The sequence below is a fragment of the Castor canadensis genome, chromosome 1, assembly GCF_047511655.1.
Source record: "Castor canadensis chromosome 1, mCasCan1.hap1v2, whole genome shotgun sequence".
NCBI classification, from domain to species: Eukaryota; Metazoa; Chordata; class Mammalia; order Rodentia; family Castoridae; genus Castor; species Castor canadensis.
In genome coordinates, this window is record NC_133386.1 from 191,699,995 (window position 1) to 191,772,083 (window position 72,089).

General features: G+C 32.7%; 1 protein-coding gene and 4 pseudogenes across 1 annotated transcript; 4 read left to right on the forward strand and 1 right to left on the reverse strand.

The window, feature by feature from the left end:
- Positions 1-345: 345 nt before the first annotated feature.
- Positions 346-1,173, reverse strand: LOC109680587 (olfactory receptor 10AG1-like). The gene has a single exon (XM_020155377.2). It carries the CDS (start codon positions 1,171-1,173, stop codon positions 346-348), a length of 828 nt encoding a protein of 275 aa, XP_020010966.2.
- Positions 1,174-22,978: 21,805 nt separating this feature from the next.
- On the forward strand, positions 22,979-23,879 carry LOC109680586 (olfactory receptor 5AS1-like; annotated as a pseudogene).
- Positions 23,880-43,161: 19,282 nt separating this feature from the next.
- LOC141417957 (olfactory receptor 5J3-like) lies at positions 43,162-44,114 on the forward strand (annotated as a pseudogene).
- A 17,908-nt stretch (positions 44,115-62,022) lies between these two features.
- On the forward strand, positions 62,023-62,962 carry LOC141421719 (olfactory receptor 5J3-like; annotated as a pseudogene).
- A 4,360-nt stretch (positions 62,963-67,322) lies between these two features.
- On the forward strand, positions 67,323-68,237 carry LOC109674857 (olfactory receptor 5J3-like; annotated as a pseudogene).
- Positions 68,238-72,089: the final 3,852 nt, after the last annotated feature.

The window sequence follows — 72,089 nt, forward strand, 5'->3', positions numbered from 1 at the left end:
TATGATGAACACAGGAAAATCACCCCAGAACACAACACCAACCCCTGGTTATATGATACTCGTTATCTTTCCTTGTGCTGCTGAAGCTATCTTTTAACTCCATTGTTAACAACAAGAGGAAAGGGTGATTTTAGAAAGTAGATCTTTGCAATTGAGTGAATTTGTACTCTGATTATATAGAAGTACTTAAATAAACTATAAAGCAAATGCCCCTTGACTTAATATAGGTAGTTGCAATATTGTTTATTATATTGAAGCACAGAGGAACAAGGTAAACATTCTTTTCTGTTGAAGCAACACAATAAACTTACAACCAAATACTTTTTGTAATTTGATGTGTTTGCCTCATGCTAATAACTTAGCTAGAAGTTTTCTCAGTGCTACAATGATATCCTTGTTCCTCAGAGTGTAGATAATGGGATTCAAAGTTGGGATCAAAATGGTGTAGAAAAGAGACAGCAGCTTTCCCATTCCTTCATATTGATTTGGTTTGGGTTCTAAATAAGTGATACTCGCAGTTCCATAGAAGAGAATGACAACTGTGAGGTGAGATGAGCAAGTGGAAAAAGCTTTAGCCCTTCCTCTGGCTGACGTCAATTTCAGAATGTTGGAGATAATTTTACCATAGGAAACAATGATCAACAGAAAGGGAATTATCACAAAAAACACCACAGCAATATATACTGCTATCTTGTTTACAAATGCCTCACCACAAACAAGCTTGAGGACTGGGGGGATGTCACAGAAGAAGTGATTAATTCTGTTAGACCCACAAAAAGGCAAAGAGAAAATCTGGTATGTTTGACCAATCACAACTGGAATTACACTGATCCAGGAGGCAGCCACCATCTGCACACAGACCTGTTGGTTCATGACTATAGTATAATTCAGAGGGTTACCGATGGCCACATAGCAGTCATAGGCCATCACTGTCAGCAGGAAGAACTCCACACCTCCCAGCATAAGGACAAAACACATTTGTGCAGCACAGGACAAAAAGGAAATATTTCCTTTTTGGGTACAAAGGTCTACAAGCATTCTTGGGATAGTGACTGTTACATAACAGATTTCTAGAAATGAAAAATTTCTAAGGAAAAAATACATAGGTGTCTGAAGAGCAGGGTCAGTTTTTGTTATCAATATTATAATGCTGTTACAAATCAGAATAGTCATGTATATGAGTGAAAATATTCCAAAAAGAATCCACTGGAGCTGGGGAATATCAGAAAACCCCAAGAGAACAAATTCTGTAATCGTAGTGGTGTTTGATTTTTCTGTTTTAGTTTGCTGTCCATCTGCAGATACAATATATCCAATATGGTTAATTCATTCATGTTTTAAAATGAATTCAACTTTCATGCTACCTGCACTAGATTCATGGATCTCTTCATAAGATATCTTAAATTATTTCCACTATTACCATGCTTCATTTTGATAATATGAGATTTGAAACTTCAAAACGAAGTGATATGTTGTTAAAATGAGTTTAAGAAATGAAATCTACTATAAATTATTGAATTAGCTATAACTTTACCAAGAATACTGAAAGATGTACACTATTATTTATTGTGGAAGAATAATATCTTCTTTCGTTACCTTAATGGTGGAATTTTGTTTAAAGGCATTTTCTATGTTTTTTGTGCTCTTATAATTTTTTTCTATATCGGTGGTGATACCTATTTTCTTTCACGCAAAGGTTAACCTTAAAGCTCTTCTTCAATTCTCATTCAAAATGATTTTTAAGTCCCCTTCCCTGTTTTCCAGTGAGAATCAAGTTTTAAATCAATTCATTATAAGTGAGGAAATAATTACATGCATTGAATGGTCTATTTATCTCCATAATTATATATGTTGTATATGAAAAAGATTAATCCTAGAATGCTACTCATTAAGTCTCTCCCTTAACAACTACAATAGAGCATAACAAAATATGAATTAGTATTTAAGTTGATTAAAAAGTATGACCTATTCCTCATATTTTATCTTACATCTCCCTTCGTGTTCATTGAGCTTGTTTATCATATAATTACCAAGCAAGCACAAATACCTTTCTCTGGTTTCCTTTCACAATGATGTATAATAAAAGTGCATCTTTGACTAAATCCAACTGTTTATGAGTTACTCCAGCCATGTAAGTGAACAGAGAACACGACTGTCATTTAAACATAAGACAGACAAAAGAAACCTCTCTTTGATCATTTATTTTAATATCCAATATGAAGACAACTCTGCTTGACAATTCCCATTACACTTTCATAGTGTTTGTTTTCTAAATTCCCAAAAATATTTTGTGCATTTTCCAATCTTCTCAAATCTATTATACCTCAGAGCCCCATCAGGTGATGCTTTTCAAATAAATATTCATACTAAATTGGATCAGAAACATATTCTCTCATACTCCTATGTTTAGGAGTATATGAATATTACCTGAAATAAATAATTTAATTATTGATGTCATTGCTGTCATTTGAAAAGTCTACTTTGATAGTGAGATATACATAAGTTATAGTAAATAGCTATTTTTAGATAATGATCTCTTAATTTCTGTTTTAATTGATGTTGATCCTCAAGTTAGGGCTATCCTTAAATAAAACAGTGCAATGGCATAATTAAAACTTACCTTCATAGACTTGCATGAAATAGTTTCAGTGTGTTTCTTTTAACTTAAAACATTTATCACCTCTGCTTTGTCTTTTATTTAAGAGCAGTTGATATTTGAAGCAAGCAAAAATATTGTAAGACTAGTCATATGCACCTTGGGGAAAATCTTCTCTTGTGCATGAATTTAATTTATAGAAGACTGATTTTGTTCCTAATGAGTTTCTAGAGAGAAATCTGAACTATTCAAATTTGTCTTAATATGTTATTGTCAATTTCTTTGGCTGTTGTTTTTGTTTTCACACTTTCACCATAAGATATGTTTTTGGCACTACTGTGTATGTATTTTGCCATTTTTTTGAGCTTATTTAATTTTGACCTATATGATGCAATGGAATAGATTAATGAATTTTCAAATGTTAAGCTAACCTTGCATAACAGGGATAAATATTACTTGTCATGGTTTAGAATTCTACTTCTACATTATTGGAATCACTTTTAATTTATATCTATGTGTGTGTGTTTCTTGAAATATTTGTTCATACTTTCAATGGTTTATTGACACCACTGTCTACTAAATCCATTATTCCATTCAGTTATGGTTCTGCTTTTATTGTCTAAATTCCTTACTGTTTTTTTTCACATTTTCCTTCCTTGTCAAATTTCTAGCAATTTCTGGTTGGATTCTCATTGTTTTAGTTATTCTACTGTGTGTGTACATTTTATTTTATTTTTAGAGACTGTTTTGAGCACAAATGTTGCTTTAGGCCCATAGTTATATTTGGAAGTGTTTTATTCCCTAAAGATGTCTTATGAGGAAATATTTATGTTTTGGAGTGTCAGGTGGGTTTGTTGCATGTTTGTAAGGGGGTTGCCGATGTGTGAAGCAATTTATATTGGTATCACTGTAATTGACTTCACATTTTCAACACAAGCATATATTATTTAGTATTTATTGTCTTCAGTTTCATTTTATGTTATCCATCCTCCAAATTAATCCATAAAGAAATTTTTAAAAAATAGGAAAATGAAATTTCTAAAATCCTACTACTTTGTTTTTGTAAATATTCACCTCTGGGAATTAGAGGTTAACCAATATGAGCAGCCTAATATACACTGCCATACCCCTATTTCTTACATAATAATGTGGAACTGCAAAAACAGTCATTTAGATAAGATTACAAAGAGCAAGAACAATTTTCCCATATTAAAAGTATTTTATTTTTTTTTATACTAATCATTGATATATTATTTCCTCTTCTAACAGCTTTTTTCCTTTAGAACTATTTTGATATATGTCAACAGTTTGTACAGGTGAAACATTTTGGGGTTGCCAAATTATGATCCACAGACCAGATTCAATTAATGAAAATATGTTTTCTAATCCTGAGGTCATACAGCTGTCTTTTATCACTTCATATTATGCTCTTCAATTATCAGTCTGCACTGTTCTGTAAACATCATCCTACTTTCTTAAGATTGCTCTCCAATATTTCAAACCAAATATGTAAGCATTTTTCTTTCTATGTGTGAAAAAATGTGACCTTTGACTTTTTAATGGTTGGGTTATCTCACTTAACATAATGATCTCTAGTCAGTTCAATCCATTTTCCTGCAAATAACATGATTTTAATCTTCTTTATGGCTGAATAACACTCTGTTATGTATGTATGTCACAGTTTCTTTATCCATTTACTGTTTATTGGGCACGTAGGCTGATTGTATGGCTTGGCTCTTGTGAATAGTGTTGCAATAAGTGTTGGTTTGTAGATAGGTCTCTTGTAGGTTGATGTGTTCTCCTTTGGATATATGCCCAAGAGTGGTATAGCAGGCAGGACAAGTTTTCATTTTTTGATGAACCACCATATTGATTTACATAATAGTTGCACTAGTTTACATTCCTAACCAGAGAGTATAAAGGTTTCCACCTCCCTCCTTTCTGCACCTGCATCCTCACTAGCATTTGTCTTTGTTTGTTCTCTTGATAGGCATTCCAACTGGGGTGAAATGGAATCTCAATTTCATTTCTGCTTACATTTCCTTTATGGCAGGGGAATATTTCCTCATTATTTATTAGTCATTTGTACTTCCAAGAACACTTAAAGTATTTATTCAGCTATTAAAAATTATGAAACATCTATACCATTTGAAAATAAAAGCAAGTTGCTTTTGAAATAGCCTGGGTCCTTTATAAATGGTGTAGTTCCTACCTTTCAGTGGGCGTGTCTTTTCTTTCTGTTCACACCTAAATTTCCAAAGAAATGGTTCTCTTTGTAATTATTTTAATGTGTTTTTCTTAATAAAATTTTCCTGATAGATGAGACTTTCCTACAGTCTCTCCGTGGAATATAATTTCATGTTCTCATTTTTTTCCAAATACTGAAAGAATACCGTGATGTCCTATAAGAAGATATACTCGTAATTGTTCCATATTGCCTGCAGGAAATTTGACTTCTCTATTGATTTTTTGTGTGTATTTTGTTTTCTGTAATTCTTCTAAATAAAACTTTTAAGCAAGTTGTGCCTCTTGTTAATATTCTCTGAACATTCTCATCTTATTTTCTGTCAATTTCATCTCACAGAAACTAAAATTCCTTTGTTCAATAAATTATGATGTTCTTCCAGGAACAACGAGACCCCATGAAAGGACAAACATAGCTTTGTGCTTCCATATCTACTTGATTTTGTTTTGAGAGTGGAGATTTTCCAAACTTGTGTTTTGCTCGGCTTCATTACATTAAGGGAACACACTTCTCCCAACTTTCATTATATGTACCCCAAGTTGCATTTTATATATATATATATATATATATATATAAACTTTAACTTTCCATAAGTAATAATGTTCTAACAGTGGGAGAGAAAGAATTCCACTGAAATTGAAAAAAATATTTTTATATTATTAGCTGAACATGTTTTCTTAAAGATAAAATGGGTAAAATAGAGATACTGCTAGCAGAAAATGTGACTACCTGATAAGTTTTCAATTGTACTAGTATTTATGCATACATTCCCACTCTCCATTTCCTTGGCAATGTATCTTGGTTTTGGCCAGTATCTACTTTATATTCTTCTACACTTACTATTATGATCACTTTCTTAAATTGTGTATTTTCCTTATTCCTTCCTCTTTCATTTTTTCTTTTGTCCATCCTTACACATACAAAAATATATTAACAACTTGTTTTTTTAAATGTGTAACTTTTTCACAAAAGTTACGTATTTACTTTCAACCACATCATCACTATGTATATTTACTTACAGTGCATCTTAATATGTCTTCATATAATTGACTTATGCTTTGATTTCTATGGTGAATTGCAATGCTTGGCGCATTCGCACTTAATGTCATTGTGATATAATTTAATTTAGTCTATCTTCTTGCTTCAATTTTTCTTTCTCTTACATTCATTTTTTTCTTCTGATAATTTTTGCCTTTATTTCATAGCGTTATGAATTCCATGGGTTTTCCCTATATATGTACCACCTTCAGTTAACATCTCAGAAAGTATTTGAGAATTGACAATATTAAGTATGCACTTTTAACATACTGAATGTTTGTACACTTGGAATTACACTACTTTATAATTTCTTCCTTTAAAATGAGGTTTTGTTAACCTTTCCAATTACCCACTGTACATCTTAGGCTTCATATATGTAATAATTTTATAACAAGCTAATCTCCTTTCTGATTTCATTCTCTATGCTTTTGTTATCATATATTTTACTTGCATCTTATGTTTTAAAACTCAACCCAATTATGCATAATTTTGGTTGTGGGTGAATTTATTTTTTATTTTTTCCAGCTTTTCTATACAGAAGAACTTGGATAACACCATGTGATATGAGATAAGTCAGATATAGAAAGAAAACTACTACATGATCTCATTTATATGTAGAATCTAAAAAAATATTGAACTCATAGTAACAGAATAAAATAGAGGTTAACAGTGATGAAAAGGGTATTGGCAGAAATTGGAAGATCTTGGTTAAAAAATGCAAGGCTGCAATTATATAGAACAAATAAGTATAGAGATTTGCTACAAATCACGATGAATATAGCAAATAACAGTAAATTTTATATTTGCTGTGCAGATTTCAGATGCTTTGTCCCTGACCAAAACTGATATGATTTCTCTCCCTCTTCTGCAGTTTCCACAATGTGATCAAAGTGGAATATGAACTATGTGTACTCTTTTGAGCCTGGCTTCCATTCCTTATTGTAATGTTCTCTAATTCAGCAATAGTATTCTTTTTATAAGTAGGGAGTTTTTTTCCTTTTATGTTTTCAAGTAGTAGTTTATTATATGACTATATCACCAGGTGAGGAATATTGCAGTTACCAACTTTATAAATTTTGAATAAAGCTCTTCTTTGTTTTCATATATTAATTGAGCCATAATTAAAATATGTTCCACATATTTTTTATGTACAGAATGTTTTGATATTTGTGTATATTATGAAATGATTATCATGATCAAGCTAATTAAAATATTCACTTCTCCATAGTTGTGCATGTTTGTATGTGTGGCGAAAACATTTTTTATCTATTATTCTTGTAAATTTCAATATGCAAAACATTACTATTAACTTTAATCACCTACTTGTACATTGAGTCCTCAATACTATTCATCTTATACCTGGAAGTTTGTGCCCTCTATCCCCAACCACTATGGACATCATCCATTCTATTCTGTTACAACTGCACATTAAATTTTTCATTTTTTGAGTTCCAAATTATTTCCTTCTTTTGGTTTCTAGCTATTTTATGTAGCATAATGTACTAAAACTTCACCCATGTTTTTGCAAATGGCAAGATCTCTTGTTCAATGTGTTTAGAGTCCATTGTGCATCTGGTTGTGTGGGAGGGGGGTATATTTATAAACCATAATTTCTCTAACCATTGACCCATGGATATTTTAGCTCATTCTATTTTTGTTAATAATGCTGCAGCAAACAGGAGTAAAGATATCTCTTTAATACTTCTTTTATATTCCTTGGCAACCGTTCATCAAAAAAGGTTAAAAATAGCAGATTTCCCAATATACATTTGAAATTGAAACTTTTTATTATTCTTATATTCACATGTGCATACATTATTTAGGTCATTTCTCCTCCCCCAACCCCGCCTCCACCCTCTTCTCATCTTCCACCTCAAAATTTGAGTGTTAACGGGAACAGTGAGTGAGATAAGTTGTACAGCTTTCTCTTAGAAACCCAAAAGTTGAGGATAATTATTGATTTTTTTTTTTTTTTTTGCTTTCAAGGGCATTCACCTTTGCTGAATTTAAAAGAAGTGTCAAAAATTATGAGAAAACCTTGGCAGTATTACTAATGTGTGTGTTACAAAGGACTTTCTCTTTGGTGCCTGCAGTGACTTTCTTTGTGCTAAATTCAATAGATGATTTTATTATTTTATATCAGTGATATGTCTGAAGAGTTTCTCATATCAGTATAATTTTGGTGGCACTGGGGTTTGAACTCAGGGCCTCAGCTTGCTAGGCAGGTGCTCTACCACTTGACCCTCTTTGCTAGCACAAACTATCTTATAAAGTAATTAATGTACATAATGATTTTTCCAGAATGAACATATGGAATAGAATCTAAATTTGACTGTTACATATCCTTGAATGCATGTAAATGAGTACTGATCAGGAAACATTGTAGTGTATGAGATATGGGGAAAGTTATACATTTTCAAATAATTTATTCAACTAATGAGTGAATAAAGGAAAAAAATACATGGAAAAAAGTTTGAATGTGCACTTTCTAAGTGCATTAAGTATCTTTGTTAATTATTGAGTTACATTAATGATGATATTCATGTTTTTGTTGATGCATATTTCAACATATCTTGATCAAATTTAAAGATAGATCGAACCCCTTAGTTACAAAAATCTATTTAATTATACTGACAGGCCATATTAATATAATAGAATTTATCACTTCCAGTTACTTGTTTATACCTTTTTAATTTTTCTAGTAAACTATTTTAGAAGGTATACTTTTATATTTATTCATCAGGTTAATTAAAACATTTTTATCAAATAATAGGCATCTCAATAAATATTTATAAATACAAAATGAATGAAAGATTGAGTAATTTAAAAACACAATGAAATTCTTGAAGTCAGTCTTATAAATGATTAGATTTGTTTCATCCCTTCTTAGACTGAAAATATTGCTGTGAATGTCATGTATGTATTAACTATAATGATTTAACAATTGACTTCACTTTAAGGTGTTTGTATGTTAATAAGACACCACATTTAATTAAAATAGGTCTTTTATATAGTCATTTATGTTGCTAAATGTCTGTGTGGATTTTTTATATAAAACAATGAAAATATGTTTTGATTAAATATTTGCAATGGTTGATTTCCCTTGTGAGTCAAAAAAGAAAAACACAGTAAACATTCTGATGGCTAACACTGTCCTTTTCCCAATGCGAAAAGCAGTAATCACAATTTTCAAAGGGATTCATTATATTAAAGTAGAAAAAGTTCTTGCCAATTATACATCAGACAAAGGACTGATAACCAGAATATACAGGGAACTTAAAAAACTAAATTCTCCCAAAACGAATGAACCAATAAAGAAATGGGCATGTGAACTAAACAGAACTTTCTCAAAAGAAGAAATTCAAATGGCCAGAAAACACATGAAAAAATGATCACCATCTCTAGCAATAAAGGAAATGCAAATTAAAACCACACTAAGATTCCACCTCACCCCTGTTAGAATAGCCATCATCAGCAATACCACCAACAACAGGTGTTGGCGAGGATGCGGGAAAAAAGGAACCCTCTTACACTGCTGGTGGGAATGTAGACTAGTACAACCACTCTGGAAAAAAATTTGGAGGCTACTTAAAAAGCTGGACATCGATCTACCATTTGATCCAGCAATACCACTCTTGGGGATATACCCAAAAGACTGTGACACAGGTTACTCCAGAGGCACCTGCACATCCATGTTTATTGCGGCACTATTCACAATAGGCAAGTTATGGAAACAGCCAAGATGCCCCACCACTGACCAATGGATTAAGAAAATGTGGTATCTATACACAATGGAATTTTATGCAGCCATGAAGAAGAACAAAATTTTATCATTCGCTGGTAAATGGATGGAATTGGAGAACATCATTCTGAGTGAGGTTAGCCTGGCCCAAAAGACCAAAAATCGTATGTTCTCCCTCATATGTGGACATTAGATCAAGGGCAAACACAACAAGGGGATTGGACTATGAGCACATGATAAAAGCGAGAGCACACAAGGGAGGGGTGAGGATAGGTAAGACACCTAAAAAACTAGCTAGCATTTGTTGCCCTTAATGCAGAGAAACTAAAGCAGATACCTTAAAGCAACTGAGGCCAATAGGAAAAGGGGACCAGGAACTAGAGAAAAGGTTAGATCAAAAAGAATTAACCTAGAAGGTAACACCCACGCACAGGAAATCAATGTGAGTCAATGCCCTCTATAGCTATCCTTATCTCAACCAGCAAAACCCCTTGTTCCTTCCTATTATTGCTTATACTCTCTCTACAACAAAATTAGAGATAAGGGCAAAATAGTTTCTGCTGGGTATTGAGGGGCGGGAGCGGGAGGGGGTGGAGTGGGTGGTAAGGGAGGGGGTGGGGGCAGGGGGGAGAAATGAACCAAGCCTTGTATGCACATATGAATAATAAAAGAAAAATGAAAAAAAAAAAAAAAGAAGAGTCTTTCTTCACCAGATATTCATCAGGTTTTTTTTCTCATAAGAATAGTCATTGCTTATGATGCTTATCCCCTCAGTAATAACTACTCTTTATTCACTGAAAGGTTCAACTCAAAAATGTAGTAAATATTATGGTTAATTAGACCCACTGGGTATTTACTTCGGTTAATCTCTGTCAAAATGAGGCAGCATTAACACTAGGAATCTGCCGATTGAAAAAGTGAAACAGCAATACTTTCAAAAATAGTCATCAGTAAGACTTAATTTAATGGTTTATTATTCAATTGCTTGAATTTCCTTTCCAGGAGCAAGGCAAACTGACATTGTTTACCTTCCTTTACTTAGATAATGGTTCAGTGAAAGGTACTAATTATATTCAGAGGCTCAACTACAGTTTCAATTAGCACTTCAAATGAATTTGCATACCATGATGAAGGAAGATAAGCAACAATTGGGTGGTATTAAGTTTAAAATTATAAAAAGTCAACTTTAACCAATTTCTCAAATTTTAGAAAACATGGTTACAAATCATTGGATGCTATGGCTAACAAAGGAAAAAGAAAGCAAAAATTAAAAATATTTGAAGAATTAACTCATGTAAGGGAACAAAATTTAAAAAGTTATGGCAATTAAACAAAAGACTGAGTTACTGAATATAAGCTCAATATGTGAAAAATAATAGCATTCCTTACAGCTATAGAAAATAGTTACAATTATTTCTTAAAAGACAAAATTTCTAATAAATCAGGCAGGCCCTTAGGAAAATAAAACTAACAAAATATACTCTAAACTTTTGTAGAGAAAAATGTAAAATACCATTAAAAGATCTTAATGAAAATGATGACCCCATTTTGTTGAGGATGACTCAAAGACATATTTTACATGTTTAATATAACATGTATAATCAAAATTTCAAAAACATTCTCAGTTGAAATGATAAGTAAAATTTGTCAAGGAACAAAGAGATGCAATCCAAATTGTGTATTTTCAAGTTTGTACCAAAGACATATCAATACCATCATAGGAAGGGCAGCTTACCAATGGAGAAAATTTGATTGATAATATCATTAGAAAGCCCAGAAACAGACAAATATGTTCTGAAAATGTATCTTTTATTTTCATATTTTATCATTTTAACTGTTACATGAGAATATTATTTTCTTTTTTCTCTGCTTAGTCTCTGCTGCCTTAACCATTGTTACTTTCCTAAAATTAGTAACATTGAACACTGTCATTTTTATAAATTTAAAGTAAATACTAAAACATTGCCACTTATTCGCTTTGATCATACCATGCATATATGAAATTTTATATCATATGATATCATTGGAGGTAAATGAAAATATAAAATATGAAAGTTGTGGGGAAACATGCTATCTACATAAAAAAATACACAAAAACTTTATATAATGCATGAAACATTTTCCCAGATATGATAAAGATTAAAAACTTTTCTCCCTTACTACATTGGCAAAACATTTTGAATATGCCAGTGTAATGTATTAGTAGTAAGAATATATGTTGGGGTCCACGGTTGACCACCCCTCAGACGAACAAAAAGACACTCACGATAATGTAACCACAAAGCGAGGTTTATTTCCAGCCAGCTGGGGTCCAGGTATCCGCCCGATGCAGTGGGTTTCAACACGGACCCCGAATACAAAATTCAGGCTGCTTTTATATTTTTTTAGACATTAGTCACGGTCACACAGAAATTTTTATGGTTCCTGGGGTCACATATTTCTGATATCACCCACATCTTGGTGGTGGGGCAAGATTACTTGAAGATTATTTATCAGGAATTTGGTAAACACCAGGTGTGTCAACTCATTTACTCACATACCGTTTTAGCAAGATTAACCAGAAACAGTCTCTGTTCCCAGAAACCGTCCCACCTCCCTTTGTTCCAGTAAGTGGTGGCTTGGGTCATGTTAGCCATGGCCGGTTTCAGGCTGAGTGGGCTGCAAGCCTCAAAGGTACCCTAACATTTGTACCCTAACATATACAGCCTGAGTTTTCATATTGTCAAAATAAAGATAGGTACAAAAAATTTAAGAAACAACATATTTCATTTTAAAGTTAAAGTTTATATACATTTTGTACAATCATACCCAATGTCTTGCATATGTTCATTGGATGGCATGGAGAAAACATAGAAGCATTGATCATAATAAATTGTAATGAACAGCTTAGTTATAATGCAGCGAAAAAGAGGAATGCAAAAAAGGTTTAAAGAAAAGAATACAGGATATGTATAAACATGGGAGAATGGTAGAAACACAATAGTTTAAAAATATTGATAGAGTGGACAAGCTTAATGACATTTATGATGTTCAAAATTTTAAAAATAGGTTTATTAAAAGTTTAGTTTTTCTTAATATGTTCATGGATAGTATGTAAGGAAGCTACTCATTTTTGTGTTGACTCTGTATCCTGCTACTTTGCTGTAAGAGTTTACTAGATGTAAAAGTTATTGGTAGTGGATCAAGAAAATATGGTATATATACATCATGGAGTGAAAAAAAAAGTTATTGGTGGAGACTTCAGGCTTTTACTTATAGAATCTTATTTGCAAATAAGAATGATTTGCTTTCTTCTATTCTTAATTCTGTTCATTTTATTTATCTTGCCATTTTGCTGTGGCTAAGAATTCAATCACTGTATTCAATGAGAGTGGACAGCCTTGTTTTATTCCTGATTTTATAGGAAATGCTTTCAGTTTTTTCATAATGTTAGCTATAGGTTTGTCACATATAGCCTTTACTATACTGAGGAATGTTACTTGCATTCCTAATTTATTGGAACTTTATCTTGAAGGGACACTGAACTTTGTCAAAGATTGCATATACATCTATTGAGAAGAGTGTGTGGCTTGCCACTGATTTCATTTATGTGTTTTATTACGTTGATTGATTTACTTATATTGAATAATCTTTGCATTTCTAAATGAAGCAACTTAATCGTGGTGTGTGATTATCTTAGTATGTTGTAGAATTTAGTTTGTTAGTACTTTATTAAAACTGATAGTGTTTGTGTTCAACAAAGAACCCAGACATGGAACATGGTCTATAGTTTTCTTTCCCATACATTATACCCTTGAAGTAATAAATAAAATAGCTAAGAGTAAACCTAATATTAGAGGTGAAAGACCTCTACAATGATAATTATATAGGACAGAATGTGAAATTGAGGAAGACACTTGAAAATGGGAAGATCTCCCATATTTACAGATCAGCAGAATTAATACTGTGAAAAATGTCTATATTACCAGAAACAATTTACAAATTTGATTCACTTCCCATAAGAAAATTTCTTCATAGAAATAGAAAAATCAATCTTAAAATTCAAAAGATAACCTCTAAAAAAATTAAAAGACAACTTCTTTACAAAATGTTATTGGGAAAACTGGATATCCACATGAAGACTAAAATTAGATCCCTATAGCACACCTTGAATAAAAACCAATTGAAAAAGTATCAAAGATCTCAACGTAAGACATGACACTTTGAAAGTACTAGAGGAAGACTGGGGAAAGGATTCAAGATATATGCACAGGAAACAACTCTCTAAATAGAACTCCATAGCTCAGGAAATAATATGAATAATTTACAAATAAGATTAGGTCAAATTAAAAAGCCTCTGCACAGCAAAGGAAACAATTACCACAGTGAAGAGACAGCCTACAGAACGGGAGAAAATCTTTGACAATTATTTATCTGACAAGGGATTAATATCCAGAATGTGTAAAGAACTCAAGAAATTAAGCACTACAGATCAAATAACCCAATCAATGTATGAGTAAATTAACTGAACAGACAGTTCTCCAAAGGAAAAAAAAAATAATATGGGTGAATTTATTTGTTAAACTGAAATACAGATAATTATAAAAAAACAAAGAATGATAATTTCACTGTGAAGGAAGCAGATTAGTGTGTATAGTAAGACGAGATTCTTATTTTGACAACATTCATAGTTCTTTTTTTCTATTTAATTTGTTAAATTAGTGTGTATTTATTTATTATGCTTTCAGATTTACATAGTGTTCCTGTATTCTTATTTTGCTTTTAAATTTGCATATTAAGTACTGTGAAAGCAACTCACTGTCTCTGAAATAAGAGAATGACTGGATAGAACAATACTGGATCTTTTATATTCCCTATCCCAAACCCCAAAACAGAGAAATCACCTTTGTATTGTTCAGTGAGTCATGAAAGCTGAGGATAGAAAATGAAATAAAACTCAGAGCTTAGTACATCCTATAAAAATAAGGTTAATTTTTTATATAATATAAAATCAAGAATTTTGAATTTCTTTTTTTTTTTTGCTTATATGTGATTTTCTATTATCATATTATTGCTGTACTTGGGGTACATTGTGACATTTACAAAAATTCTTAGACTATATCATAGTTGAATTCACCACCTCCATCATTCTCCTTTATCCAACACTGCCCCCATTCCTGGAATAGTTTCAACATGTCTCCTTTTTTCATTTTCAGATATTAGTACATAATATGTCAACTATATTCACCCTTCTACATCCTTTCCTTATATCCTCTCCCTTCCCACTGGTATCAACCCCCCCAAAAGGACCTGTTTTAGCTTCCTATTCTCTGTTCTTGAAAAAAAGCATTTTTGTTTCTTTAAGATAGCTACACAGAGAGTTTCATTGTGACATTTCCATGTATATATGTATTATAACCTGAATTGGATCATACCATCAATTTTTCTTCTTTCTAACTTTGTCCCCTTGCTATAGTGATTTCAACAGGTTTAAAGGTTCTATACTCATTCTTTTATACATAGTACATCAACCATATTCATCTTAACTTCTTTCCTTTACACTCCCTCTCCTTTTAATCTGTTTTTCATAATATTGCTTGTATTTGTGGTGTATCTATCTCCCACACTGAATTTTAGTTTTTGCAAAAGTGAAATACTTGATACTTTATAGTTTGGTTTCTGTATCAGAGATTCCCATGTCAGCCATATGTTCCAATATTTTACTAGGAAGACTCATAGAACTCATATATCTATTATTTGGAGGAACATATTCATCAAAATAGGCCAGAAGTTCAACCACTAGAAACCTCTTTAATGCTTAAGAAATTATGATTCTGTCTATCAATGTTCATTATATATATATATATATATATATATATATATATATATGTATATATACACATACAAATATGTATATAATCTATGGTCACAATGGAGTTAAATTTCAATGTGTGTGTATGTGTGTGTGTGTGTCTGTGGGGGGTTTTGAAGAGAAAGAACATGCACAAATTTTTGAGCCTACTGGCTCAGACATTGCTTATTCTCTTGACTTTGTAGTTTCACTGTGGTTTATATAAACATCAAAGATCAATTTATAAACTTCAAACACTGTGTTTCTGCTATATTTTAACAAAGTTATTCAAAAAGTTTTTAAACATCAAATTTGAACTATGAAAATGTTAAATAAAATATAAACAATAAATTACCTGCACACATGATATACAAGACATACAAAAATATTATTCAAATGAATGTAGCTGAAATAGCATGACACTGGAGTAAAATATATATCTCAGAAAGAAACAAAAAGTATGAACTCTGTAATGCATAATTAAACTTTAAATGTCATTGTTTCTTTTAATGTATATCAAACATGTGAGTATAAAAAGTGAACATTTTAGCGTTTTGTAACTTGGAGACATGTAAACCGAACAGTGCAACTATTTCCATAACAAATGGTATGGGGTGATAAATGGACCCCTATGTTTGCAAACAGATAAGGAGCTGAATGCCCTTTCTCAAAATGTGGAGATTGCCAATAAATGTGTGAAAATGTTCTTAACTTTAATAATCACCAAGGAAATGCATCAAGACCACAAAAGAAATGACCTCACAGGTGAAAACTGGGTGTTCTTAAAAAGGAGAAAAGAAAGTGTTGGCAAGGAAATTGGGATAGCTGAATATCTATTATGCTTTTGGTTATGGTTAATTATAACTGAATATTATAGCATGTTTCTTTAGGTATCTTTGAATAACTCAGTTTTCCCTTTCTTCTTCCTTGCTTATACTTTTCAAAAATAAATTAATGATGTGCTGTGAATGCAACTCACTATCTCTGAAATAAGAGAATGACTGACTAGAACAATACCAGTTCTCTTATATTTCTCCCTATAGAACCCCAAACAATCACCTTTGAATTGGGTGTAGTAAATCATGAAAGCCAAGGATATAAAACGACATATAACTCAGAGTGGAGTATATTCTGTTAACAATAAGTCTAACTTTTTAAAACTATTCTGTTCACTAGTCATCAAAAGCTTTTGGGACCTCCTAGGTTTATACCTTAAATTCAAACACATGGTATATTTCCTTAAGAGGATTTCCTATACAGAAGACAAGTGTCTCCAATAATGCACACAAGGATGATTCTATTCGTTTGAAAACTGAGATTGCCACAGTGACTTTAAGACCCCATAATGAAGCTAAGAAGTCCCCCTTTAGCTGCATGCACATTAAGGCTTGGGTAGTTTCACTATTCTTTCTTTATCAAAAATTATATTCTTTATTTTTGAGCGAGGAAAGAAAGCAAACTGATGAGATCCTTGCCCCTGCTTTGTTCCTGGAAATTTTTAGACTCATTTTCCCTATTCCCTATCATTTCTGTGAGGTGTCCAATGTTTCCTGCCTTAAGTGAGAAAAACCACTTTACTGCTATTCTTGTAAAATACATCATTTGCAAAATTCTATAGTACTCTTAAAATTAATCCTTAAATATGAAAACATGCATATTACAACTAGAAAGTGAAGTTATTCCAAAAAATACAAATTAGAAATTGTTCTACTATTACCTGTGCAGATTTGTAAGTTTATTAAATTAAGAAAGACCAAATATAAGAATAATAACTTGAGCACTTCTCTCACTGCGAATACTTTTCAGATGTGTTTGTCTAGTTCTTAACTCCTCACAATCATTACTTTTCTGGTTAAGGATTGTGGCCCTCTACTCTAAATACACTGAATTTTTTCACATTTATTCAATAAGAATCCCTTCTTGTAGAAATCAAATTGATCTCAAATTTTCTACTAGGTACATCAAGGAGGTGAGTTGCTTGCAGTGAATCTGGATATTGTTTTGTCCAATCCTCCTGTTGTAAAGTACATAATGTGCCACTGTCAATACTTAAAAGATATGACAATCTAGCCAGGCATTGTTAGCTATTAAGATATACTGCTGCAATGGTTAAAGATAGCTAAAAATCATGAAACAGATACCATTTGCTAAGCAAAGTTCTCAGTACTTACATGCATTATCTCAACCCTCACAAGAATCTGATGCAGTCGGCAATTATTACAATTTGAAACTTTAGGAAATTCAGTGGCTGGGAAACTTTGCCCACACCTCTAATGCCATCTATTGGGGATGCAGAGATCAGGAGGATCATGGTGGGATGCTAGCCTAAGCAAGAAATTAGCAGGACCCCATCACAATCAATAAGCTCAGTATATACCTGTGATCCCAGATACGAGGGATGCCTTAGGTAGGAGGTTATAGGGTAGATATTGGCCCTGATTGTCCCTGAAAAGTAACTAAAGTAAATAGAGTTGAGGATATGACTAAAAAAGTAGAGCACATGTCTAGGAAACTCAAGACCTTGAGTTCAAAACCCAGTATCACCACTCAAAAAATAAGGAAAATTAGATGAGATCAGTACATTAAGACTCCATAGATGGGAAATAGTTAAAATTAGCATTGAAATCCTAGTTACTTGAGTTATCAGCTCTTACATATACAGCTCAGCCTTCAAGATACATTCTCTTCTAGTCACTAATATAATGAAGAAGAAAAATTAGAGCAACATGGAGTCTTCTCAATAGTATACAGCTGGCTGGGCACCAGTGGCTCACACCGTAATTCTAGCTACTAAGAGGCAGAGATCAGGAGGATCGCTCTTCAAAGCCAGCCACAGGCAAATAGGAAACCCTATCTTGAAAATGCCCAACACAAAATGGACTGGTGGAGTGGCTCAAGTGATAGACCACCTGCCTTGGCAAGCATGAACCCTGATTTCAAATCCCAGCTGAGCATTGAGATGGTTCTTTAGCATTTCCTTACATACCTACATACTTAGACTCTAGAACAATTACTTGCATTCATAGTTAGAAGTGACAGAATATCCACAAAAATTATTTGTTTTCTATTAGCTGGTAGAATTAAAGTATTTGTCTTGTTATTGCTGTTTAACAAATTATGTGCTAGTGATAAAGACATACACTGTTTCCCTCTACTCCACAGTCAATTGTGTTATCATTGTCATGATTTCCTTTTTAAAAAGTCACATAACAACCCTACTGAAAAGAGAGCAATTGTCTATACAATGCTCTACTGGGCTTGGGATTATCTTGGGATAATGTCCCACTTGTCATAGACTGGAAGACAAATACAAATCCCTTGTAAGACTTATTTCCAAAACCTGAACGGAAATATATTTTTTTCTCTTGTACCTAGTAAGTTCTAAAATTCAAAATTTAGATGCTACTAAGGTAAGTATTTTCTTCCTTAAAATACCTACAGAATCTCTGTTGTGGATGTTACAAAGACGTTGGACTTACTTTACACAAAATGTGTATTTGCTCACCACATGTGAAGGTCTCAGTTTGTGCATGTACATGGGCTGGGAATGGAGGCAGAGGCTGCTGATGATACAGAACTAGGTTTACCTATTTGTGGCAATTACAAAACATTTTTTAATCAATAATTTTTTAAAAATTATTGATTTTGCCTATTTTTTAAATTTCAGAAAATCAGCAAATTTCCTTTGTCAGGAAACTAAACCCCAAATTTTGGAACACATGTTCGCTCACAGTAGGTTTTGTCACTTTGTGTTTGATTTTATAGATATCAGCTACTAGAATTCATACTTTCAAAGTCAGATATTGAATTATTTATAATCACCAGGATATTGTGCTTAATCACGGCACAATGGCATTTGTAAAGGAGAAAATGAATTGAAAATGATTAGCTCTAAAATTTCTGCAATGCACAAATCCAAGTAGCAAATGTAAATCTGTTCACAAATAGGCTTATTTAATGAGATTTCCCTGAGAACAGATGAGAGCCAGTTCAATTCAGTAGATTTTTCTAATAACAAGCCAAAGTAGTATAAAATGAACCCTGTGAGAGAGTGAAGTTATTCTGGCATACTCAGTCTCTTCTTCAATAGTCAAATACAGACACACTCTAAACAGTTTGTACTAGACATGAGGATTCTTAAAAGAAAAATTTTACTTTGATCTTATACTTATGAATACAAGAGACACATGGGTTAAAAATAATTTGTGAAAATGTTACTGGTTAGATGATTTCATTTTTTGGTGGGTTGAGAACTCAGGGTCTCCATGGGTACTAGGCAACCATGCTACCATGTGAGCCATATTCCCCAGCAGTTTTTGCTTTGGTTTTTTTTCAGATAAGGTCTCCCACTTTTTGCCAGAGCTGACAAAAATAATAGGATCCTATTATTTCCACCCTTCATACACCTGAAAGTTGTATGCGCCATGCCAGACTTGTTTGTTGAGATGGAATCTTTCTAATTTTTTTGCCCAAGCTGACCTGAAATCTCAATCCTGCCATCTGTGCCTCCCAGATAGCTGGGTTTACAGGTATACACCATAGCATCCAGTATTTAGATGATATTTTGACTATAATTTATATACCCCATCTGAAAATAGAAATGTGAATAGGATCATTAGTAAGCTCTTATCACTTCTAACATTCTATAACCATAAAACCTATCTAACAATTCCTATTGCAATAGAACACATTTCAAAACAAGAGGAACTAAACTATTTTTGAGTAGGAAGAGAGAATTGGACTCTGCATGAAACCAATTTAATTATATCTTTAGGCTTTCCTTTCATTATTTGTAAGAAGAAATTATATCTATTTCATAGGATAATCATGAAAACTAAACAAAATAATACATGCCGTGGAATTAGTAAGTATTTTGGCCAGTCTCCATTCTTTTTATCAATTTTTCATCACATCATCATCAACATTCAATGCAGGCATCAAGACATTGTATTGAACTACACCAGAGTTCGTACCTATAGAAATCACTAATACCAGCTGATGCTAATAGTGACATCTCAGTGAATATAATCTCTGGAAGCCAATTACAATGACTCCTACATTGGGTATATTTTTGGTATTTTTCCTGATTATTTGAGAATTTTGTGGAATTGTTAATTTTCACTTGTCTGGATATTTCCAGTGAATAATCACAACATGTTTTGATAAATATGCCTTATTTTAAGTTTCTAGTAATAATCTCTAAGCAAACATAGAAATTTGCTCAGCCATTTTATAGCTGCTGAGTGTATACAGTGTCACTTATTTCACATAGTAACTGTGCAGAATACATGAAGTAGATAGGATTTAATAAATAGAAAAGTATGCTTTGAGTAGTGAAAAAATTATATGTAGATGAAATAATCTGTAGTACACCATCAGAATTTGAGCCCAAGCTTCTAGAGATGTAATAATCTTCTCTACATATCAACTCCAAGCATATAAACAGACAAATTTCATGAGTCTAAGGTCTCAGTATAGATTTTTATTTTTCAAGTCAAAAGATTGATGTTGGTAGTGAGAGCTCATCGAATATAAACTCTTTGAGCCCCTGAGAGATAATCTCCTAAATTTGGTGTACTTTGATATTTTTCATAGTTCTTTAATGTTAAACATTTAGTTAGAGGATTGACCAAACTATTCAACAGACTCTATTAAGCTTGTGGACAGGAACTGTACTTTTCCCGTCTCTGCTAAACCAGGGAATATTTGTGTTTATTTGACTTCCAAGAAAGGCAAATGCATTCCTTCTGTGTAGCATACTCAATTCTCTGAAAATTCTTATAAAAATGCTCTGTATCAAATCTAAATCCACCTCCCTTATTAGTAGCCTTATTAAATTACATCTTCCAGAGACAAAGGAGGATAGGGTAAACATAGCTGTGTATTTGATGCAATTCAGAATTTGACCATACTTCAGGACAAAAAACATCCTCGACAGCCCTCCTGATTTGCAGAATCTTTTATTTAATGCCAACTTCCTCATAGACACAGATGCCTTAAGGGATGTTTAGCTGTGAACACTTTAATTTTTGAAGTGGGAGGGTAAATAAGAAAGTTAACAACCTATAGACAAATGAGAGATTTTATATGAGTAAGTCTATTCCAAATAGAAGAGATATATACTACTCCACTGCAAGAGAAACACTCATTGGATTTATTTGGGAGCAAAGACTAGAGACTGTAAAAAAGGAGGCCAAAGGTAAGAAATATGATATTATATCTTTTATTTAGAAAATGCCAAAACATCTCCTAGAATTTACATTACATATCCAAAAAAACCCCAAAAAAACAAAACAAAAAATCCACAGGCATTCATACACAGATGTGAAAGCATACACAAACAAACAGCTTTTAGTTATGACTTAACATCAAAAGAGTATGTTTTTGTACTCAGTTTGATCAATGCAAAGGAATCTATGGGCAGAAGCATCTTTGACTTCTCTTAAAGATGCTTAAGGGAAAATGAATGCTTATTTGTATGGTTTGTGATAAATGGATAAGTCAATTCCAATTTAAAAAAAAAGCTTTTGGACTAGCTGATTTTTTTGACAATGTTAAAGGACCAATTTTTAAGGCTCTTCCAGTTTTGTTAAAAATAATTTATGCTATATTAACAGTTGGTACGATTTTTGGAAGGCAAAGAAAACTGTTAAAAAAAAGTTACCAATGTCCCACATTTTATCTATGAGAAATTAATATGTACTTTCTAACTTACTTACTGTTTGATACTAAATTAGAAGGGTTTTTTTTCTTAGAAATGTGTTTGTTTTGTCATTGTTCTTTTTGGTTTGAAATGTTTTTTATAAGAGATAGTCTTCTTACTTATTGTTGCAGTAACTTTATATTAAGTTATAAAATGTGTACCTATTGATCATCTATGTTATAATATTTCAATGTTACTTTCTTTCTAAATATATACTTAATAAATAAACATTTTGATATCATTCACAGTTATAGTTATTAGATAATTAATTTATCACTCTATCATAGAGAGGATAAAATACTTCACTTAGTTCATGCAAACCATAAGTAGCAAAGCCAGGATTTAAATCTAGTCATCTCATACACTATTACTGTGCTTTTAATTGTTATATTAAGTTATCCACTCCATATATTGCAAAAATTCTTCCATCTTTTTCATGGGAAAATGTGATTTTAGGATTATAAAAGAGTCTTACCTGTATATATACACTTTACTCAATTTCATTTATTTTATCAGGTCTCATCACATAAGCTATATTTTTCTCTAATGTCATATAAATGCATAGTTTTTAAGAGAGTAGTAACATCATAAAACACCTTGTTGTAAGTAGTACTTTTCTGGAATCAATGATTTATAATAGCCTCCTATAAATGAATGACAAAAATAAAACCAACAAACTGTCACACAAAGTGCCACATATGTTTTAATCTTCTATTTGCTTCCTTAAAAGGCAAAATAAAGACCTTGGTTCACTGATCACCCAAGTCAATTCACATTGCCTGATTCCATTTATCTCCAATGAGCAAAAGAAGAAAACTAAGAAGATGTTGGAGACTAACTATTCTGAACCAATTGAATTCATATTTATAGGATTTACTGATTATCTCTTTCTCAGAATCACACTGTTCTTGGTATTTTTCATAGTATATGCATTAACTGTGGTGGGAAATATGGGTTTAATAATCCTAGTTAATACTGACTCAAGTCTCCAAACCCCCATGTATTACTTTCTCAGCAACTTATCTTTCTTAGACATCAGCTATTCCACAACCATTGCTCCTAAAATGCTGGTAAACTTCCTGTCTTCTAAGAAGAGCATCTCATTCCATAGCTGCGCTGTACAGATGTTTTTTTTTTGCTTGTTTTGTGGATGCCGAGTGCCTTATCCTGGCAACAATGGCATATGACTGATATGCAGCCATCTGTAACCCACTCCTCTGTTCCACAATGGTGTCTCGGAGGGTCTGCATCAGCCTTGTTGTCCTGGCTTATTCTTGTGGAAGTATGACCTCACTGGTGCATGTCTCTCTCACATTTAGGCTTCCATTTTGTGATTCCAATGTTGTCAATCATTTTTTCTGTGATATCCCACCTCTCTTGACTTTATCGTGTTTAGATACCCACATCAATGAGCTTCTGCTCTTTGCCTTATGTGGCGCAATCCAGATCAGCTCTTTTCTGGTCATCTTTATCTCTTATTTCTGCATTCTTCTTACTGTTTTGAGCATCAAGTCCTCGGTAGGCAGAAGCAAAACCTTCTCTATATGTGCTTCCCATCTCATAGCAGTCACCTTGTTCTATGGAACACTCCTGTTTATGTACTTACGTCCCACCACCAGCTATTCTCCAGACACGGATAAGGTGGTTGCAGTGTTTAATAAAGCCTTATTTATAAACTACAACTGCTACAAAAAAAAACATGGTAGGTCACTTTGGATAATGTAAACATTTAACAATATTTACTCTGCTAATCATTTTGTATGGAATATTTTTCCATTTATTTTTTGTCCTATTCCTTTCATTTGATCAACATTTTATGGTGTGTAGTTTTAAGATTTAGTTTAAATTTATTCCTACATATTTACTTTTTCCATAGCTTCTGCAAACGATATTTTTCTTCACTAATTTTTTCCAATAATTTACTGTTAGGACAGAGAAATGTTCCTGATTCCTGCATTCTGCAACTTGACTGAAATTGCCAAGCCTAACTGCTCTTTAACAGAATATTTAGGTTTCTCTATGTATTAAATGACATCACCTCCAATTTACATTTTCCTTTCTAATTTGGATGCATTTTATTTCTTTTCTCTCCCTAATTGCTCTAAACAGGATATCCAGTACTATTCTGAGCAGAAATGGTAACAGTAGGCATCCTGGACTTGTTACAGATCTTAGAGGAAAAAACTTTCAGCATTTCCCACACTCAGTAGGATATTAGCTGTTGGTTGTCATATTCTTCTATGAAGCTAATTTCTTCTTTTTTATCCAATACTTTTGACTTTATTAATTCATAGTAAGTCACCTGAAAGTATATCTAGTGGATTTAAATGTTCAGTAAGCTAAAGTGGTGAACAAAACCATTTATTTCTACGACTACTCAATATCCCAGATAGGTAAGTCACTTCAACACAGATAAATAGCAACTCCCATGCCCAAATAGTGCTTTATTTTGTAAATTTCAAAATACTCCTATATTATGTTTGGTTTTTTTTAGCCATAGCTAATTTTAGTTAGTTTAGACAGAGACTTCACCTGGAAAATAAATTTCCTAAATTCCTTACACACACTTCAAAACTACTGAGTTTAAAGGCCATTTATGAATCCAGAGCTACCAGTATCATGTAGTATCATGTATGGCATATTAAAGCTTAAATGTCTGAAGCTTATTAGTACTTCACAAATCACATCAAGCAATTTGTCATCCTGTGACAATGGTCACTGTTATGAAGTTTTTAATCACCATTTGATCTCAAATAATGAAGCAAATCCCAACAGAATATACAAAACAGCTCTGCATTTACAAAAGATTGCTTCCCATATTGATTAATCCAAGCAGCTAACTCATTGATTCATACAACTTCATTGAAGAAATTAATTACTGTCAGAGCTTTTAGTTAATTACTAACCCATTGACAACTTTTATCATTTATTCAGTGCTCTATAAATCAGTGTATTGGAATAGATTCACTAATAGCTTCAAGTTTCCTAACCATGCAGATGAAAATTGTAACATGTTTTGACATCCTATTTAGAGTCTAAAAGGTATGTGACTTCTAATTTCCATTCCATGCAGAATAATCACAAAGTATTCTATTATTGACATGCATAAACTACATCACATTTCCTATTATTCTAATGCTATAAATTAAATGCCCATGCTCCCATCCATCTCAGTCATGAGCACAAATGTCTTCCACATGAAGGCTTGGAACAGAATGTGTCACTTCTATAGTAGTGCTGCTTCAATGATGCAGCAACTAAGCATCTGTCTTCTTTCCTTTTGATGATTTCTCAAGCATGTTAGAGCAGAAAGGAAGAGTGTTAACCTCACAACACAGAATGAAGACAATGGTCATAAAATATTCATGCACCATTATTTTTCAAATTCTGAATCTTGAGCATCTGTTCTCTTATAAATAACTTTACAGTTTCTAAAAGCACTTATGGTCTAAAATTAAGAGAAATTAAATTAGGTTGCCATGTGAATGGATGAAGAGATTTAAATGAAAATATTCAAGATGAATAATCATAGGGGAACACACAAATAATAACATTAAGAAATCATAGTAACTTAAAGTTTTTGCAACTCTAATAAAGGTTATTCTGACTTGAAGGTAGCATTTCATTGCATTATTCTAAGTCTATGATAGATACATATTTATTTCTGCTTCAAAAATCCACATAATCTCTGGTACTAGAGGCCATCTTGGCTGGATCACATACCAGTGAACAGAGTTAAAAGATCTTTAGAAATATTTCAAGCAGGAGATAACTGTGATCTTAGCATAGGGAGACAGTGCTGTACATATTGTTCATATTTAGGTGATAAATTCTTATAAATGCAGCCTTAGGTGATTCAAAAGAGTAGTCTATAGGAAAATGAATTATAAAAACGAATATGTCCCTTTATATGAGATGTCATTAGATCCCATAATTGTTGCTTGACAGTGAAGCATAACATCCTCAAGTGGAACTGCAGTACACTATGTGGATGGATACACTGCAAGGGAAACACTGCCTGGAGTGCTACACTGCATGGAGGGTTACAGGCCACATCACTGTGTTCCTTCTAATCTATTTCAGTGCAAATACGTACTTCGCATCTGGATCCTTGCTGTCTTGTTGTGTGTTCAAAGGTGTGACCAAAACTTAAGCAACCAGGTAACAGGGAATGATTATCTCTTTATCTCACACTTGCTCTGCCAGACTCAGTCATTGAGCTTAACAGTGGGCAGGCCTCTCCCTTTCACTCACTAGCTGCCACACTTGTGCTAACAGAGGCAGCATGGCCTCCCTCAAGTTGCGCTTCAGCCTGTTCCCCAAGGGTCAGTTGTGGCATCTTCCTTCCATACCTAATTTTTCAGAGTTTTTTATCAGGATGGGTTATTAAATTTTGTCAATTTTTTTTCGGTATGTGTTAAAATGATCATATAGTTTTGGACCTTTATTGTGTCAATGGAATATGTCGTTGTGTTTACAGATTTACATACATCCTGACCTTGTGATCTTGGGATGAATTTCACATGATCATGGTAAATGGTCTTTTTAAGGTGCCATTAAATTTATTTTGCTAATATATTGTTTAGGATTTTTTTGTGTGTTCCTGAGGAAACTTTCATTTTTTTGTTTGAGTTTGGTCTGATTTTGGAATCAGGGCAATGCCGGTCTCCAACAATGTGTTTGGAAGAATTCCTTCCTCTTTCTTTTAAAATTTTTAGAGTAGTTTGAGTTGAATTGGAATAGGTTGCTAAAATGTTTGGTTGATCTCAGATGTAAAATCATTGGGCTCCAGGCTTTTCTTTGATGATAATCTTTTTATTAATGGTTCAAGCTCATCAATTGTTATTGGTCGTTGTAGATGTTCTATGTCTCCACCACTCAGTCAGTCATTGATCAAAGCTGCAGGTAAATAACAGCAACTACCCTTTCAGGTTTCTGGGGAATTGCCCCAAGGCTAGGTGGGGTGCTGGCTGAACATAGCAGCATTTAGATATGGCCATAGATCATGGCATGGCCCTGTGCAGTTGTTGAAAGTGATGGAAAATTTGGAAATTAACCATATAAACAAATACATTCTCTTCACACTCATCTAAAATAGGGTTGAAAGATCATGGCAAGAAAATGCTCATGCAAAATAAGTAAGTAAATAAAGGTATTTGTTCCAGGAACTATTCTGCACACCAATCCAGCAAATAGCCTGTGCTATTTTTAGGAATATATTTTTCTTCTTACTAACTGTTGATAGAACTAGCAACTATGACCCAAGTCATAGCTTATATTGTATCTACAGGCACTTGTCTTAGGGCATTACACCTCCCTCAAACAACACGAGTAGATTTCTTTGTCCTAATAATACTCTATCCTTTCTTTTGTTCTCTGGACATAACAGAAATAATTCAAGCCTACGGATGTGTGTCTTGCATTGCAATCTTATTTTTATTACCAAATAAACATTCTTTTATTAGCGAAATTTCTTTATGTTCTGTTGATTTTGACAAGGATAGCATGTTTGACCATTTTTAGCAACTGATAATGGCTTGTAAAATTGAAGAAAATTTTAAAACATAAATGAATTTTTAATTAAACCATAAAGGCCTTGAACTTAAAATAACCTTACATATTTTATTCACAGGATCATTTGACTCTTACAAATATTTACAATAACTTTAAGCAGACATAATTTCTTGACTTTGAATCTGGAGTCACTTCAGAAAATCAACAGCTTTTTAACACCCACACCATTATTCACGAGCAGTTTTCATTTTTTTGCCTGGTTGAATGTTCAGATTCTGCGCCACCAATATTTATTAGCCTTTTCCTAAACACTTAATGCATATCCATATTTTGACACTTGAGTTTATACTGTTTATCATCCAATTAGTTCACACACACATATTGACCCATAAAAAGTTAAAGCAGTAGAAATAAGATTGCCCTCTGAAAAGTATACCCTCCAGATATCCAGTAGTTTTCCCATGTCCCACGGTAATGGAGAAAAAAGAAGAGAAAAGGTAAATGTCTTTTGTGTTTTAAAGATTTTTGCCTGATAAGCTTCCCATATATCCTGATCCTTTACATAAAAGATGCCATAGTGTATCTGCCTTTACCCTCTTCACAACAACCGATGTGTCTATGACGTTTGTGGCTTAGTCAGATGTATAGTATCATCCAAGCGACCATTTTATTAACAAGCATATAATGTTCATAAATGCAGACATTGCTGTCCTGTCACCCTTCTGGTGATGGGAATTGAAATAAAGACAAATAATATAGACTACAACAATAACAGCAGGTGATATAGTGTCCAATAGGCCTAAGCAGCTATGACAATTGGCATGACAGTAACTGACATAAAGTCTACAATGCTGAGTTTATTACAAATATTTCCTAAAGAGGATAGACCTGAACTATATATTTAAGGCAGAGACACCCTGAAGTTTGAGAATCCCTGCATTTTGTGTCATGTGTTCATCACCAATGACTCTCTCCTTCAATGCCTTCATTGACCTGGTTTGTGCAAAATCCAATGAACTTTTAGCATTTGAACCTAATGGTGTCTCTGAAGAATTTTACACATTCTTACAACCTTCTTCTCATAATATAAAAGTTACCTTTTTATATTTTCCTTGTGCTGCTTTTATGAACTAATGCAGATGTTGACTGTACAAAAGGTGCATAAGATGAACTCTTATTCTAACAATTATTGTAGTCTCTTGACTGGGTATAACTGAATGCAAGGACATTATTTTTCAGAGATGTGGGGTAAGTTACATATTTTTACATGTAATTTATTTAACTATTAAAAAGGAGGAAAAATGAAAATGAGACAATTTCTAGATTAAAAGAAGTTATAAAGAATTCTTTTCAAACGAATTACATATCTTTGTTGGTCAATGAGTTATATGAAAATGATATCACTTTTTTGTTGATTCAAATTTCAACACATACTGTATTATTATATAAGACTTTTTTATTCATTGTAGCTAAAAATAAAATATTCAACATCAAAAATAGATTAAGTGATAGATAAAAAATCTGTTTAGCTTTATTCACAAAACTTATGAAAAATGGTATTTATAATTTCTAATTACTTATTTACACCTTTCTCTTCTATTTTCTAGTGAACTTCTTTAAAGAACACACTTTTGCAATTACTGGCAAGGTTAATAAAACTTGTCTGCCATATATCAGACATTGAAAAGTAATTATAAGTTTTAAAAATAAATTGGTAGAAGGTCGATGTGGTGGTTCATATGTGTAATACAACCTACTGATAAAGCAGATACTGGGGGATCACAATTCAAGGCCTGCCCAGGTAAAGTTAGCGAGATCTTGTCTCAAAAAAAAGCTAGGCAAGATGATACATGCCTGTAATCTCCACTATAAGGGATGTGTTGGTCAAAGCAAAAACATAAGAAGACTTTGTCCGAAAAAGATGCTAAAGCAAAAAAGACTGGGAGAGTGACTCAAGTGGCAGAGTGCTCACTTAGCCCTGAGTTCAAACACCAGAACAGCAAAAATATAATAATAGTTTGGCACTACGAATTTTGTAAAATCACAAAACTCAAAAATTGGGCACAAATGCCTTTAATGTCATGCTTTATTGTGAAATGTAATGACTAAAGTTTTATCTTTCAGTTGTTTTTCTGTTGCACAAGATTTATAACTGCAAAAGTTTTTTCTATATTCCTTTATGACAATAACGGTTCAGGGCAAGCTAGATAAATATAGTCAAAGATTTGGTCACAATTTCAAGTAGTACCACACTTAAGATTGAATATAAAAGCTATGATCAAGACTGATAAACAGAAGTTTCCTGAGCCTTATTTTAACATTGTGACAAAGACAATGCTGTCCAATATCAATGATTCTTGATTGATGAGAAGGTAATAATTCACCGGTGACTGTAGTTATGTAGCAAAGAAAAGCAAAAGAAAACAAATAAAAGTCAAATATTTAAAAACATGTAAGGAATTCACTCATGCAAAGACGTCATATGAAAAGTTATGGGAATTTAAAAAATTATATTGTTGAATATCAGATCAATATCTGAATATTGTTGCATTACTCATTGCCACAGAAAATGTTCAGAGTTACTGGTTTAAAAGAAAACATTATAACACCCAAACCCCTTAGAAAAATATATCTAAAAGCAGATACTCTAAACTTTATTAGAAAAATTATAAAATTTCATTAAAATATTTTAATCAATGTAAAAAAAATTCAGTCACTTTTATGAAGATAACATAAGAAAGTTATAAATTTTACAAAATTGATTTGTTGATACAATATAATTCCAAATAAACTTTTTAAAAATGTTTTCTAGTGAAATGACAAAGAGCTTGCAAAGATTTTGAAGAATAATCCAGAACAAAAAAAAGACAAGTTATACTGAAGTATAGAACAGGTATACATATATGACATCATAGGAAGGCAGGCTTACCAAAGAAGAATCTGAGTGTGACAGATAGTCTTACTAGAGAACCCAAAGACACAGACATACAAGAATGAAAACTTAGTGATAGGTCTTAGTATGTCATTACAGACTAATTCAGAACATGTACTTAAGAACAAAGTAAGAGAGGGTATTTTCTCTGCAGAAATAAAGATCCTTATCTTTGAATATACACAAATAATTATTCCAGATGTTTTTAAAAAATGTGTTGCAGTTGCTGTTGACAAAAATGAGTATCTGATTATGAAAATTATTAATATCAATATGAAACAAGCTAATAAGTAATGTGGAGAGTGTAAAAATATTATGGTATTTTAATGCTGAACTATATATATACCTTGTATGAAATCAATACAGATTCAGGACTAGTGGAACCATGGGAGAATGGTAGAAATAAAATATTAAAAGAAATGAAAGCAATAAAGAGGACAAACTTCATGAAATCACGTTTATAACGGTTAAAATATACATCTTGTTTATTAAAACACAATTTAGGAATACAGTTGTGTTTATTTTTTAAGTTAAAAGCTAAGGAATAATTTAAAATACTGAAGAATGTCTGTCAATATCAGGGAAGAGATAACCGGACTGATTAAAAAACCCTTCAATTTTGGCAAGTCAAAGGGCATTACATAATTTGGATAGTGGGTTCATATGTATGGATTCATATGTATTCTTTTACTTACATCTTAATTCCATGTTTTAGAATAAAATATATGTTTCATATTTTATATGATAAAAAATAAAGAAGTTTGAATTTGGGCCAAGTGCAGTGACTTGTGACTTTAATTTCAGCTACTTGAGTGATGGAGATCAGAAGGATGAGGATTCAAGGCCAGTCTGGGCAAAAAAGTTAGCTAATTTATCAGCTAACAAGCCAGGCATGGTAGCATGCATGTGAAATCACAACTACCAGGGAAGGCATAAGTTGGAGGATCAGAGTCTGAGGGTGGGTCCCACAAGTTTGAAATCTAAATGTTTTAAAAAATAAAAAATACCTTATATGAATATATGAAAAGAGCAAAATAAAATCCATTAAACTGTAAAAAAAGAAAGGTGGGGGTGGAAGGAAAGGGGAGATAAGAAAGAGTAATGGAGAAAATTTGATCAAAGTACATTGCATACAGTCATGGACATATCACATTGAAATCCTTTGTATAATTAATATTCACTTATAAAAAACAAACAAGTAAAAAAGAACTATATATAGCACTTGAGGACATTTTTAAAACTCAACATTTGTATTAGAGATCCAGAAGACCACAGTAAATTCAATGATTCATTAGATGGTCTTAGGGAGCTCATAAGCTATTAGACTTATGGTTATGATCGGCTGGAGATCACAGGACTCTTCTCCAGAATGCCCAGTTCCCCAGCTTCCTGGCTCATACTTCTGCATATCTTTAGAATTTACTGTTTGGCAATGTCCTGTGATAAGGGAGGATTGGGCAGATTACCCTGGAATCTCTTCCACCCAGTAACAGGATTTCCTCAGTGGTGCTGAGGTGCTGCTTTTGGGAGCCCCAAGATGTGGTACAAATGGAGCACAGATGAGACATCACTCACCACTGGCAGCTTCTCCAAGCTTCAGAGAACAAGTTTACTACTAATCCTGAGTTTCTGTTCTCCCTTTTTGCTTAAGGGTAGATAATAAACTCAGCTCATGTAACTCACGAGCATGGATGTTCCGTCTGGTGGGACTCAGACAAGTTGGAGACCAGTGCACAGTGTGTTTCACAAAGATTTAAATACTCAAAGGAAAAAGGTGTATAGGACACCTTCCAGAAGAAGCAAGGCTGTAGCTTCTTCAGTGTGTATATTTATAGACTAGAGGCACAGACAGAAAGTAGTGATGACAGAGAATTAACTTTAGCTTTACCCACCTCTATTACAAAAATCACTTACTTGTTTGTAAATCACCAGTTAGCTCTGTACCTTATGATTATGAGATGGGAACTACTGTTTCTACTGAAGAATTTTGGCCTGGTGTGGTGGTTCACACCAATATTCCCAACTTCTTGAAAGGTGGAGATAGTATTACAGCTTCAGGCCAGCCTGGGCAAAACATTAGCAATGCCCTATTTCAAAGAACAAGCTGTGTACGGTGGTGTGTGTCTGCAATCCCAGCTATGCAGGAAGGGTAGGTAGGAGGATTAAAGCAAAGACTGGTCCCAGTGAACATGTGAAACTCCTAGCTGAAAAGTGACCACAGCAGGAGTAGTAAAGTACTTGCCTAGTAAGCATGAGGCCCTGAGTTCAAAAGCAAGCACAGTTAAGAGAAGAATTTTGAAAAATCTAAGAATCTAACTTCCCACATCTGAAAGCGAAATCAGGGCTGGAAGCATGGCTCAAGTGTTAGAACACTTTCTTAGGAAGCACAAAGCCTTGAATTCAAACACAAGTACTACCAAAAAACAAACAAAAAAAAGTCAATATCAGATTCTACAGGCACAAAACATATTTTCATCAAGAATGTTTAATCATTTTGTGTTTGCTTGGAGAAATGTAAACTGTGTGAATTAATTATTTAAAAGTCAGCTTTTAAATTACTAAAAGGCATAAACAGTAAGAATAATTATGACATATTATCAACAGTGAATACATATTGTACATCTATAATATAAAACATCCTATGAAAGGAGCTATGTTTTCTAGTTTCATCTTGATTTCAAAGTTATAACATTATTGTGCCAACTGAAGATAACTAATAAATTTAGGCATACAGAACTTCAATGATTTCTAGGATTCTAGGTATCAGACCTGGGGCTAAACTCATGTACCTAACTCTAAATCCTGTGCTATTAAACACCACAGCACAATGATATTTGGAAAGAAGCAAAAACAAAGTGAGTATTATTAGCTATAAAGTTTATGTCAGTCAGATATGACTTTCAAACAGAGTAGCAAATAAAAATGTAATGCATGAACAACTTTTTAGAAATAGAAGGTGTATCAGATAAAATGTCCTGAGAACGTGTGGGACCTGACTCATTTTAAAATGGAGGTTTTCCTGCGTAGTATGAGTAGTGTGAGATGGATCCTTTGAGAGAAGTGAGGTTAGTGCTGATGTTCATGCTATCTTGTTCAACCATTGACTATAGAAACCCATTAAGAATTTTTGAATGTAACATGGGACTCAAGGAAGAAAAATATGACTTTGCTCTCATAATTTCTTTATGATTATAAGATATAAACTTGTCAAAGTCATTAATCAAAATGTTAATTGTTGATTGATCTTTTGAATGTGTTTTAGCCACTCCATCTGGAAAATAAGAGCTTCCTTCCAGCACCGGGCAATAGTTCATAATCAAGGGAAGAATAGTACTTTGATTAAGAAGAAGAAATTGGAAACTAGTTGTTCATTTTTATTTGTTCATTTTTTTGTTGCTTTCAATTAGGGAACAAAGTATATTTTTCATAAACACACCCAACCTTTAAAATTACTATAAATAATCTCTAAAAAACATCAAAATTTGCCTAGTAATTTTACAGCTTTTAACTCTGTGCAATATCATCTTCCTTATATGACAACTATACATAATACACAGAGTAGGTAGGATTTGATAAATACATAATATAAGAATTAATTATTTGAAGTAAATGGACAGAATTAGAGCCTTGGCCTCCAGACTCTTTCAGTAGTCCTTTACCATGTGTGGTTTTGTATTCCAGGTTACACATGACCAGCTGAGGTAGGAACATATTAATTAATAATTATGTACTGACTTTTATTATAAAGAAATTTTCATATTCTTTAAAAACTGGTTTCTAGGAAAATTTCATTTCAAAAATTATTTCTATATACAAATTAACAGGTTACAAGATTTTAGAAAACTAAAGTACTGAGTAATATAATTACCAACATTCTACATCACATGAAATTAACCACTTTAAAGTAACACTTGTCTTGTATATAGCTTTTAATTTTTAATTTTGCATTGGTGCAGATAAGAAAATATTTCATATACTCTGTCACAGATTTTATTTCTTTACTAACATAAAAAATTGCTCATTGCCCCAATTATATATCAACATAAATTTCAGTGATTTCAAAGACATACCATATTCATTATCAAAATACTTAACAACTTATGGCATAATTGAACAGGCATGTCTTGATATAAAATTAATCCAGTACAAGAAAATAATTCAATAATGAACACATTTTAAAGCTTTTCATATATATACTAAGGTTTTTTTCACCGAATTTGGATCTAATTTGTATTCCAGCCAGCATTGTATGAGAAAGTGCTTACTGACGCATTGACTACATTAGAAGTATTTCATATTTTACAAAATTTAGACCTAAAAGCAGTAATTTAAAATATATGCCTTTATTTACTAATTAATAATTTAAAAATCCTATGTGTTTACTTGGTTGGTGGTTGTTTCTAATCAGTCTTTTTCTAAGGGAACACATGTCAGCTTATGATCATTAAACTGTTATATTAAGGATACACATCATATAGCTGAGTTAATATTTTGTGATATGATTTGTTTGCATTTAATTCTTTTTATAGTATACTGAATATAGATATTTTAATATCAAGCATGACCATATATTAATTAATTTTTAGTATCTGGCTTAACATTTCTATTAAAGAACATTTCCAACATCATCAACAATGAGTCTGTTCTCTCATTTATTCTGTCCCTCAACTGATCAGAATTGAAATCAATAGCACTGAGATACAAGAATCAATGCCAATTTGAAAAAAACCAAGAAATATGCATTCACATGTGAGAATTTGAGTATACATAAAATTTAGAAATGTTTTTGCACATTTTCTCTGATGTTTAAGAAGGAGATTCCTTCACTGTAGGTGCAATGCCCACCTTCTAGCCTTCTCTTTAAAGTTCCTTTTTGTTTGCTGCATAGATTTGCTATGAAGTCTGATTTCAAACCTGCATTTGGAAGATTACAGTTCAATTTCAGAGGAGAGGGATTCTGATGTTACTGGGTAGAGAATGAGTAGATTTCTTCTTGTCATTCATCCATTGTGTGAATGATCACAAAATTGCATGAAAAAGCATATGCAATATGTTTACAGGATACATATTAAATTAAAGTGTATTTTGAATTTGCTAAAATGCTAGCCTAAGATTATTAAAATGTGATTTAATTATAAACTATTAAAACTGTTAAGAGTTTACATATTCCAGAGTTGTCAAAGCAGCACTATTGACATTTGGGGCTAGTATTTCTTCGTAGTGGAAAAAGAGATGTTTGGCAAAATCCCTGGCCTCTACTCACTAAATGTCAGTAGCATACTCCTTATCTGTGACAATCTAAAAGCACTCACAGTTTCCTAAATATCCCCTGTGTGGGAAAATTCAGCCCTTGTGAGAATTAAGTATCTAGCTTAAACTGTTTCTTTGCCCTTAACACATGTGAAACTCAAAAGAATAAGAACATTGCCTGAATATAAGTAAGAATATTAACTTGTTAAGAATATCTCAAATGAGATTTTTTATATTTTCCTCTACTTTGATTTTTTATATTTTACTTCTACTTTGATCTATGCATAAACCTCGAAAATTAATACATAACTTTAATAAAATAAATACATAAAATTAAAGGTAAATATATATATACATATATTAATGAAGTTGGCTACAGTTTAGAGGAAATTAAGGCAGAGTAGGACATATGTATCAAGTATGTTTGATGAGATTTATTTTTCAGGTTCTGCCTATAGCAGATCATAAGAAAGTAATGTAATATAAAAATTAAAAATCCTGAAACTGATGGCCCATGTGGAATAATATATATAATGTAAAAAGTCCTAGTTAAGGACAGCAATAAAGTCAGCAGGACGATCACACATATTTTTTGTCCTTACATTAAGTATTGAAGGTCATGGGCAAATGAGTCTTATGGAAAGTTGGAGAAGAACTATTTTTTCAGACATCAGGCAAAAACATTGGTTATATATAATGGGCATACTAAATGCTTATTTTCAAAGGAGTACTCTAAGTGAATTGATTACCATGAATAAATTTATTACCATGGGTAAATTCATTTCTCAAAAATATATATTTTTCAGAAATACTTTGATAAGACAGTGTTTGCAACATTTATAGCAAAAGATACAAGTTGGGGATGAACATTGAGAACTCATACCTATTCTTAGTCAGCTGAAAACACTAAGGCTGGCGGTGGGGACTTGCCAAAATTTCTAAGTAGCATGCTGTTATTAGTTCTAATTAAGGATATATACGATCTATTTTTTTATACAAATGAAGTCATCCTTGCATATAAAATCTAGACTTTACTGTAACAGAAGTCATTTTTCTATATGAAAAGATAAAAGATTTTATGTACCTCAAATTCATCATTTTTTAAATACTTTCTTGGGCAAATTAAATGGAAATTAGTAACACCACTTCCCTGACACCACCCTACCAAATACAATAGGCACACTTTCAGAACAGTCTTTTTGAAGGAAAATTCATAAAGATGGAATCAATATCAAGTGTACTGTTCTTGCAATTCAAGACATTTTGAAGTAATGCTCATTCACCTGGTTGTGTCCACCTTTATTACTGAGAAGCAAAATAAGTGACTTTTAACATATATTAGGAAAGCAGCTGTCCTTCTTTTAGCTAATCAGAAGATGGGATCAAATAGATATAAACTGGGTTCTGGCCCTTTTCTGAAAACTCAAAATTCTTTACTTTGAAGAGCTCTGCTTTCTCCTACAATTTGACTTAAAGGCCAACAGAACAAATTGGAAAATGAATGGAACTGGAGATCATTGTATTAAGTAAGTTAAGGTAAGCCAAGAAAGACAAATATAGCATGTTTTGCTCATATGGCAGATCCAGACCTAAAAAATAAAATAGCATGATATGCTTCCAAAAGAGAGACTGTCTGGGGAGAACCAGTGGGTGGAAGGAGGGAAAAAGAGGGAGTGAAAGGGAGTGATTATTAAAGAAGCACATTATATATAAAATAGATGCGATGAATTTAATCAAAGTACATATATTCATGCTTTAAACATCACAATGAAATCCTTATGTACAATTACTTTATGCTAATAAATAAGTAAATATGCTGATAAATCAGTAAATAAATAAATGATAATTAAATAAAATTCTTGGTATACCAAAATTCTAAAATTGTAAGTGTTTGAACAAAATTACAATGTTAAGAGTAGAACAGAAAAATTTCATTGCCAATAATTTGTTTTAAAAAATGATATTTTTTGTTTGATTTCTTCAGTAAGATTTCTTTTTTATTAACACACTGTTGTTGTTCTAGGGGTACATTGTGACATTTCAAAAGTTCTTACAAAATATCATAGTTAAATTCACCCACCCATCATTCTCCTTTATTCCCCCCACCCCCATTCTTTGAATAGTTTCAACAGGTCTCATTTTTCCATTTTCATACATAAGTACATAGTATTTCCAACAAACTCATCTTCCTACACCCATTCCTTACATCCTCCCCCCTCCCACTGACACCAATTCCCACACAGGACCTGTTTTACCTTCCTGCTCTCCATTTTTGAAAAAAGACATTTTCATTTGTTTGAGATAGCTATACAGGGAGTTTCATTGTGACACTTCCATGTATATATGTATTATAACCTGAATTTGTTCATCCACTTCCATTTTCTCCTTTCTACCTTAGTTCTTTAGCAAGAGTTGAAATGTTTCCGTAAATTCCAAATCCAAGATAAAAACAAACTTAGATGGAAAATAAAAAGAAAGAAAGAGGCAAGAAAAAGAAAGGAAGGAAGGAAGGAAGGAAGGAAAGAAGGAAGGAAGGAATGTAATATATAAAATGTCAACAGACCTATGTGAAATGTATGCAAAATTTCCATGCTATTTTATATGTTTACTACTGCTTCAGTACAAGGTAAGATACAAATCAGCTATAAGACAAAATCCACAAATCTATGCTGCCTATGGAATTATTAATTTTAATATGAATTAGCCTGAAGGAGGGGATACATTTCACTTAACTGTTTGCTGTTCATATACTCTGACATGAACTTTAATTCAATGTGTGAATGCTACACTTTTAGAGTATGATGTGAAGCATTAATGTTCTCATTTTATTGGAAAATAAATTCTGCTGTTTCAGCATAAAAATATTTGAACATTTTCAGCAGCATACATATAATCAGAACATTTTTTGTTTCTGCAATTGTATTTATTATTTGTATTTCATCTTCATCCCTAGATTTAGTCTCAAGAGACCTAGGGATGCTAATGATCCAGTACGTGGATGACCAAGATTCACATCTCCACATGAACCTCAGATTCTGTCCCCAGAAGAACAGCACCTGACATAAAGCATCCCTATTCCCAACAAGAAGTCCTTTAAGAATTATGAAAACCTAGTGTCTTCCAGTAAATGTAATGCCAAGTCTAAGTTTTGCTTACTTGTAAGTATAAGAGTTGATGATGTAGATTCATTTTAAACTTCATATTGCTATTATATCTTCACACTAAAAGAAACTTCTACCAGTTTTGAGATTTTTCAATCATTCTCAAAAGATTATAAAATAATTTCCTAACCTGTGGTCTACTTGCCTTTCAATGGTCTTCTCATTTTGTGGAAAAGGGCAATATTTACTTAATATCTGTACCAAATATTTTCTTGTCTGTGGGCAAGTGTGTGCATGTTTATATTACTGAGTAATTGGGTCACATAGTACATGACAGCTACTTATAATTAATTTAAAATGGAGTATCTGAGAACTTTATAGCTAAATTATAATGAAAATCATTTCTCTGTAATGATACAATTTGGAAATCACTTAGACATAATAGTAAGATTCTAATAAAATGTTTTTAAAAGTGATTTTTTTATTTTACTTAAGCTTGTCACTTCATCTTGTACATAAAAAAGTGAGGCATAGATATCGTCACCTGCCTGTACCCCCACCTCCAGAGCTCAGACTTGTTTTGCTACAAAAAAAACACTATTTAGTCCCACTATGACTTGAATGGGCCAGAATGAAATAATCTCCACAATAATGTATATTGTTTTAAAATTAGACTACCTAAGCTGTAGATTTGTTGTCTTTCAGTGTGTAAGTGTTATTATTTTATAGTGAGCTTTCAAATTTTATTTACAGTTATTGTCAAGTTCTATGTTTTTCATGTGTTACTTGTTTTCTTGCTTTCTTTCTGCTATAAATGAATTTTAATCACAAAAAATTCAGTGTATTCTGTCCTACAGTATAAGTGTATCATAAACTTATGAATACATATAAATAGAAATTTATAAGTGTAACATATTCCACATAATATTTATTCATGTATTTTTACGTGAATTTTATTTACAGTTGTTTGTCAAGTTCTATGTTTTTCATGTGTTACTTATTTTCTTGCTTTCTTTCTGCTACAAATGAATTTTAATCACAAATAATTCAGTGTATTCTGTCCTAAAGTATAAGTGCATCATAAACTTATGAATACATATAAATAGAAATTTATAAGTGTAACATATTCTGTGTTATATTCATTCATGTATTTTTACTTGAGTACAGTATTTTATCATAATATGAGTGGTATTTGTATTGTATAAATATACTTTTACAATTTTATAAAAAAATTAATAAACATTATGTCAACAAAGTCACATCTTGTGTGTATGGTCACATGAGAGCATATCAGAGATATTACTATTTTTTTGAACAGTTGACCCTGCAGCATGGGAATACTCAACTCTTAGGCTTTGACTGTTTTCCATTTTTTACTCTAATGAAAATTTAACTTTTTGATTTCTATTGCCAATATTATCTCTTACCTTACTATTTATTACTTAAGATGAGTTCTAATATTGTGCTAGATTGATAAATCAAAAAATTCTGTGAAGGAACTGCATATTTTTAAAATATTTTATTTTTCAATTAATATTCATTATTATATGAGGGGGTTTCATTGTGATAATTCTATACAGCATGGAGGGAGTGAATTTCACATTTTTTAAAATAAACATCTTCATTTTGTCATGACTTATTAAGATATTGTTTCCAAATTTTGAAAAATCACATTTGAGTATGTTGCTAGGAAGTAAGAATTTTTTCCAGCACTTATTTTCCTAAAGGAATACTTGCAGTTATCAATATTCAAAAGCAGTTTTTCATTTTATCAGTAAGACAATACTGAGTGGTAGCAAATAAAGAACGGGGAAAGTATAAAGAGAATGTTCTCTTTTTTCTGGATTTTAGTAGGATAGATTGATGTGTTCTTGATAGAGTGTAGAAAAGAGTGATAATCAATAGTTATAATTATCAGATAATTAGATATAACATATCATTTTCATAAATGTACTTTTAATAAGACTTTTACATACTATAGTCAAACACCCAATGCCAACCCAATTTGTATAAACAAAATTCTTGATGTTTTGCCAAACATATTCTCATTTTTTCTTCCTCACAGAAAATAACAGCTATGTTCTAGAAACACACACACCTTAAAATCATCCTAAATTTCAAATTGGATTCAATTTTCCATTGTCTTGTTATCTGAAAAAGTACATAGAAGGGAATCATGTCATGTCATGTCCCTACTGCCATCTTCATATAAGCCATAGTTATCTTTCTCAAAGTTTGTTGAAACAACCTCCTAATTGTTTTGCTCAATAGCACTCTGGATTTATGGATGTCTACTCTTTAAACAAGTTAAATAATAAAGTAAGCCTGTAAAGGTATGATGCATATGTTATGATACTTTGTGCAAAGCTACTCCCCATCCCTTTGAATTTCTAAAGTCTTTACTATGTGCTACAAGTGTATTTTTTATTCCTCATCAGTCACTCTCCTTTCTCTTTCAATTCAGTCAACTTATTAAGTACTCCTATTTTATAAAATCCTATACCCCAAGTCTTTTCTGATTTAATTTATTTTTCAGATAAGGTCTTGTTCTTTTGCTTGGATTTGACCTCACACAATGATCTTCCTACTTTCATGTCCTGAGTAGCTGGAATTACAGATATGTACTACCACGCCCAGATTAGTTTTTTGAGATAAGATCTCATTAATTTTTTGCCTACGTTGGCTTCAAACAGCAATCATTTTGTCTCCACCTCCCAAGTATCTGGGATTACAGGCATGTGCCACCACACTTTGCCCAGTACCTTCCGTTTCACTTCATTCACCTTCCTTTATGTTTCTCTTTTATTGTTGCTTTTGTTATTATTATTGTTAATTTTTACAGAATAGTAGGATTAATTGTGGCATTTTCCTGTTTGCATGTAAGATATGTTGATCATATTCATACACTCTTGCTCCTTGACTCCTTTCATTGGCTCCTCCCCAAACTAATCCCCTTCTGCTTTCTTATCTTTTTTTATCACAACTTTATATATCAATATGTATATTATTTCCTTTGAATAAGAATATGTATATTATTTCCTTTGAATAAGAGTTCCTTCAAGGTAAGAAACTTGTCTTTTTTACTGCTTTATCTCTAGCAAATATAATATTTCTTAGCATAGAGTATAAGTAATGGGTGTTTATTTAATGCATGAAAATGCATATGGACAAACTAATTTATTGGTATTTTACCATAATATAATTGAATAAGTTATGTGTTATTTCAGAAAACATGTGGTGCTAAGTGGCAGCCTATGTTTCTGAAACATACAGTTTTTAATGCCTCATAGATCTTGCCTCTTTACAATGGATATTAAAGTTTATTGTTTCAATGCTGATAAAAAAGAAAGATACAAATGTAAACTTACAAAAGTACAAGGAGAAGAGTTATCAAGTTAAATGACACCCTAATATTTTATCAGATCTAGTACTAAATAGTGAATGAGAAGATTGATCTACATTTTTCTCCTTCCTCAACTATCTGAAAGCACAATTCTGTTTGAGAGCACAGCCATTGATCAGCCAAGTCAAGGATTTGGGCAGAATGTGAGACAAAAGTGGTTGGGGTTTTAGACTTGGAAAGGAAGGCACTGAATTTTTTGGAAGTCACTGTTTTGAGTTTAAGTGAGAGTGAAAAAAAAAAAACACGGTAGCCCAGGATAATGGAAGATTTGTTGTGTATGCCAACCTATTTCATAGAATGAGCCAGGTCTTTAGAACCAGACTCTGGATTTGAATGTAAATTCTAATTTTTAATAATTTTGTGAAATAAGGTTTTCTTTCATAATTTTATTTTGAAACAGGGTTTCACTGTGTAGCCCAGCTGTCCTGAAACTTATTTTGTAGCCCATGCTGGCCTTGAACTCATGATCCTCATGATTTAACCTTTCAAGTGTGAAGACTACAGGCGTGAACCACTGTGCCTGCCTTGAGAGTTTTCTCATCCCCTCTTTTTTTAAAGTGGAAATTCACATAAAAAATAAATCAGTAACCAGTAAATAAAATTATCTGAAGTTCTAAAAACCTAAATCACAAGGTATGAATTGTCTGCTGCTGAAATTAATCCCTTTTCATCATCTAACTACAGGATAATCCAAAATGTCTTATGCTATGATGGATATTACATAGTGGAGAAAATCATATTTCTTTCATCTGAGTGACATCATCATCATCTTGTTCTTCAACTAAAGAGCTACATAAATCTGAATGCATGGCAGGTTGGAATCACACAGGTGTGAAGGAGCTTCTTCTAGTAGGATTAACTGAAAATCCTAACTTGCAGATACCGCTCTTTTTGCTTTTTGCCCTTGTTTACCTCATCACTCTAGTAGGTAACTGGGGGACGATTACCTTGATCTGGTTAAATGCCCAGCTTCATACTCCAATATACTTCTTCCTTCGCAACCTCTCCTTTTGTGATATCTGCTACTCTACTGTCTTTGCTCCTAAGATGCTGGTCCATTTCCTGTCAAAACTTAAGTTCAGTACATTTGTTGGCTGTGTTCTACAGTTTCTTTTTTGCAGTGTATGTGACCACAGAAGGTATCCTCTTGTCTATGATGGCTTATGACCGCTTTGTGGCAATAGCGAATCCCTTGTTGTATGTAGTCATTATGACCCAACGTGTCTGTATTCAGATGGTCCTTTCATCTTACTTGGGTGGGCTCATTAATTCCCTGACACACACAGTAGGTTTGCTCAAACTAGACTTCTGTGGTCCCAACATTGTGAACCATTACTTCTGTGACATCCCTCCTCTTTTGAGGCTTTCATGCTCAGATGCACACACCAATGAGATGTTATTGTTGATTTTCTCTGGGATCATTGCAATGTTCACATTCATTATCATCATGGTCTCTTATATCCGAATCATCATTGCCATTCAGAGAATTTGCTCAGTGGAAGGGAGGAGAAAAGCTGTTTCCACTTGTGCCTCCCATCTGACTGCTGTAACATTATTCTATGGGTCTGTGACATTTAGTTACATCCAGCCAAGCTCTCAGTATTCACTGGAACAAGAGAAGGTCTCTGCTGTGTTTTATACAGCAAAATCCTCTGATTTATAGCCTAAGGAATAAAGATGTGAAAGATGCAGCAAAAAGATCAATTTGTCTGAAGAGAAACCCACTTCACTCAATCCTGTCTATGGCTTGGCAAACCTGACATTGATTTGTACATATACTTCCTTTAAAATTGTATCAATGATAGCATCACAAAAACAGTGACAGCATCACCAGTCAAGTCAGGCTCATGCTTTTTGGGAATAAAGTGTTGAATTTTGCCTGAAGACTGAAAATACTAGAAACAGCAATTCATTATTTCATAACTTAATAATTTCATTTTTTCAAAGATGAAAAATAATCTTTCTGATAAGTTTTCATGTCAACATCTGAAGAACCTCATCATGGCTTGTTTTTAGAAGATTATAGAGCTTAAAGTCAAATCAATAATCCAAAAATTGTTATTTATCAAATGTACTGGTAGCTTACATAAAAATTACAAATGTCCATGTCTTGGTTTGCTTATATGCTACCATTAGCTTTTATTCTAAAATGTCATCATTCAAGAAAAAATAAATTTCTTTCATTATATATTTAAATTACATTTCTTAGTAGTATCCTAAAATGACTATAGGAAAAGTAGCTCACTTTATTTATAGTTTTAAATAACATGCTTCTGTTAAGTACCTTTATTTGACATTCACTCTGTATAATGCAAATCTAAAGAGATTTAAAAGATATACAGGTATTAAATAAACAAGAAATGGAGGAATACTGTCATTGAAAGTATTATTTAAAGATAAGGAAATGTACAAATTTGAATAGACATAGCATGAAATATTTAAGTAAAAGTAGTTGACAATAAGAATACACCTTCTGTAGAATCACACGTGTGAAGTTCCTGCAACAGTGGGATTATAAATTTTAAAAACTCTCTAAATAGCTAATTGAAGCCCTAACTGAAATGTAAATAATATGCTTTAGAAAAATTTACCTGGTATCACTATTAACATATTAGAAGGTAAAAGAACAAACAAAGAAAAAAATAGTCATAAAAAAAAGAAGAAGAAAAAAACAGAGACACATAAGAATCCTAAGAATCCTTGCAGGTGAGTAAAAGGGAAAGGTGGAAGTATTTAAGAGATAGTTTATAAACAGGACTTGGGAAATGAGTGAATGATTTTTGGCTTTATTATTGATAGCAAAATATTTACAATGATTTGAGGGTTTTGAATCTGCATTAGGTTTATGAGAAAAAAGCAAAATGTAAGAATCTAAGTACCATGAGAATATCTAAAGGAAAAACTTCTGAGAAGAGGGTATATCCAAGAACAAAGTCAAAGAAGAAGAAAATGTCCTTGATTATCAAAACCAGCAAAAACATCAGGAGTCTATTAAAGAGCAGAGGAAGGCCAGGAGCCTGTGGTTCATTTCTGTAATCCTAGCAAATTACAGTTTTGGAAGATACTTTGCTTTGTTCCACATGGTTATATTTTACCTCAGGATATTAGCTAAATTCTTGGCCTGAATATGCATGGAAAACTAAATGAAAAGACAAGGAGACAGACATACAGAAAAATAGAAGAAAGATAGAGATGATAGTGATAGATGACAGATAGATGTGTGATGATAGATGGCTAGATAGATAGATTGACAGATAGATGATAGGTAATGTTACAGTTAAAACATGAAATATACCTCATAAGTATATTGAATACTTGGTCCCTAACTGGTAGGACAATTTTGGAGAAAGCGGGTTACTGGGGCTATGCTTTTGGAGGTTATACTGGATTGGTAGTCCCTTCACTTTTTTCTATTTCCTCTGCAACATGAGGTAAAGACCTCCTCCACCACATGTTCCCAGACATGTAGTTCTTGTGCTCAATGCCATAGGGTCAATCAACTATGGAAGAAACCCTGTGAAACCCTGCGCTAAAATAAATCTTTCTCACCTTAAGTATGACAGGTATTTTATCACTGGTAGTTAGATGTCTAACTATCATAAAAATGTTGTTCTGCCAAAAGGATGGGCAACCAGTTCTCAGCATTTGCCCTGTGACTGGCCTAGGGGAAGTAAAAAACACTATGACTTCAAGCAGTTATGTAGGTGAAAGAAACAAATTTGATTATATAGAAGCTTAAACATAGACCTGGTTCTACCCATAAGAATTTGGAGTTGGAGGAATATACAAAGTTGTCTCAGGCCACAAATATTGGACAAAATCTCCTGTACTCTGTCTTTGCTTAGAAGACAAAGATTTGCTAGAGGCAATATAAATATAATATAAGTTTTCCCCTCAAAACATTTACCAGATTTTTGTTTTGTGGTAAGTCAAGTAGAGAGGATTAGAATTTCATTCAAAAGGACAAAGATAGTTGTAAAGGATAGTACAAACTGGAGGGATGGTGTTGTCTTTATTAGTGTCTAGGTGTTTATGTCTAGGTGATAATGACCCACCAGGTATCCAACAAAAGTCAGCAGTCCATGAATGTATTTATTGAGTGTTTAAGAAATATATGGAAGAAAGACAAGTTCACACTCAAAGAGTTGAATTTTTTTAACAGCATTTAAGGTATGAAGTGAGTGAGAGCAACAAGACAAGGGAAACCTATCTCTCAAGTAAAATCTTTGAAAGCCCACACTCTAGAAACAGGGAATGGTGAAGAAATACAAGGTCTAACTCTGAATTAGTTCAGTACCAACTGGAGAAGATGAGGTCCTTTCTTGAAACAAAAATCTTCTTAAATATCTACGATTCTTTTTTCACAAATAACCCAAAACTGTAATTTAGAGCAAAAACACACAAAAGATAAGCAGGTCTTCAGAAAATACATTTGCTGAAGTTAGAAAAGAAATTCAAAATTTTTAAATGTTTAAAATTATAAAGGAGAGGTTACAGAAACTAAGATGAAGTAATACAGGAGGATTTTAAGTTAATAAAAATGGAAGCAAATGAAAAATTGGAGGTAAAATTACCACAAACTCAGAAAACTGAAGACCAGTGGAACAGAGTAGAGAACCCAGGTATGAATTCACACAGCTATGCCCACCTTATTTTTGACAAAGTCACCAAGAACATATAATCAGAAAAGAGAGCCTCTTTAATAAATGGTGGTGGAACAAGTGGTTATTCTCCTGCAAAAAACAGAAATTAGATCCATTTCCTATCACCTTGTACTAGTATCAACTCAAAATGGATTTAGGACCTTAACATCAGACCTGAAACCTTGCAGTTAGTACAGGAAAGATCAGGAAATACTCTGGAAGCAATAGATATAGGTAAGGAATTCCTAAGCAGAATTCCAGCAGCCCAGCAACTAAGAGAAAGGATGGACAAATGGTACTACATGAAATTAAAAAGCTTCTGCACAACAAAGGAAATGTTCTCTAAACTAAAGAGACAACCCACACAGTGGGAGATACTATTTTCTAGCTAACATCTGACAAAGGACTGATAACAAGAACATACAGAGAGCTTAAAAAACTAAACTCCCCAAAAATCAGTGAATGATCTAAGAAGTGGGCAATTGAACTAAACATAATTTTTTCAAAAGAAGAAGTTGAAATGGCCAAAAACACATGAAAAATGCTCACTATCCCTGGCCATAAAGGAAATGCAAATTAAAACCACACTAAGATTCCACCTCACCCCTGTTAGAATAGCTATCATGTTGGTGAGGATGCGGGTGGAAAAAGGAATCCTCATACACTTCCGGTGGGAATGTAAGCTAGTACAACCACTTTGGAAATCAATATGGAGGCTTCTTAAAAAGTTTACATTGATCTGCCATGTGATCCAGCAATACTACTTCTAGTAATATGCCTGAAGAAATGCCACTCAGGTTATTCCAAAGACACCTGCACACCCATGTTTATTTCAGCACTATTCACAATAGCTAAGCTATGGAAACAGACAAGATGCCCTACTACTGATGAATGGATTAAGAAAAGGTGCTATTTCTACACAATGGAATTATATTCGGTAAAAAAGAAGAATGAAATTTTGTTTTTGGCAAGTAAATGGGTGGAACTGGATAACATCATCTTAAGCGAAGTTAGTCAGGCTCTGAAGGCCAAAAATCACATGTTCTCCCTCATATGGGGATTATAGACCCAAAACAAATGCAGTAATATTATTGGATATGGGTTGCACACTAAGGGAAGGAAGTGCTCGGGAGGACTAGGGAAAGGTAAGGAAACCTAAAACTTGCATATGGTTGATGTATTCACTGTATAGGAGTGAATATAGTAATCTTAAACTGGCAGAGGCCACTTTGGGAAGGGGACAAGGAAGTAGTGAAGGGGTCTGGTAGAGATGAACTAATGTGGGTTGCAATACACATGTGCATGGAAGCAATGCTAAGAATCTCTCTGCACAGCTATCTTTATCTCAAACCAGCAAAAACACTGTCTTTCTTATTATTTTTTATGTTTTCTCTTCAACAAAATTGGATACAAGAGGGAGGAACAGGTTCTGCCCAGAAGCGGGAGTGGAGAGAGGGGGACCAAACAATGTATACACATATGAGTAAATGTAAATACGATAAAATTTTTTAAAAGTTAAAAATAATTTAGTAAAAACATTTTTATAATATATAAGACAAGTCAGGGAGCATGACTGATGAACTCTAGCACCATCATTACAAATTATCTAAGCTGAAGCGCAAAGGGAAAAATATACAAAAATTGATCAAACACATATGAAAGTCAATGAAATGGTGTGAAATACATTTAGCAAGCCTCAAATCAAAAGGAGAGAAAAGAAAGAAACAACATTTTAAATAAAGTGACTAAGAAAAAGTGATTATCAGTTATTTCTAAAACTGATAATGCAAACAAACATATTCAGAAAGTCAAAATATACCATTATCATACCAGTCTTATTCAGAATATTTGTAAATTAATAATAAAAATTGTTCATATTGATAAAATTAATGCATATTTTGATATTTCACAAATAGAAGTATGTACAGCATTTATAAAATAAAGTACTCAGAGCTGGAGGTATGGCTCAACTAGTTGAGAGCCTGCCTTACAAGTGCAAATCCTTGAGTTCAAACTCCAGTATCACAAAAATAATAAATAAATGAAATGTTACCGGTTGAAACTATTCCAGGAGTGGGGGCAGGGAAAATAAAGAAGAATGGAAGAGTAGGTGAATTTAACTATGTTGTATTTGATATATTAAAGAATTTTATAAATACTACAATGTAACCCCACCCAACACAACAATAAAAAAATTTTAAAAACTGATATATTCAATATTTTATACCTCTTTTGTTAATGTTATGCTCAGGAGACGATGTTACAAAAGTCCATACTTGCACTAACGCTCCTAAATTTTAAAAACAATGCTAGAAATACCAGCATCATGATTTGGGTTTTGATTATACTGATTAATGTAGACATGAAATTTCAATACAGTCTAAACATAAAATTAGAGCATTTAATAATGTGTTTATTAATCATAATTCTATGAAGAAAACATGACAACACAGTGTTAACAGAAGACAAAGTAAAGGGAAGGATAAATATTTGAAAATTTTGTGTAATGATTGGATTTGACTATTTACCTATGATATTCCATTGAGAGACTTAAAATGAATAGAATCTAAATACATGGCAGTAATGTAAAATGGATGTTGGGTTAATGTATTTAAATTTTCTAAGGTTCTGATATAAGTAAGATTATAAACAGAAGAAAGTATATTGTGTTTACTTATTTAAAAATATACAATTCAAAATGTAAAGCAAACCATAAACATATAGGCAATGTGAAACTTAAAATCAAAATATGAGTGTTTAAAATGTATTAAAAATTTAATACAAACAATATTTCTTAAATGAAGCCCTCCTGATTGCAATGAAAAAATGATATGTTGGACCATATTTGTTTATTTTTTCATATCGATATTTAAAAAATAATTTATTAAGAGGAAAAACAAGCCACAGAGTTATAGAAATATTTTCATACGTATATGAACATGTATAGCATTATTATACATATCATATATCATATGTATGAAATCATAATCAAGAACAAGCAAGATTAAAAACCAAATGTCAAAACTGATGAGAAAAATAAAAGAGACAATAGAATACACATGTCACATAATAGATATCAAAATGACTCTCACCAAATATAAAAATAATAATCCTCACAGTCATAAGTCATGTAAGAAATTAAAATTAAAGATACAGCAGTTTTCCATTTAATTTTCACCAGAAAATCTACAAAGTATGTGTTGGTGAAGATATGAATCAACCAACTAGAATTTCCATAAAGAATTGATAAAATCACTACTTTGTGTCCCAAGTAACATTTGGAAACTTTTTGCAAGTCACTTTGGAAAAATGATTGAAAGTGTCTAATAAAATGGCATATACAAGTTATAGCATATCTACAATATTTTTTAAAAAATGAATAATTTGCAACAAAATTATAACACTTACAAAGAAAAAAGCATATGATCATTACCCAGGGGAAACAATGAACCAGAAGATTGGCTTTAGTGGTGAGCTCCTGCCATGTAAGCATAATGCCCTGAGTTCAAATTTAAAAATTTAAAAAATGTTTAAAAGTAGATAGTAAAAATTATCTCTGAGTAAGCCAGATATTGGAATGAACAGAAAAAGTGATTTCTAAGTTCTATGATGAATACTTTGTTAAAATAAATTAATGAAACATGAAAATTACATGGAAACATGGTAAATATTATTCATTAAATAAAACCTCCAATATTTTTCAAAAAGGAAATTGTTAAATGACTTTCTGTGATCAAAAACTAGACTAAAATGAAATATCTCTACATGGGTCCAAAAACAGACATGAGATGATAGAATAAATAGCAAAACTAAAAGTAAATCCTGAAAAGTATCTTATTTGAAGAACAAACAATAAAAAATGAAGAAAATTAAATAGAATCATGGAGAACTTTGAGATATCATAAAACATATCACTAGATTTTTTGGTGGACCCAGAGAAGCTAATAAGGAAAGGAATTTTAAAAATCTGACACAGTGATAAATCTTGCAGCACTAGCAGTAATTCCTATTAGACAACATAAATGAACAACAATAAATTGCAGGTATAGTTATGTCTAAATATGAAAAGAGAGCAATAAAAATGAAGTAAAAAATAAGTAATGAATGAGAAACCATTAAACATTAGAGGACTCTAAAGGCATCAAATTGGAAGGAGTAAAATGAAAACCTCCCTTATTCACAGAAAATATTATTTATCTATTCATTCATTAATCTTGTTCATTTAGTATTTCTAGGAACTAAACCCAGGTTCCTCTGCTTGCATGACAAATATTCTAACATTGAGTTACATCCTGAGCCCAACAGGGGACATTATTTTGTAGATACACAATAGTAAGCAATTATTACAAAAGTATTAAGAAAGCTCATCTATTTTTATATAGTAATAGCAAATCACCTCAAATGTAAATTAAGAAAATATTTCCATTGAGATACATAAAATATTTATAAGTAAACTGAATAAGCAGTCAAGTCTTTCCTGTGAGAAGTAGAAACTGTAAATCCTTGCTGAGCATAATTAGAATTGCTTTAAATAAATGGAGGGGGATAAATGATAATGGACTGGAAGTTTTGATTCCCAGATATGTATTCAAAAGAACTAACAGGATGGAGAGTCCAAGATGGAGACTAGAGGGAGGAAGCAGAAAGCGTGTTTCCTAAAGTAAAATCTTGAAGAGATGCTGGAGATACGCCTGGCAGGACAAACCACCAAGAAGAGGTAAAACTCCGGCTCCTCCACACCCCCAGCCCACACATAGTATCCCCACTCCACGTTAAATGGAGAAACCAAGAGGGCTCATGTGCCACCAGATGCCAACTACCAGACTGCTTGAAAAGATGAAGATCACCAGAAATCACCATTGTTATTATTACATGCTAGACAATACAGAATTACACACACAGGGAAAATAATAATAGCAAATGCAATAATGGGAAGATGGAAAAAAGAGGGAAACCACTTCCCCCCAATAATAAATCAGTACAGGAACCAGAGGGAAATGAAGAAAACAGATCCCCAGATCCAGACTCCAACAAAATGAAGATAAATTATGCCAAAGAACCCAATGAAGCCCACAAGAACAATCTAAAAGAAGACATACTACAGGTAATCAATGAGAATTTTATAGAGATGATACTGGATATGGTCAACCAAAATGTACAGGAGACACTCAAGAAATTCCAAGACAACAAAAATAGAGAATTTGAGAAAGCACAAGAAGAAATTAAAAAAACTATAGAATCACTGTATAAACACTAAAGTGAAACAAAGAACATGATTAATAAAGAGATAAGTGATCTCAGAACGAAAATAGACAATATCAAAGAGGAAATGACTCAGAATATAGAAAACCTCAGAAAAAAGAATGAAACAGAAATACAAAACAAAATGGAAGGCCAATTCAGCAGAATAGAACAAGCAAAAGACAGAATCTCAGAACTCAAAGATGAAATGGTAATTAAAAGAAAAACAGAAAAACTATTAGTTAAACAAAACAAGACCTGTGAAAAGAAAATTCAAGAACTCACTGACTCCATTAAAAGATCAAACCTGAGAATCATGGGCATTGAAGAAGAAGAGGTTCAAGCAAAAGGAGTGCCTAATATATTCAATAAAATAATGACAGAAAATTTCCCAAATCTAGAGAAATCTATTCCCGTACAGGTGCAGAAAGCTTCTAGAACACCACACAGCCCTGACCAAAATAGAACTATTCCATGGCATATTATCATTAAAACAACAAGTACAGAGACTAGAGAAAGAATATTGAAGGCTGTAAGAGAGAAAAAACAAATAACATATAAAGGTAAACCCATCAAAATCACACCAGACTTCTCAACAGAAATATTAAAAGCAAGAAGAGCTTGGGATGAGGTCTTCAGGTCAATGAATAAAAATAACTTCAATCCTAGGATACTCTATCCAGTAAAGCTGTCATTCAAAATAGATGAAGCAATAAAAGTCTTCCATGATAAGCAGAAACTAAAACAATATATGACCACAAAGCCACCACTACAAAAGATTCTTCAAGTGATCCTGCACATAGAAAGTGAAGCACAACATAACCATGAAAGGGCAGGCAGTACCAAACTACAGGAAAAGAAAAAGCAAGAAAGTAGAGAGTAACATCAATTTAGCTACACACAATCAAACCCTCAAACAACTATGATAACTAAGTGACAGGAATCATCAGATAACTGTCAATACTAACACTTAATATTAACGGACTTAATTCCTCCATCAAAAGACAGATTGAAAGATCCCTGGCAAACCTGACTAAAATGAGGAGAGAAAAAAGCCCAAACTAATAAAATCAGGAATGCAAAAGGGGAGATAACAACAAACACCATGGAAATCCAGGAAATCATCAGAGACTACTTTGAGAACCTACATTCAAAAAAATTTGAAAATCTTGAAAAAATGGACAAATTTCTAGATACTTATGATCATCCTAAACTGAACCAAAAGGACATTAAACACCTGAATAGATCTATAACACAAAATCGAAGCAGCAATCAAGCATCTCCCAAAACAGAAAAGTACAGGACCTGATGGATTCTCTGCTGAATTCTATCAGACATTTAAAGAAGAACTAGTAACAACCCTCCTTAAACTGTTCCACAAAATAGAAAGGGAAGGAAAACTTCCTAACACATTTTATGAAGCCAGTATTACACTTATCTCAAAACCAAAGAAAAACACCTTCAAAAAGGAGAACTATAGGCCAATCTCCTTAATGAACATTGATGCAAAAATCCTCAATAAAATAATGGCAAACTGAATTCAACAAAATGTCAAAAAGATCATTCATCACAACCAAGTAGGCTTCATCTCAGGAATGCAGGGGTGGTTCAACATACAAAAATCAATAAATGTAATACACCAAATTAAAAGAAGCAAAGACAAAAACCACTTGATCATCTCAATAGATGCAGAAAAAGCCTTTGATAAATTCAACACCGTTTCATGATAAAAGCTCTAAGAAAAGTAGGAATAGAAGAAAAGTACCTCAACATTATACAAGCTACATATGACAAACATACAGGCAGCATTACATTTAAGAGTGAAAAACTGAAACCATTCTCTCTAAAATCAGGAATGAGACAAGGATGCCCATTATCTCCACTCCTATTCAACACAGTACTGGAATTCCTAGCCAGAGCAATTAGGCAAGAAGAAGGAATAAAAGGAATATAAATAGGTAAAGAAACTGTCAAAATATCCCTATTTGCAGATGATATGATCCTATACTTTAAAGACCCAAAAAAACTCTACTCAAAAGCTCCTACACACCATCAACAGCTATAGCAAGGTAGCAGGATATAAAATCAATGTAAAAAATCATTAGCATTTCTATACACTAATAATGAACAAACTTAAAAAGAATATATGAAAACAATACCATTTACAACACTCTAAAAAAAATAAAATAAAATACCTAGGGGTAAACTTAACAAAGGATGTGAATGACCCCTACAAGGAAAGCTATAAACTTCTGAAGAAAGAGATCGAGGAAGACTATAGAAAGTGGAGAGATCTACCATGCTCATGGATTGGTAAAATCAACATAGTAAAAATGTCTATAATCCCAAAAGTAATCTACGTGTTTAATGCAATTCCAATGACATTCCAATGACATTCATCAAAGAGATTGAAAAATCTACCATTAAATTTATATGGAAACACAAGAGGCAATACTCAGTAAAAGGAGCAACACAGGAGATATCACAATACCCGACTTCAAACTATATTACAAAGCAAAAACAATAAAAACAGCATGGTACTGGCACAAAAACAGACATGAAGGCCAGTGGAACAGAATAGAGGACCATTATATGAAGCCACACAACTATAACCAACTTGTCTTTGACAAAGGTGCTAAAAATATATGATGGAGAAAAGACAGCCTCTTCAACAAAAACTGCTGGGAAAACTGGTTAGCAGTCTGCACAAAACTGAAACTAGATTCATGTTTATCACCCTATACCAATATTAACTCAAAATAGATCAAGGATCTTAATATCAGACCACAAATTCTAAAGTTGATACAGGAAAGAGAAGGAAATACTTTGGAACTAGTAGGTATAGGCAAAGACTTTCTCAATGGAACCTCAGCAGCTCAGTTCCTAAGAGGTAGCATAGATAAATGGGACTTCATAAAACTAAAAAGCTTTTGCTCATCAAAAGAAATGGTCTCTAAATTGAAGAGAACACCCACAGAAGGGGAGAAAATATTTGCCAGCTACACATCAGACAAAGGACTGATAACTAGAATATATAGGGAACTCAAAAAACTAAATTCCCCAAAAATTAATGAACCAATAAAGAAATGGGCAAGTGAACTAAACAGAACTTTCTCAAAAGAAGAAATTCAAATGGCCAAAAAAAAACATGAAAAAATGCTCACCATCTCTAGCAATAAAGGAAATGCAAATTAAAACCACACTAAGATTCCACCTCACCCCTGTTAGAATAGCCATAATTAGCAACACCACGAAAAACAGGTGTTGGAGAGGTTGTGGGGGAAAAAGGAACCCTTTTACACTGCTGGTGGGAATGTAAACTAGCACAACCACTCTGGAAAAATTTGGAGACTTTTTAAAAATCTAAACATAGATCTACCATATGATCCAGCAATACCACTCTTGGGGATATACCCAAAAGAATGTGACACAGGTTACTCCAGAGGTGCTTGCACACCCATGTTTATTGCAGCACTATTCAATAGTCAAGTTATGGAAACAGCGAAGATGCCCCACTACTGATGAATGGATTAAGAAAACGTGATATCTATACACAATGGAATTTTATTTAGTCATGAAGAAGAATGAAATGTTATCATTCACAAGTAAATGGATAGAACTGGAGAATATAATTCTGAGTGAGGTTAGCCTGGCCCAAAAGGCCAAAAATCATATGTTCTCCCTCATATGCGGACATTAGATCAAGGGCAAACACAACAAGGGGACTGGACTTTGAGCACATGATAAAGCAAGAGCACACAAGGAAGGTATGAGGATAGGTAAGACACCCAAAAAATTAGATAGCATTTGTTGCCCTCAACGCAGAGAAACTAATGCAGATACTTTAAAGTGACAGAGGCCAATAGGAGAAGGGAACCAGAAACTAGAGTAAAGGTAAGTTCAAGAAGAATTAATTTAGAAGATAACACACATGCACAGGAAAGCAATGCAAGTCAACTCCCTGTATAGCTATTCTTATCTCAACTAGCAAAAACCCTTGGCCCTTCCTATTATTGCTTATACTTTCTCTTCAACAAAATTAGAGATAAGGGCAAAATAGTTTCTGTCTGGTAGTGAGGGGGTAGGGGGAGAGAGGGAGAGAGCAGGGAGAAGGGGGGAGAAATGATCCAAACATTGTATGCACATATAACTAAAAGAAATAAAAAAGAACTAGCAGTGAAGTTCATAGAAAACTTTTACTCTAGCATGTTAGCAACTCTATTCCTAACAGCTGAATCTCACAAACAATTCAAGTGTCTATCCTCAGGTAACTATATAAACAAAGTTTGAAAAAATCTATGCAATTGAATATTACTCCACAATAAAATAAAACACATTAATCACTCATACAATTTTATGAATGGCACTCAACACATTATGGTTGAAAATATTCAGATGAGAGTGAACATACAGTATGCATTTGGCTACATATATGCATGAGTTTTGCATGTGTGGATTTAGCCAACTTTGCAGGGAAAATATTTAAAAACAAATTTTTTTTTTATTTATTAAAATTGTTTCATTATATTAAACAAATGTAGACAATTTTTCTTATCATTTTTTCCTTGAAAACACAATATAACAACTATTTGCATATAATCTGTATTTTATTATTGCCCAAAATCCAGAAATAATTTAAGAATGTGGTAGGTGTGCATAGGTTATGTGCACTTTTTTTGTAAGGAACTTGAGTGTCCATGGATTTTGTTATCTGTGGGGAATCCTGGAAACAAATTCTCACAAATACTGAGAGGCATTCCTATAAAATAATTTAATGAAACACTACAAAAGCAAATCTCAGGTAAAGGGAAATAGAATAGCACTTCTTTGATGTTAGAGAATTGGTAGTTTCTTGGAAAGAAAAGAAGGGATATAGGGAATGGCAAAAATTAAACAATAAAATTGCTACAGTTTATTGTATCATATTTATTATTTCATATTTTACTTTAAAGTGGGTAATTTTCTAAATTACAATAACTTAAAACATTGAACATTAATATATATCTTAATATAACCTCTGAACAATGTTTACACAGACTTCTTTCATCGCAAAATAGTTGAACACATAAAGTAAATAACTTTTAATATTATTAATATAACTTTCTATGTACCAGATTCAACTTCAGCCCAACAAATACCCTAAATTTCAACACTTTATATTTTAAAATCTTTTTTTGTGAGTAGTGGGGTTTGAACTGAGGGCATCATATTTGCTTGATAGGTGCTCTACCACTTGAGGTAGATCCCTAGCCCCTGAATTCCTATTTTAATTGCTGATGAGGATAATAGATTTTGATTTTAAGACCCATTTGAATTTCTGAGACTGGTTTAGGGCCTCTTTACAGTCAGGTGCCTTTAACCATAGTATTGTATTTAAATTTAACGTGTCAATAGAAAATGTAGAAGATAGAGGACCTCATTTCGAACACTTGGATACAATTTTTGTTGTTTTCTTTCTTTTAAACTGAATTCCTACAAATGCAGACATTTGTAAAGTCCTTTCAGAAACTTTTTATCTTAAGTTACTCTTTCTTAGGAGAAGAGATAACAGTAGTCTAATAAGTATAATTTGCTCTTTACTTACAGATTGGGAATAAATTATACTAAGAAAGAAAAAGAAAATACATCAGATACTAAGAATTTCTAGGACTTATAATATAGTGGATCATCTTCTGTCCTAACTCAATTCTAAGATAACACCAAAGGGTGCATGTTTTATGTATGTATATATCTATATACATGCACACACTTATAGAACATGTTTCCAGCAGTGGAAATGTTTGAGGTGACCAGGGGAGGAAGAAAAGGAGAAAAAATGATAGAGAATGAATAATACTGAAATATATCACATCTGTGTAGGAACAAGCCACAGCAAAATGTACTGTAAGCTGTTGAAGAGCACAGAGTAGAGGGGAAAGGATAAGGATAAATAATAGAGGGGCTTAGAGTGATTAAAGTACAAAATACTTACAGGTGAAATGTCAAGGAAAAACCCCACTGAACAAAGAACATACAGTTTAAAAATGAAGGACAGGAATGAAAAACAAGTAATTTTAAGGAGTAGGTATTAGTGGGAAGTGGTGGGTAAATGGAAACAGTAAGGAAGAGTAAATATGACTGATGTACTTTCTACATGTGTCAGATGGAATACTGGACTTGTTGAAGTCATTTTAGGAACGGGGAGTGGAAGGGGAGAGAATTATGGTGAGGATGTACCTACTCATGGTACATTGTGCCCTTACATGAAATGTCATGAAGAAACCCCCTATGCAATTACTGTATACTAAAAGCTTAAGATAAATGAATAAATAAATAAAAGTTTGAGAATGCTGAAAAAAGAAAAAAAAGGCAGAACCAAATCTCCACAGCTACCACCGATCCATTAGCTTTCAACTTGGGAAATAAGAAAACTTCACTTAAGAAGAAGAAATCAGTTTTTAATGTAAACAATAAGGGTTAATTGTTATCTGATTGCATATACAGGAACAATGTGAAACATTAATATCAAAATCTCACATGATGTATTTAGGCTGAAGGTAAAAAACATAAACTGCTATCTCCGTAGACAGATTCTACATTCAAGAGATGGATGATGGAGTTATTCTCAAAGCAGCATTTTAAGAAGTAGTATTCTTAATTTTCTTTGATGCCACTTTTTTCATCCAAGTGTATCAAGGAATACAAAGGATTTTTATTAAATGTTGCTCTAATAAGTCTATTATATTTTGTTTTATTATTTTTTTCCTGACAGTTAGGTCCATGGAATGTATTCTGAAAAAGCATGCTAAAGTTTCTTTACTAACACATGAGACAGGCATTACCATCAATCCTATTCATTTTTTTTAGAAATCATATGTTCTGTTTCCTCTATATCTTTCTCTATTCTTTAAAATATTCAGGAAATGGAATGCCCTCAGGAGCCATTAAGTCCTTGAGAGTTTTTTAAATCCCTGAAGAAATGCAGAGAAATTTTAACAGTGTTCACATCGTATCTTTTAATCAGAAAGTAACTACAGGGAGTATATTCCCATTTGAACTAAGGTAACTATATAACTGAACTTCTTATCTGAATTTACCCTCTGGCATGATTTTAATAATCTTGTTCGTACTTTCATACCAAGAATTCGGTGCCTTTGATTCTCCTATATTAAAGGGTAAGTTTGAATCCCAATCGGCTACCTGCTACTACCATTATTTACTCAATTTATGCGTCATTTTAAATGTAAGATATCTTTAGCATAAATTTTTAGTATTCTGCTTTTAATATTGTTTTCGGGAAATGTAGAGAAATCAAGCATGGTTATAGATGTTCACAAGGTTCCTAAATAAGATAAAGTGTTTTATATTTTTCCTTTCATTTATATGTTAAATCCACTTATTTGAATCTTACATACATACATTCTACAAATCAGTTATTAAAGGAAGAAGAAAGTATGCTCGGATTATAATCTATTAAAAAGTTCAAGTTATGGGAGTAAAATGAATCATAATTTAGTCATCTTTTATCACCACATATCCTATGTGTCTATCATTTTTTCTACATGAACATTAACTTAGTTGTTCAACTTCTACTGGAGGCATAAAAAAAGATAAATGTTTTCATTCAATGGAATATTCTTCCTAAAGTAACACTTACAATCTAAATCACAAATACTTACCAGTATTATTCACCTATCACTACATAGATAAGCTGAATTTAATGTAACTATCTTCCCATTTGTTATTATTTCGGTACTCCTATAATGTAATTATTTTTCTGAATGTGCCCCATTCTATAAAGAACAATCACAAAATGAAGGCAAAAACATCAATCTTTACTTATTCTGTGGGCACAAAGTTGCCAATATCGTAATGTTTAAAGTATTTCCATTTTTACCTGGATCACAGGGACCAAGTGGCAACTAAACCCACTGAACCCTCATGGAAGTTCCTTTCTGCCCAGATTGTCATCACAGGAAGGTTCTGATGGAGGATGATGGTTTGATCTTGATCACCCATGCTGTGTCTGACTCTATGTAGAGGACTGCTGTCTGTGTCTGTAACTTTTTTATAGTTCTGTCATTTATGCTTCCAAAGCAAACAAAAGTTTATCACCAAAACAAGTGAACCATATTCTGAGGTACTAGTAACACAATGTTCTGAGGTACTAAAAACAAAATCAGTAGTTAGACATCTTTTTTTGGAATCATGCAGAAGTGTGTATGAGAGATAATAAAGTGCAGTGTAAGGACAATATAAAGCAGTAGAGGGCAAATTCTGCTTATCCGGTAGGATGAGCAATAAGTTGGGATATGTTTTAGGAAAAATCAAATCTTTATTTCACTTCCAAATATTATTTCAGGTAAGAGTCAGATAAAGCCAGTTAAAAGCACAAAAGTCTTATCCTAAAATACAGCACTAGTTTATATTTTTTGTTTATATATACATTTGTTATAAACATGTGAAAAGACTGTTAACTTTTTCAGACAAAATTAGTACTGTCAGCAGGTAGGTATGCACTGGTTATGTGGAAGACTGCATACTCAGAGAATCATGTTGCAACATGGAAACAAAGGAAGCTTGAAAAGAAGTACCTGTGTTTTATAAGTTTGCTTTATTTCATGAGTTTTCTTCTCAGAAAAGCAAAAGCACTTTTGCTTCTTGAGTCTCTGTAAATTATTTCTATTTGACATCAAAGCGTAATTATGAGTTATTTTTCAGTACATTTCATATTCCTGCTTAGAGTGTCCCCTTACAACACTGCTAGTGGGTCCCCTTTTCAGGAGCCAATGCCTCAGGCTAATGTCTAGGTATGGATGCAGAAGTTTTGTATGCTAGGTCTCTGACTACTTTTATCACATCTAACTTTAAAAAAATGTGGCATGCTAGGACTATAACAGTGGTAGCTCACTTGCCTAGCATGCAAGGCCCAGGGATCAGTATTTGGTACTGAAAAAAATACAAAGTAGAGAAGGAACTAATTATGAAGGATAAGTGGAGTGTCTTATCCACTTATCCTTATCCACTTAGGCTAAAGGGCCAGTATATTTATTTATTTACTTATTCATATTGTTTATTTTACGCTAGGTATTGAACCCAAAGCCTTGTACATGCTAGGTACTCGTTCCACCACTGAGATACATCCCAACCCCTACTTTTATTTTTTTCTTTGCAGGGGAACAGAATTCTTGTTTATTGATATATTTCATATTACCTACCATGAAAGTGAAAGCAAAATGTACAAAAGACAGCTTCAATGGGACTACAGATTAAATATCCATTATCAGTTCCTATACTTTCATAAGCGAGACTTTACATAGGTTACAGTGAAATTCGCTTCTGCTACTTGTACAAATTAAGAACAGTGACTTAGATGGGTGCTGGTAACTCACACCTGTAATCCTAGCTACTCAGGAGGCAGAGATCAGGAGGATCTGTGTTTGAAGCCAGCAAATAGTTTGTGAGACCCTATCTTGAAAAAACCCATCACAAAAAAAGGGCTGGTGGAGTGGCTCAACATGTAAGAACAGCAATTTAAATGCCCCTGCAGTCAAACTTCTAATTTTTTTGTTTTCAACTTACAGAATATTTTTATGGAAGAGGACAATAGACATTTGTTCATGAGACTACAGACACTCAAATTAAATTTTTCTAAGTTTATAGGCAGACCAACCAGAGATGAGAAGTCACTAATTCCTCACACGGAGATTTATCTTACAGATTCCAAAAAGTGTTGTTATTGCACTACTTCTACCAATTTACTCCAATCTCCTTATCATTTACAGGTACCAAGAAACACAGTCACATGGGTGATGTCAATTTTACATTTGTTACTGAGTTTATCCTTTTGGGACTGACCGATCGTGCTGAGCTGAAGTTGTTCTTCTTCGTGTTGTTCCTGCTCATCTATGCCATCTCCTTGGTGGGGAACCTAGGAATGCTCTTTCTAATCCAAATGTCTCCCAAGCTCCACACACCCATGTATCATTTCCTTAGCTGTCTGTCATTTGTTGATGCTTGCTACTCGTCAGTTTTTGCACCAAAAATGCTGCTGAACTTTTTTGTCAAATGGGAGACAATCTCATTCTCTGCATGCATTGTGCAGTATTTCTTATTTGTGTCTCTCCTTACCACTAAGGGCTTCCTGCTCGCAGCCATAGCTTATGACCGTTATGTGGCCATTGTCAATCCTTTACTTTATACGGTGGTTATGACAAAAAATAGTTTGTGTTTTGCTCATATTTGGATCATGTGTAGGAGGTTTAATCAACTCATTGACACACACAATTGGCTTGGTGAAACTGTCCTTCTGTGGGCAAAATGTCATCAGTCACTTCTTCTGTGATCTTCCCCCTCTGTTAAAGCTGTCATGCTCTGGTACATCCATGAATGAATTGTTGCTTTTAATCTTCTCTGGCATTATTGCCGTGATTACATTCTTGACAGTGATGGTCTCCTATGTCTTCATCATTGCTGCCATACTGAGGATACACTCCAAGGCAGGCAGACACAAAGCCTTTTCCACCTATGCCTCGCACCTAACTGCTGTGACTTTGTTCTATGGCTCTATAAGCTTTAGTTACATTCAACCAAGCTCACGATATCCCTTAGAACAAGAAAAGGTGGTTTCTGTATTTTATACCCTCGTGATTCCCATGTTAAATCCATTGATCTACAGCTTAAGGAACAAGGAAGTGAAGGATGCCATGAAAAGTGTTATAGACAAAAAACATTTTTCTTGCTAATTTAATACAGCATGTGTCCCCAAAAGAGATACAGTGTTTTGCTTAATATTAGGTTTATTAAGTTTTAATAAACATGTTTGATATTTTTGCATAAAAGACATCCATATAAGTGCATTAATGCGAACGTTTTAATTTTTAAGCCAAAAAAACTAAAGTGATCATAATTAAACCTAATTTTATGTGTTCTTCACAAATCTCCAAGAGCATTCAATATAATATCCTAGAGCATGAAACATAAGAAATGTGATGCAGGCAAGATAATTGATAATGAGAGCAATAAGCAGAACTACTTATGAAATCTTTTACAATAAAAAACCCATAAAAGGTGGACTTGTCTCCCTGGGTGAAGACACTCAGTTCCCTAAGGACGTATATTTGAAAGGAAATGATACTTCTTAGGAAAAATATTTGTGTCCTAAGATTATGAGCACTAAAGCTCACAAATAGTTACAATATTATACTATGAACAAAAACTAAATAAAAAATTAGCTGTTCCATGAGAAAAAATTACTTTTGTAGAATTCTGATGGAAACTGTAGAGTCTGGTGATGATTTTTATGAGGCAAGTTGGAAAAAGAACAAAATGTTCCTACTTTTAAAGTAAAACTACATCATAATATATATTATATATTATCATGTATGTACATGCCGTGTCACACATATTTGCATATAGTATCATTTATATACTGTATAGTGTCAATTATAATTTTATTATAATCTTGACATTTTTTGAAAGTAAATGAAATTTGGTTAAGCATATTCCAAGTGTTCTGACATGGTTGGTATAATTTTTCAAGAGGAAATAAAATGAGGTCTCCATCAATGGAATATCTGACATATAAAATATCAAGAAAAATGATCTGAGAATGGACACTTGTTGTAGCAATAATTCCTTTACTCCATGTATGAATATAGTTACCATTCAAAATCAGCAATTGGAGAAATCAGGGCCCAGGAGATATTTATCTCACATGCCTTTCTTTTAGTTCCTCAGGGAATGTCTATTAAATATGTGCCAATGTTTTAATATGTGTAGGCTTGGAGTTTGTGATTTGGAGGTTTGGCCTAACTCATCAGGGAAATACATCGTTGGTATAATCTGGACTGGTAATGGCTACATTTGCATCTTGGTCATGTTTTTTCACTTACACAGGTCTCCAGGAGCCTATGCATTGAATTCATCTTTCCACCATTCAGGGTTGAGCCTTCCTCTGTGAGCACATACTGATTTCACTGATCCAAGCTATGATGGCTATTTTCAGATGCTGTTCATCAAATTTGGACTGTGTACAATTACAATACCCAAAATCAAAAACAACTGAAGATCATGTACTCATGCCATCTAAATTATAACGTAGGATGGAATACACTGCAAAAAATGCTCTGACTAAATTAATTAATGACACTTTTTTTGATTTTAAGAAAGCCATTCCTCTCTTCTTAGGGATTTCATCAGTCTTAGATATGTCTAATGAAGTCTGAGAATGTATGTATTATTATTTATCATTCTTAAAAATCTCAAGTGTTTTATTTTTGCTAGAACATTCTAAGATAATTTTTATGTAAAAGTTTGGACATTTCTTTAATTGCCCTGGGCCACTGCAAAGTGAGTCAGAATGTTTAGGAAATAAAATTTATAATGACTGAACATAATACTGATGAAGTGCCTGGAAAAAATTAAGCACTTAATAAAGACAAATCATTCCAACTAAAATCCTTCTTAGCATTCCAAAGAAAAGGAAATCGCCATTTTGACAAAGTGCACTCTAATATTCACCATGTGTTAATAAAACTATTTGTTCCTCCACTTTCCCTTCTGCTTCTTTATAAAATCACTACAGGTTTTCCCCATCATGTTTAGCTACAGTTGATTTTCCTGGTTTTGTTGTATATGACTTATACTAGTGACTTAATTATTCTCATTATTTGCCTTTTTATAACATTTAGCTGATGCATTTACCCTGCATTTATCACTTTTCTATTCTGTTCTCCAATTATCTGCCTGGTCAACATTCTGGTCCTACTTACCTAAATTATTCATGATATTTAAAAGTGATCTAGCCTATGAAAGTACACCCAGACGCACAGGCATGCGTGCGCACACACACACACACACACTTGAAATTCTGCTTAGAAATTGCTTCCACATTTTTTGGGTTGTCCCACGTTTGAAACACGAATGTATTTTTCTTAATTACTATGGTTATATTCATGGAATCAAATACTCATCAATAAATAGAATTTAGGAATTGAAAATAGTATATATTATATATAACATGTGCACATGGTTAAATAATGTTATCATTGTAAGCATAACTTATAACATTTCAGTTTTTCCTTGATTAGTATCATATAGGCAAGTCAAAAACACCTGTGATAATTTTTCTGTCTAGCTGAGAAAAGGTTGAGTATATGAATTATTACACTTTGGAAAGAGTGCTAGTGATTTAATTTCCTCAGTGCTACATGGCTGTTTTAATGAAACCCAGTGTTCACAATGCACTGGGTATTGCATCTTCCAAAGTCTCCGAAGCCAAATATAAACCCAACAGTCAGGAAACTAAAAGACAAAGACTAGGACTTCTCAACAGCAGGTAGGTATCCTAATTATATTTCCTAGCAAAGGATTTATACATTTCTTCTTCTCAGTACATGAAATGAATATAATGTGAAGAAAAATCATTTGATTCAAATTCATGCAAATTATTGAATTGAGGAAAAAAAGGAATTAGCCCACTGCTGGTGTTATATGGATTTCTTAAACTACAATGCAGGTTTATTCCACATTTCCTCAAAAACCTATAATTAGAGCTTTCTGTTTTTTAGTAAGTTACAAGACAGAATTTATTTAAATAAATATCTTGAAATGTAAGAATGATCGTTACTAAATGTTGAATTTTTATTAATCTGAGAAGAGTAGCAGCGTTTTGCTCATTATCAGAGATAACTTTTAGACTTGAATATTAATTTGTTGCATTATAACTGATTTTACAGCAAGAGAAAAACAGGAAATGAAAGGTAGCCCAGATGAAGATTGCTATTATTAGATAAATTAAAGAAGCAATTATGAAATCAATGAAATCGAAAGCCAGCTAAATATAATTACATCCAAAAAGATAAAACTATAAAAGTTAGCTTCATGAGAAAGCATTGTCAGATATGTGAACAGATTATCACTTTTTTTTATTTTGAATAGGCAATGAAGATTTGGAAGTCTGTATTACATGACATTTTTCACGTTTTTTCTTCTGTAGTTCTTACTATATTCACTTGAGAAAATGCTAAACCACAGTGGCATATTATGCATCCCCAAAAGTCCAGTAGTAAAGAAAGATTCCATTAAACATTATTTAATCAAGTGCTTTCCAAATATATTATATATCAGTCCCTTACTTTTTATGTATTTTGGGTTATATGATAAAGCCTAAAATACACTTTATTAAATGATCTAGCTTTCCTTGAATAAGAAAGCCAGATCTGTATGACTGGATGTGGTGGCAGCATGTGCACTGTCCATAAAATTAGATTTGAGACTTTGATTTTAGTGATTAAAACATATTTAAACAGTTTTCTGACTCCATAATCATGAAAAATATTTGATATGGGCAAATTCTAATCATTGCATGATAAATGCTGTAGTAAATTAAAAATGAAATGATAACTTTTGTTTGGAGTTGCAACAATGACCTCCTGGAATAAGCTAGCATTAAAAAAAATTTATTACGATAGAAAGTGTTTCCATTTTATATCCCAGACAGTGCTAATTCATTTTCCTTTTCTCATGCATACACTCTAAGTTTTAATGTATGATATTACATGTGAATATGCATATGTAAACATGTACACATACATGTATTCAATATATAATCTTCTTATTACTTGTCTAAACATCATAGGAATACTTTTGCTAAGTGTCTCAAAAATCTCCCTGTTAAATACTGATTTTTTTCGTTTGGGTTTGCTTATTTTGTTTATGGTTAAAGGATGCTTTTCATTAGAACATGAAAATTCTTGCCTTTCGTTCTAGAACCTGGCATACTCCCTTACCCAGGATCAGTTTCCCAGACTCTCTCTACTAAATATTCTTATTAGGGCTCTCAGATGGGATTGTGCATAGTACCAATTTATATCATTTGATGAGAACCAATTAAAAGTTTCCAAGCTAAGTTTTCATACTTGGAAAATTTGAGTTTATTATTGATTATTATTAGCACAAGTAATGCCTGTCTAATCTACTAAAGATGTTAGTTAATCTATCTAAAGATGTTAGTAGATTGAAATTATGTATTCAAGTTGTATGCTTTGGTTATTTTATCTTTCCCTTTGTTCCCTGCAGACACCTTGTAGGGGAGCAAGATAAATGGCTGACAGGAATGTCAGTTTGATAACTGACAACCCTGAACTGAATCTTGGCCTCTTTGTGTTACTTCTGTTAATCTATGTCATTACTGTGGTTGGCAATTTTGGGGTTATCATGATAATTGTGGCTAATGTCCAGCTTCATTCTCCCAAGTACTTTTTCCTTAGTCAGTTGGCTTTCTTGGAGTTCTGCTATTCCTCAGTCTTCATTCTTAAAATGCTGGTGACCTTCATGGTAGGACATAAAGTCATCTCCTATCATGGTTGCCTCGTACAGTACTCCTTTGTCAACATGTTCCTGACTACAGAATGCTTCCTCCTGGCTGCAATGGCATATGATCAATACCTTGCTGTTTGCCGCCCACTTCAGTATAGAGGGCTTATGACCCCCATATTTTGTATCTACCTAGTAACTGCCTCTTACCTGTTGGGTTGTAGCAACTCACTTACCCATCTGAGTAACTTGCTCCACCTGTCCTTCTGTGGGCCCAATCTCATTAACCATTAATTCTGTGACATTACATTGCTCTTTCAACTCCCATGCTCTGACACCCACCACAGTGAGATTTTATTCACTTTCCTCTCTGTAGCAACATCAGTGACTACCTTGTCAATAGTAATTAGTTCCTATTTGGAAGTTCTTCTCACTGTCTTGAAAGTACACTCTATGACAGGCATATATAAAACCTTATCCACATGTGCCTGCCACTTAACAGTAGTAATTCTTTTCTATGTAACAGTGATAACTACCTATCTGGGAACCAGCTCTAGCTACCTACAGAATAGAGCCAAAATATTTTCTATGTTCTATACCCTTTTGCTACCAATATTAAATCTTCTGATATATGGGGTAAGAAACAGAAAAGTCAAAGAAGCCATTAAAAGAATAATTCAGAGAAAAATAGTCACTTCCTGAATAGGAATTTCTAGGCAGAAACACTTTTAAGGAATATTTATCAATGCTGCAGCCTGGTACATAGTTAAATACTCAGAGGACCTGTGAGGCAGGGAAGGTATAAAAGCATTTTTTGCTTGAAGGAGGCATTCATTATGAACTTTCAGTAACATGCAAGATTTCATATTCATATGGAAATATTTTCATTTATCCTCTTAGGCTCACTGTTTGGAATCCTGTGAACTAACCCATACAATAAGAGAAAAAGCAAAGTAAACTTACATTTAAACAGAAAAGCACAAAAGATTCAGATGGCTCGATAATTAGAGACAGAGGTCTATACACCAAATTCAGAGGGAGATAGGAGAAAAGTTTTTATGGGAAGAAAAAAATGGGCTCTTAATGGAACAAATGGAAGATAAGAAAGTTAGTCATGCTTGTTTTATGCTGGTGAAACTGGGATCATCTGTGTTCTTCCTTGGGGATTTATTGTCATTTTTTCTTCTTCTCTCCTTCCTGGAATGAAGCACCCCTGGAGAAATGATTTATGGCAGCAGCACTTTAGGAAACTTCTGTTTTTAGTCAGATAAAGAAAGTTCTGAAAAAGCTTCTTTTTGTATCCATTGAATTTCAAATGTCTTCTATTAAAAATATTTTTATATTCCTGATGTATAATTTGTTCCTTTCAATTCCCAAATTATCATTTTGAAAAATCTTACTTTCTGTGTAACAAGTTGAAAGCACTTTCTATAGACTAATGAGTTATAAGATATGATATCCAATTCTCATAAAGAGGCTCAGAAGCCCAAAAGTCACATGTTCTCTCTCATATGTGGAGTAGAGACCTAGAACAAATGTGGTAATATTATTGAACATGGGTCACACTGGAGGACTAGGGAAAGGGAAAGAAATCTAAATCTTGAATGTGGTTGACGTGCTCACTGTAGAGGAAAGAATATAGTAATTTTAAACTGGCAGAGGCTACCATGGAAAGGGGACCAGGAAGTAGCAAAGAGATCTGACAGAGATGAACCAATGTGGGTTGCAATACACATGTGCACAGAATCAATGCAAGGAATCTCTCTGTATAGCTATCTTTATACCAAAATAGAAAATCACTGTGTCTTTCTTATTATCTCTTATGTTTTCTCTTCAACAAAACTGGAGAACAAAAGGACAGGACAGGTGTTGCCTGGGGGAGGGAGAGCATAAAACAATGTATATGCATGTTAATAAATGTAAAAATGATAAAATTTTAAAAAATATCAAAGAACCAGTAGGTGGACAATAACACAAATTATCCAATACACACACACATACAACAGAGGAGAATTATTTAGACAGTGATTGGAATGAAGCAAGCAGTTTTATGGAGGAGAAAACAATGGATCTAGGGAATTGAAAACTTACTATACATCAGACATCAAAGTCTTTCAGCTAGAATTCAAAGGCATAAAACTAACACATTTGTATATAGGTCTCCTTCCATTTCATATTAACAAGTAGAATTTTTTGTATGTATTTGGTATTCCATCTTTTACTGAGAACTGAAAATTTGAATATTTGATTTGAAAATAATTTCATAGTCAGAGAAAGGTTTCTTCTTATGGTATTTGTGTATCTATCAATTTGATAGAATTACTAAAATAAAAACAGAAATGTCTTCTATTATATTAGAGTACACTGGAATTCTCTAAAATCAGGATTTAAAAAAACTTCCATGAAATAGGACTGCCTTTCAAAATGCTGTTTTATTTTTTGGAAGAAAATATGCTTATAAGCCTATATTGCATTTATTCAGGCATTATTTTAGTTGGCATTTATTGTTTCGCTTACTTGAGGGTACATTAAAAACTCAGTATAGGAACATAGCTATTCCTAGAGTTGATGAGAACAAAAGTAGCCTTGGCTAACTAACACATTTATTACATGTAGCAAGCAATGATTTTGAGCTTATGAAAAGGCTGTTTATCAAATAATAATAAATTGTTTTTAAAAAGAACTTGTAGCAATAAATCTTAATTGTTAAAATCTAAAACAGCCTGTGGAATTTGTCTTAAAGTTTAACAAATTTACCTACTATATAAAAAGATAAGTTAAAGCAAATTTGCTTTATGAATGATATCTCCTAAACATACACAATCAAATTTAAATCTGCATTCATTCTAAAACTATCCATTTATTGATATTGAATCACTTAGGGTTTTTTATATTTGACAAAGTAATCCATATCATGGTGGTAGAGTTTGCTTAGCAGTCTCCCCTGCTATCTGTGGTTTTGTTTTCTGTGATTTTAGTTACACTACATCAACAAGAAGGGCAAGAAAAATACAACACATAAGAAATTTTGAGGGAGAGAAAAAGTAGAGTAAGAGACAGATAGTTCTATTTTATTATTTGCTGTTGTTAATTATTGTGTCAAATTTATTAGTTTATTTGTATCATGATATATATGTATAGAACACAACAATATAGTCAGCCTTTACATATAGGTTCCATTTAAGGATTCAGTCAACCACAGATTCATAATGTAAGAAAAAGAAACAATAAAAAAGAATACACCAATAAAAATAATACAAATAAAATTAGAGGATAGCAACTATTTACATAAAATTAGGTATAAGTAATTGTAAGAAATATTGAAAGTAAATTTCTGAAGTATTTGGCAAGCTAAACATAGGTTTTATGCAAATATGATGTCAATTTATATAAGAGATTGAATATTGATGGACTTTTGTGCCTGTGATGAGTCTACAGACAAGAACTCTGTCAATACCAAGGGAAGGATATATTGGAGGGAATGCATACATTTGCATTAGGCTTCATTATTGAACACTCTGAATTCTAGACAAGTTCTTTTTTTACCACACATTATTCTTCAAATTAACCAAGAGAACATATTTTCATTGGACATTTGAGCACATTACATCTTACCCCTCAAAATGTCCTTCAGGATTCTTAATCCCAATGTTCTTACATTATCATCACCATTGTCATTACATCCATTTTCTATGATTATATTTATGTTTTCTTGATAAAATGCAAGCAAGAAAAACATGTAGAGTCAAGTTTCAAGACAAGTCAGCCTAGATTCATACCTTATCTTCTCCAAATTTTAATTAATTATATCTTGTTGACATTTTTTCTCTTACAAATACCCTTCAAATAAGTTGCTTCTCCTTAATTAGTCATCATTGCTGCTGTCTCAGTAGAGATCCCCAGATTCACTAATCCTAATTATGAAAATAATATTGAAACTTTTGTCAATTTACCATGGTACATTATTCTTGCCCTACCTCTACATATGTCTGTTATTGTGTTTAGAATATTTTCCCTCTAATTTAGTAAACATTCTCAAAGACAAAGAATAAGAATTGCCATTTCTAATAACTTTGCTGTTAATGCCTTTAAATAAATCTGCATCCCTTTATTCATTATTTCATCATTACATGTCCCATTGTAAAGATGGAACAAAAGTTTGCATTATTATTCTCTCTTCTCTTCTGGATTCTATTTTGGTAAGAAAATGAGTGTGCCATATTAAATGCTCTAGTTCTCACACTAATAAGAAAGTAACTATTACCAAGTTGTCATTCAGTATTTATTTAGTGGATAAATTGATAAATTAATCATTTTATAGATTGTTTTGTTACCACCCATGCACTAATAAATGTGATGTTAAAGAGTAAATGAATAAGTGAAAATAAGAATATGTATTACTTTTTCAATCTACTACAAATTCGAATGTAGTTGTATATGGAAGAAGGTTTGCAATAATATTTAGAGATGAACATGTAAATGTTAATAAACATGAGAAAATGTTCCATAAGCTATCTTTTGACTTCTCTAGCTCAATGAAATGTGGAGTTTCAT

Excerpts from the sequence above, each read along its gene's own strand:
- LOC109680587 (XM_020155377.2), bottom strand. The coding sequence starts at position 1,173 with ATGACTATTCTGATTTGTAACAGCATTATAATATTGATAACAAAAACT.